A 72,089-nucleotide genomic window follows, 5' to 3' on the forward strand; every position below is an offset into this window, starting at 1 on the left:
AGCGGCGTTTGGTCATATTTTGCACAAACTTCTCTGCAGTTTTCGAAATATCCCAAACATCCCAATATCGAGGCCTGAGCCATATTTTGGAGCCAAATTCTGGCTCCCTGCACGTATTCGCAGATTGATATTACGACTTTTTATACCCAACATATGCAAAGTCCTGAAAGCGGCAGTGAGTCACATTTTGCACAAACTCCCCTGCAGTTTTCGAAATATCCCAATTTCGAGGCCTGAGCCATATTTTGGAGACAAATTCTGGCTCTCTGCATGTATTCGCAGTTTGAAATTGCGACTTTTTTATACCCAACATATGCCAAGTACTGAATGCGGCGTTTGGTCACATTTGCCCCAAACCTCCCTGCAGTTTTCAAAATATTCCAAATATCCCAATTTCGAGGCCTGAGCCATATTTTGGAGTCAAATTCTGGCTCTCTGCACGTATTCGCAGTTTGATATTATGACTTTTTATACCCAACATATGCCAAGTCCTGAAAGCGGCAATGAGAAATATTTTGCACAAACTCCCCTGCAGTTTTCTAAATATCCCAACACCCCAATTTCGAGGCCGGAGCCATATTTTGAAGCTAAATTCAGGCTCTCTGCACGTATTCGCAGTTTGATATTACGACTTTTTATACCTAACATATGCCAAGTACTGAAAGCGGCGATTGGTCACATTTGTCCCAAACCATCCTGCAGTTTTCAAAATATCCCAAACATCCCAATATCGAAGCCTGAGCCATATTTTGGAGCCAAATTCTGGCTCTCTGCACGTATTCGCAGTTTGATATTACGACTTTTGTATACCTAACATATGCCAAGTCCTGAAAGCGGCAATGAGTCACATTTGGCACAAACTCCCCTGCAGTTTTCAAAATATCCCAAACATCCCAATTTCGAGACCTGAGCCATATTTTGGAGCCAAATTCTGGCTCTATGCACGTATTCGCAGTTTGATATTACGACTTTTTATACCCAACATATGCCAAGTCCTGAAAGCGGCAGTGAGTCACATTTTGCACAAACATCCCCTGCAGTTTTCGAAATATCCCAAATATCCCAATTTCGAGGCCTGAGCCATATTTTGGAGCCAAATTCTGGCTCTCTGCACGTATTCGCAGTTTGAAATTGCGACTTTTTTATACCCAACATATGCCAAGTACTGAAAGCGGCGTTTGGTCACATTTGCCCCAAACCTCCCTGCAGTTTTCAAAATAACCCAAATATCCCAATTTCTAGGCCTGAGCCATATTTTGGAGCCAAATTCTGGCTCTCTGCACGTATTCGCAGTTCGAAATTACGTTTTTTTATACCCAACAGATGCCAAGTACTGAAACGGCATTTGGTCACATTTGTCCCAAACCTCCCTGCAGTTTTCAAAATATCCCAAATATCCCAATTTCGAGGCCTGAGCCATATTTTGGAGCCAAATTCTCTCTCTCTGCATGTATTCGCAATTTTAAATTACGACTTTTTATACCCAACATATGCTAAGTACTGAAAGCGGCAGAGAGTCACATTTTGCACAAACTCCCCCACAGTTTTCAAAATATCCCAAATATCCCAATTCCGAGGCCTGAGCCATATTTTAGAGACAAATTCTGGCTCTATGCACGTATTCGCAGTTCGAAATTACGTCTTTTTATACCCAACATATGCCAAGTACTGAAAGCGGCGTTTGGTCACATTTGTCCCAAACCTCCCTGCAGTTTTCAAAATATCCCAAATATACCTATTTCGAGGCCTGAGCCATATTTTGGATCCAAATTCTCTCTCTCTCTGCATGTATTCGCAGTTTGATATTACGACTTTTTATTCCCAACATATTCCAAGTCCTGAAAGCGGCAGTGAGTCACATTTTGCACAAACTCCCCTGCAGTTTTCGAAATATCCCAAATATCCCAATTTCGAGGCCTGAGCCATATTTTGGAGCCAAATTCTGGCTCTCTGCACGTATTCGCAGTTTGAAATTGCGACTTATTATACCCAACATATGCCAAGACCTGAAAGCGGCAGTGAGTCAAATTTTGCACAAACTCCCCTGCAGTTTTCAAAATATCCCAAACATCCCAATTTCAAGGCCTGAGCCATATTTTGGAGCCATATTCAGGCTCTCTGCACGTATTCGCAGTTTGAAATTACGACTTTTTATACGCAACATGTGCCAAGTCCTGAAACGGCATTTGGTCACATATGTCCCAAACCTCCCTGCAGTTTTCAAAATATCCCAAATATCCCAATTTCGAGGCCTGAGCCATATTTTGGAGCCAAATTCTCTCTCTCTGCATGTATTCGCAGTTTTAAATTACGACTTTTTATACCCAACATATGCTAAGTACTGAAAGCGGCAGAGAGTCACATTCTGCACAAACTCCCCTACAGTTTTCAAAATATCCCAAATACCCCTATTTCGAGGCCTGAGCCATATTTTGGAGCCAAATTCTGGCTCTCTACACGTATTCGCAGTTTGAAAATACGACTTTTTATACGCAACATGTGCCAAGTCCTGAAAGCGGCAGTGTGTCTCATTTTGCACAAACTTCCCTGCAGTTTTCAAAATATCCCAAATATCCCAATTTCGAGGCCTGAGCCATATTGTGGCGCCAAATTCTGGCTCTCTGCACGTGTTCGCAGTTTGAAATTGCGAATTTTTTATACCAACATATGCATAGTATTGAATGCGGTGTGTGGTCACATTTGTCACAAACCTCCCTGCAGTTTTCAAAATATTCCAAACATCCTAATATCAAGGCCTGAGCCATATTTTGGAGCCAAATTCTGGCTCTCTGCACGTATTCGCAGTTTGAAATTACGACTTTTTTATACCCAACATATGCCAAGTACTGAATGCGGCGTTTGGTCACATTTGTCCCTATCCCCCCTGCAATTTTCAAAATATCCCAAACAAAGCAATTTCTTGGCCTGTGCCAATATTTTGGAGCCAAATTCTGGCTCTCTGCACGTATTCGCAGTTTGAAAATACGACTTTTTATACCCAACATATGCCAAGTACTGGACGCGGCAGTGAGTCACATTTTACACAAACTCCCCTGCAGTTTTCAAAATATCCCAAACATCCCAATTTCGAGGCCTGAGCCATATTTTGGAGCCAAATTCTTGCTCTCTGCACGTATTCGCAGTTTGAAATTTCGCCTTTTTTATACTCAACATAAGCGAAGTACTGAAAGCGGCGTTTGGTCACATTTGTCCCAAACCTTCCTGCAGTTTTCAAAATATCCTAAACATCCCAATATCGAGGCCTGAGCCATATTTTGAAGCAAAATTCTGGCTCTGCACATTTTCGCAGTTTTATATTACGATTTTTTTTACCCAACATATGCCAAGTACTGAAAGCGGCAGTGAGTCACATTTTGCACAAACTCCCCTGCAGTTTTCAAAATATCTCAAATATCCCAATTTCGAGGCCTGAGCCATATTTTGTAGCTAAATTCTTGCTCTCTGCACGTATTCGCAGTTTGAAATTGCGACTTTTTTATACCCAACATATGCCAAGTACTAAAAGCTGCGTTTGGTCACATTTGTCCCAAACCTCCCTGCAGTTTTCAAAATGTCCCAAACATCCCAATATCGAGGCCTTAGCCATAATTTGGAGCCAAAATCTGGCTCTTTGCACGTATTCGCAGTTTGATATTACGACTTTTTATACCCAACAAATTCCAAGTACTGAAAGCGGCAGTGAGTCACATTCTGCACAAACTCCCCAGCAATTTTCAAAATATACTAAACATCCCAATATCGAGGCCTGAGCCATATTTTGGAGCAAAATTTTGGCTCTCTGCACGTTTTCGCAGTTTTATATTACGAATTTTTATACCCAACATATGCCAAGTACTGAAAGCGGCAGTGAGTCACATTTAGCACAAACCCCCAGCAATTTTTTAAAATATTCCAAACTTCTCAATTTCGAGGCCTGAGCCATATTATGGAGCCAAAATCTGGCTCTCTGCACGTATTCGCAGTTTGAAATTACAACTTTTTATACCCAACATATGCAAAGTCCTGAAAGCGGCAATGAGTCACATTTTGCACAAACTCCCCAGCAGTTTTCAAAATATCCTAAACATCCCAATATCGAGGACTGAGCCATATTTTGGAGCCAAATTCTGGTTCTATGCACGTATTCGCATTTTGATATTACGACTTTTTATATCCAACATATGTAAAGTCCTTAGAGCGGAAGTGAGTCACATTTTGCACAAACTCCCCTGCTGTTTTCGAAATATCCCAAATATCCCAATTTTGAGGCCTTAGCCATATTTTGGAGCCAAATTCTGGCTCTCTGCACGTATTCGCAGTTTGATATTACGACTTTTTATACCAAACATATGCAAAGTACTGAAAGCGGCATTTGGTCACATTTGTCCCAAACCTCCCTGCAGGTATTCGCAGTTTGATATTACGACTTTTTATACCAAACATATGCAAAGTACTGAAAGCGGCATTTGGTCACATTTGTCCCAAACCTCCCTGCAGTTTTCAAAATAACCCAAACATCCCAATATCGAGGCCTGAACCATATTTTGGAGCCAAATTCTGGCTCTCTGCACGTATTCGTAGTTAGAAATTACAACTTATTATACCTAACATATGCCAAGTACTGAAACCGGCAATGAGTCACATTCTGCACAAACTCGCCTGCAGTTTTCAAATTATCCCAAACATCCCTATTTCGAGTCCTGAGCCATCTTTTGGAGCCAAATTCAGGCTCTCTGCACGTATTCGCAGTTTGAAATTGCGACTTTTTTATACCCAACATAAGCCAAGTACTGAAAGCGGCGTTTGATCACATTTGTCCCAAACCTCACTGCAGTTTTCAAAATATCACAAATATCCCAATTTCGAGGCCTGAGCCATATTTTGGAGCCAAATTCTGGCTCTCTGCACGTATTCGCAGTTTGAAATTACTACTTTTTATACCGAACATATGCCAATTCCTGAAACCGGCAATGAGTCACATTCTGCACAAACTCCTCTGCAGTTTTCAAAATATCCCAAACATCCCAATTTCGAGGCCTGAGCCTTATTTTGGAGCCAAATTCTGGCTCTCTGCACGTATTCGCTGTTTGAAATTACGACTTTTTTATACCCAACATATGCCAAGTACTGAAAGCGGCGTTTGGTCATATTTGTCCCAAACTCCCCTGCAGTTTTCAAAATATCCCAATTTCGAGGCCTGAGCCATATTTTGGAGCCAAATTCAGGCTCTCTGCACGTATTCGCAGTTTGAAATTACAACTTTTCATATCCAACATATGCCAAGTACTGAATGCGTCGTTTCGTCACATTTGTCCCAAACCCCCCTGCAGTTTTAAAAATATCCCAAACATCCCAATTTCGAGGCCTGAGCCATATTTTGGAGCGAAATTCTGGCTCTATGCACGTATTCGCAGTTTGAAATTACGACTTTTTATTCCCAACATATGCCATGTCCTGAAAGCAGCAGTGAGTGATATTTTGCACAAACTCCCCTGCAGCTTTCGAAATATCCCAAATATCCCAATTTCGAGGCCTGAGCCATATTTTCGAGCCAAATTCAGGCTCTCTGCACGTATTCGTTGTTTGAAATTACGACATTTTTATACCCAACATATGCCAAGTACTGAAAGCGGCGTTTGGTCACATTTGTCCCAATCCCCCCAGCAATTTTCAAAATATCCCAAACATCCCAATTTTGAAGACTGAGCCATATTTTAGAGCCAAATTCTGCCTCTCTGCACGTATTTTTAGTTTGAAATTACGACTTTTTATACCCAACATATGCGTTGTACTGAAAGCGGCGTTTGGTCATATTTGTCCCAAACTCCCCTGCAGTTTTCAAAATATCCCAAACATCCCAATTTCGAGGCCTGAGCCATATTTTGGAGCCAAATTCTGGCTCTCTGCACGTATTCGCAGTTTGAAATTGCGACCTATTATACCCAACATATGCCAAGTACTGAAAGCGGCAATGAGTCACATTTTGCACAAACTCACCTGCAGTTTTCAAAATATCACTAAAATCCCAATTTCAAGGCCTGAGCCATATTTTGGAGCCAAATTCAGGCTCTCTGCACGTATTCGCAGTTTGAAATTACGACTTTTTATACCCAACATATGGCAAGTACTGAAAGCGGCGTTTGGTCACATTTGTCCCAAACCTCCCTGCAGTTTTCAAAATATCTCAAACATCGCAATTTCGAGGACTGAGCCATATTTTGGAGCCAAATTCTGGCTCTCTGCACGTTATCGCAGTTTGATATTACGACTTTTTATACCCAACATATGCCAAGTACTGGACGCGGAAGTGAGTCACATTTTGCACAAACTCCCCTGCAGTTTTCAAAATATCCCAAACATCCCAATTTCGAGGCCTGAGCCATATTTTGGAGCCAAATTCTGGCTCTCTGCACGTATTCGCCGTTTGATATTACGACATTTTATACCCAACATATGCCAAGAACTGAAAGTGGCAGTGAGTCACATTTTGCACAAACTCCCCTACAGTTTTCAAAATATCCCAAACTTCCCAATTTCGAGGCCTAAGCCATATTTTGGAGCCAAATTTAGGCTCTCTGCACGTATTCGCAGTTTGAAATTCCGACTTTTTATTCCCAACATATGTCAAGTCCTGAAAGCGGCAGTGAGTCACATTTTGCACAAACTTCCCTGTAGTTTTCGAAATATCCCAATTTCCCGGCCTGAGCCATATTTTGGTGCCAAATTCTGGCTCTCTGTATGTATTCTCAGTTTGAAATTGCGACTTTTTTATACCCAACATATTCCTAGTACTGAAAGCGGCGTTTGGTCACATTTGTCCCAAACCTCCCTGCAGTTTTCAAATATCTCAAACATCCCAATTTCAAGGACTGAGCCATATTTTGGAGCCAAATTCTGGCTCTCTGCACTTTATCGCAGTTTGATATTATGACTTTTTATACCCAACATAGGCCAAGTACTGGACGCGGAAGTGAGTCACATTTTGCACAAACTCCCCTGCAGTTTTCAAAATATCCCAAACATCCCAATATCGAGGCCTGAGCCATATTTTGGAGCCAAATTCTGGGTCTCTGCACGTATTCGCAGTTTGAAATTGCGACTTTTTTATACCCACCCCCTCCCCATCCGGCCCGTTGGCGTCGTGAGGGGGCTTGGTGGACGGCTGCCGGAGTGTGATGCTCCGTAGGGCAGTCCTCTGTCCTTTTCTTGCCTTGCACTCCTGCTGCTGTCTTCTCTAATTGTGCCGGATCACTTTTCTTTTTCCTTATGTTTCGTTTTTCTCCCCCCTCTTCTCCTATCTTCTTGTCGTTTCCTGCCGACCTTTTGCTTGTTTTGGATTATTTCTTTGGACATCTTCTATTTTGACGCCCGGGTGCTTGGGGAGGCATACTCTTGCACCCGTAGAACTGTTGTACCCGACGTCTCGAGCGAGGGGAACCTTTTATTGTCAATCCCCCTTTCGTCGCTGAACCCGATCTCGACGGACTGACGGTTCTTAAGGTGGCGTTTGTGGGGCGTATACTCACGACGCACCCCTAGGGGGCCCCGGCATGATCGGCGATAGGTTCCTGTTGGGTGTCCTGCCTCTAATTGTGGCTCCATGGTGGGTATGGGGGCACATTGGTGGATGAATTTTTCTCTTCGTTTCTATGTCGTTGAATGTTTCCGTTGTACCTTCTCAGGCTCGTGGGGTGGGCGACCAAGCCCCCGAGTCGGCCTGTATTAGAAGACCAGGCTCTGTAGCTCCTGCTGCGTTGGGCCCCGACCTTGCTTCTCCTTTGACCGTCCTGACTTCTTCCCCCAGCTCCCCTCCCTCCTCTGTGGTTGGGTCGAGCCTCCAGCCCCCGGTGGTGACCACTTCGTCCCCTGGTGTGGCTAAGTCTTTCGTTGTGACTACTGCGCCTTTTGACCCCTCTCTCTCTAGGGGTTCTCAATGCCGTTCGCGCCTCAGCCGCACTCGCTCGATTCCTTCCCGTGCTGATGCGTATCAGGCCTTGTTTGGTCCTGCTTCATGGGCCAAATACTTTGATCTCCTCCCTCTTGATTCTGCGCCTCCTGACGATTTCTCCCTCCATCGGCATCTTTTTGATTCCGTGGATGCGTCTGTTACTTTCAACCCGACTCGTCTCGGTACACGTGTCGTTGCTGCTCCTTCTTAGGATGCTGCTTCCCGCTTGGCTGCCTTATCTTGCCTTGGCGAGACCCCTGTTCGGGTCTCTAAGAATGTTCAGATGAATGCCAGTGTTGGCACTATTCTCCTCCCACCCCATGTTGCAACCGGTGTTCAGAATGTGCAGGATTGCCACGATGATATTCGGCATATCCTTGATGCCCGGGGTTATTCTGTCCTCCAGGTTGACTCGTTTACTCGTCCCCCTCGTGGTCGTCGCCGTCAACCCCTTCGTGTTGTGAAGATCACCTTTGATGGTAGGACCCTTCCATCCTCTGTCATTCTTGCTGGTGCCAGGTGCTCTGTCCAGGAGTATATTCCTTCTCCTCGACTTTGTAACAAGTGCTGGAGGTTTGGGCATGGTGCCCTCCGCTGCTCCGGGACTGTCTCTCTCTGTCCTTTGTGTGGTGGCGAAGGTCACTCTAAGTCGGAGTGCACTTCTCCCCAAGCTCGCTGCCTCAACTGTGGTGAGGCCCATACTACCTTCTCCCGTGCCTGTATCCATTACAAGCTTGAGGCAGCCATCCTCAACTTGAAGCACCGGGAGCGTTTATCTTTTCCAGAGGCGAGGCGCCAGGTTCGCCGGCTCCCGCCTTATGCTAACGACTGTTATGCTCGCGTGTTGCGCTCTTCCTCTCCTCGTCCTTCCCTCCTTCCTCAGACTCACAACCGTTTCCGGGCCTTGGACCCTGATACGCCCACTGCCCCCTCCTCTGTTCCTTTGTGTTCTGTCCCGAAGGGTCCCCCTCCTGGTCCTCTGGCTGGGGTTCCCCTTCTTTCTACCCGGTCTGTCATGTCTCCTGTGTCTTCTTCCTCGTCTCCCTCCGATCCTCCTTCCCATCCTCTTCCTCCATCTTTTGGCTCTCCCCGCCGCCTGTCGGTGCAGGCGGATGTCCATCGCTCTCCTAACGGCCGTCATGTGTGCTCTCGTTCAGGTTCTCCTGTTGAGACACTGGAATCCGTTGCCCGGTACGTAGTTGCTGGGACACCGGTCTCTTTAAGTCAGAAGAGTAAGCCTGGCTCCTCTCCTTCCTCCTCTCCGGCGGGTAAGAAGGCTTCACTTTCTTCCTTGGCCCCTACTTCTGGCTCTGTTGCTCCTTCCCCTCCTGTTTCGGTGGTTGCGCCCCCTGTTCCTGCTATGGAGGTTTCTTTGGCCCCTGCTTCCCTTTCAGTTGCTGCTCTTGCTGAGGTGCGCTCCTCTCTTTCTACCCCTCCTCTTCCTGCTGCTGTCCTTGACTGCTCCTCTCCGTTGTTTCTTCCTCCTCCTCCGGACCCCGCCCGCCCACCTCTGATCTGTTCTCCCGTTTCCTTCCCTCCATCTTTGCTCAGTTTACCCATGCCCCCTAACCCTGACTTTGCTGACCTTGATCCCGACCCTGATATTCTTTAACGTGCTCTGTTGCTCTTTCGCCTTTGTTTCTTCCTGGTTCTCTGTTGGTAGTCCTTTCTCTTCTCGTTGATGTCTATTCTTCAATGGAACGTTCGAGGTTATTACGCCTATTTCCTCGAACTCCAACTTCTGATTTCGCGTTTTTCGCCCCTTTGTGTCTGTCTCCAGGAGCCGATGCTTGGTGCTCATCCTGGTCGTTTTCGTGGCTATTCCTTCCCCCCCCCCCCCAGCCGTTGCTGGGGCTTCTAATTCTTCTGCTCTCTTGATTCGTGCTGATGTTCCCGTTGTTCCTTTTTCCTTTGCCTCTCCATTGTTCTGATGCTCGTATCTTTGTGGGGAAATAGTACACAGTTTGTTCCATTTATCTCCCCCCGAGTGTCCTGCTTTCTCTTCTTGATTTGAAACACCTCCTAGACTCCTTACTGGAGCCTGTGCTCCTGCTGGGTGACTTCAATTTTCGCCATTCTCTTTGGGGTGACGTTCTGACGAATACCCGGGGTCGCCTTCTTGAGCCGTTTCTCCTCTCTTCTTCCCTGTCTCTTCTGAATTCTGGTGAGCCCACTCATTTGGACTCTCGGACTCGCACCCTTTCTTGTCTTGATCTTTCTCTCTGCTCTTCTTCTCTTTACTTAGATTTCACGTGGCAGGTTCTTGATGACCTCCATGGAAGTGATCATTTCCCCATCCTTGTTTCCTTTTTCTCTCTTCGCCCTTCCCTCTCTTTCCCTAGGTGGCAGTTTGCTAAGGCGGACTGGACCCTATTTACCCTCAGTGCTGCTCTCTCTGACCTCTCCCTTCTGCCTCTCTCTCGCGCTCTCCTCCTTTTTCATGACACTGTCTTCAACGCTGCCCTCCGCTCTATCCCTCGCTCTTCCTCTCGGGGTCCACGGAAGTGCGTTCCCTGGTGGAATGCGGACTGTGCTAGGGCTGTCCGCTGTAAGCGGTGCCTGGAAGAGGCACCGCCGTAGGCAGATGACCGATTCTTTTCTTTTCTTTCGGAAAGCGAGTGCGGTGGCCCATAGGGCCATCCGTACGGCTAAACGTGAATGTTGGGCATCTTATGTCTCGACAATTACGTCCGAAACTCCTCTGGCCCAGATCTATAGCGTATCCGCAAGATAGCGGGTAAGTTCGTTCCCGATGTTTCACCGGTCCTTCACCTCCATGATACTCTTGTGGCGGACCCGTTGCAGGTCACTTCCGTACTGGGTTCCCACTTTTCTTCTGTTAGCTCTGGTCTTCATCTTCCCCAATCTTTCCTTCTTCGTAAACCTGTCCTGAGTCTCGTCGTTTAGATTTCTGCACTCGTCTTCAGCTTCCCTATAATGATCCCTTCTCTCTCTCTGAACTTCGTTCTGCCCTGGCCCTCTGCGGTTCTACGGCGGCGGGCTCCGATGGTATTCATTATGAGATGCTTCGCTATCTCCCTCCGTGCACGTCTCAGTATTTACTGAGTCTGTATAATCGGATCTGGGAGTCGTCGTCAGTCCCTGAGGACTGGCTCGATGCCGTTGTCCTCCCTGTTCGCAAACCGGGGTCTCTGGGTACTTCCCCTAAGGACTTTCGCCCTATTGCTCTCACAAGTTGTGTCTGCAAACTCTTTGAACGTATGGTTAACGTTCGTCTGATGTGGTTCCTGGAACACCATCACCTCCTCTCCCGTTCTCAATTTGGTTTCCGCAAGTGCCGCAGCACGACAGATGTCCTGGTGAACTTGGAGGTCTATATTCGCACTGCTTTTGCTGCGAAGACCTCCGTTGTTGCCGTCCTTTTTGACCTGGAGAAGGCTTACGACACCACTTGGCGTTATCATATTCTATCTCAACTTCATTCTTTTGGACTTCGTGGTCGTCTCTCTCTCTTTCTCCGCGGCTTCCTCTCTCGTCGTTCCTTTCGGGTGCGCCTTGGTACCGCTCTCTCTGCCTATTTTCAGCAATACGAAGGTGTGCCCTAGGGTAGTGTGTCTCACCGCTCTCTATGTCGATGATCTTACCCTTTGCTGTCATGGTGATGATTCGCCTCTCCTTCAGCGCCGGCTTCAACTTGCAATTGATGCCGTGTCGTTTTGGGCCACCGATCATGGCTTCAAGTTCTCTACTTCTAAGACTTGTGCCATGACTTTTACGCGGAAACGGGTCGTTCTTCGTTCCTCTTTGTCACTTTATGGTCGTCCCCTTGAGTACAAAGATTCCGCGAAGCTTTTGGGGTTATTCCTTGACACTCGCTTGTCTTGGTCTCCCCATATCTCTTACCTCCGTGTTGAGTGCTCTAAGGCCCTTACCCTCCTTCGGGTTTTGTCCCATACTTCTTGGGGGGCAGATAGGCGCACTCTCCTTGCTTTACATTCCTCTCTCGTCCTGTCTAAGCTCGATTATGGTTGCCCTGCTTACTCGTCTGCTTCTCCTTCTACTCTTCGCTGTCTTGATGCTTTGCACCATACTGGGTTGCGCCCAGTTCTGGTGCCTTTCGTTCGACTCCCGTCCTTAGCTTGTACGTTGACACTGCCTTCCTGTCTCTCCAAGACCGCCGTGATCGCTACTGTCTTCGCTATCTTGCGCGGTCCTTATAACATCCTTCCTCTCGCCTCTGTCGTGCATTAACTTTTACCCCTCCTGCGGTTCCTGTTCCTCTTCACCACCTCCCTCTTTCTGTCCAGGTATCTCGCCTACAGGACTCTCTTTCCGTTCGTATTTCTAATGTTTCTCCTCGTATTGTTCCTTCTTTGCCCCCATGGAGAGTCCCTCTTACGCGGTTTTGTACATCCTTGACCCGTATCACTAAAGCTTTTACCCCCTCCTACGGTTCTAAAACGCCTTTTCCTTGAGCACTTTTCTTCCCACTCCCGCTCCGTTTCTGTCTTCACTGATGGGTCTAAGTCTGCGGATGGTGTTGGCTACTCTGTTGTTTTTCCTGATCGCACTGATATGTGTCGCTTACCTCCGGAGAACTCACTGCCAAACAGGTAAGTGGGAGGGATGAGGTTTGATGCAAATGACAGATAAGGACACACTTTAACACTTTGGCGTACCCTGCGTGCCACCCCTCAACTGTGCGATTTGGGTCCCGGGGTGTCACGGGAGCGCGCCTAAATTCTGAAAAGTGTATACTCTCTTCAACTTTGTCACCTTAATTCTCGTCCTACGAGATTAAATTAGGTATCATTGTGTTCGCAATAGAATTCCCTACTGCACTAAATGCATATAAACTCCAAAAGCCCGGCTAATTACCCGCAGCAGAGAAAGTGCGAACGAGTTATCCAGGAGCACGCAAATGAGATAAAATGTTTTCACTATTTTCACTCTGGTCACCTCAATTTTCGTCCTAGGTCTTTCATTTTGGTCTCAATGGGTTCGCAATAGAATTCTCTAGAGGAACATTAGCATATAAAATAAAAAAACTAGTCACGCCCCAACCGCCGACGAGTTGAAGACGGGCCAAGCGTTAGCCGCCAGTGAGCGCTCAGACGCCTTCCAGCTACACTCCCAATTCCCGCCTTTTTCAAGCCATTCTTTCACAATTTTCTTCCTGGAAGGGCCTTGTTCATGATCACTATCTATCGTGGAGTAAGCGTAGATAGTTTCTAAAGCCGCAGTAAGAAATATAGCCACGGAAAATAGCCGAAATGTTCACACGTTTGAGATGCGAGGGGAGGCGACATTGGTCACAACAGTGGAGCGAAAACAATGGGCCCACGGCGTCTGTCAAGCCGCATGAGAGCCACAAGGCTCAAAAAAGAAAATGGGAAGACATCGGCGCACATTTTAAAACCAGTCCCCCAAAAATCGGATAAAAACCTGATTTTTGGCGATTATTTAAAGTGGATGGCGCTATGCTGCGTCATCCCCGGCATTACCGACAGTAAACGGATGACGCAATGCTGCGTAATGTCCGGGCGAAAGTGTTAAAAGGATTCAGTATAAGTAGACAAATAAACACACAATTTAACAGGAGCATCTCTAAGCAGTAGCATATATACTAAGCCTACAAACATACGATTATGCCTAAACAGTAGGAGTGAGTGCTCCCAAAGACACAAAGCCAGTGTTCTAAACACTTATATTCGTCGAGCCCTTACCCACTGCTCAGAATGGAGCAACGTGAGTAGGGAGTTTGAAAGTTAACTGAAGTGTTGGTGAACAGTGGATATAGCAACAAAGAAATAAACACAACATAAGATGACACCTGGACCAGGTACAATCCTGAACCTAGAACAGAAACCACAACACCTCCAATAATATTATATTACAAATCGGATTTGGAAGGAAGGATTGGGCTACAGGAAGGATTGGGCTACAGGAAGGATTGGTCTACAGGAAGGATTGGGCTACAGGAAGGATTGGGCTACAGGAAAGATTGGGTTACAGGAAGGATTGAGCTACATCTCCAAATGTATATTTGCCAGATAATTTGGCACTAAAAACAAAACGCATATATTATTGTTTAGACTAAATCCGCTACTCATTACTTTCCTGAAGTTGTCGTATATACACTACAAAATCTGCGTGTAAATCACGACAATTAACACGTGATGAAAGTATGACAGTGTCAGACCACGAAGGAAGAATTGAAACAGGAATTTCCTTAAGTATTTTCGTATTTAATAATACATCTTCAGAAGGGTGTTTCAATTCTTCCTTCGAGGTCTGACACTGTCACTACAGAACATGAATGTATTTCACGTTGCAACAATGAATAATGAGAACAATCATTATATGGATGGCGTAATAATAGGGGAACATTAGCGCCTCTGGTGGTCAGATGCTTAACTGTATTAGAGGTTGACACTTTAGATATTATAGTGAAGTAAGGGTGAGTGGCGCATCTGGGAGTCCCACTTCTTAACGTGTGGCTCATTTGTCGACCAGCCGCCGCCTGGCAAGGGTCACGTTGATTACCAGTGAGCAAAAAATAAATGTGTTACAGATATCATTAATCAATCATAATATAGAAAGGATTGTTCGGGGTGTGTACTTCATGTTGTTATTCGTTATTATTTTGTATATTATATGTATTTAGACAAAATATAGAGGTGACTGTCAGGTGGCAGCCATAGGTGTACCCGCTAGTTGTCATTAGGGCGCTTGTGGTGGTGGCCTTAATAGCCATGCCAGTAGTTAGCCAGCAATCTTAAGGTTATCTTGAGATGATTTCGGGGCTTAGCGTCCCCCGCGGCCCGGTCCTCGACCAGGCCTTCTTTTTCTTACACATCCCCAGGAAGCAGCCCATAGCAGCTGTCTAACTCCCAGGTACTTATTTACTGATAGGTAAACAGGGTCATCAGGGTGAAAGAAAGTGCCCATTTGTTTCAGCTTCCACCGGGGATCGAACCCGGAACCTCAGGATTACGAATCCGAAGCGCTGTCCACTCGGCTGTCAGGCCCCTTAATTAAAACAACCCAAAGAGAAATATTCGACATATTTTCATGAAAATCTGAATGAAACGAAAAATGTTGGCCACAGATTGTGTGAAGATGGAGGGGGGGGGGGGGGGATTGAGGGGGTGCAGGTTAATATGATGAGCATGATTCAGAATGATGGAAGGAGAAGGGCTCCTATGATGAATTGACCTACGGGCCACCATCTACAGTGGCCTCGACGGGGAAAAGACGGCGGCGTCTTGTCAAAGGTCAGCCTTCCTACTCCCCCCCCCCCTCCCTCTTACTTTATTGAGGATTTGTCTTGTGTATATTGTGAACAAGAGGAATGACTCGGCATTTACGACTTGAGTGGTTAAGCGGGTTCATGGGTTAATAATCCTATGGGGGAAACAACACATCTATTTTCTGTGTTACATTGTGGCTTGTTGAGCTTGAAGCTGTTGTCCAGCCTGTCTGTGTCAAATATGGCATTTTAGAGAAGTGGTCTGTATTAATGACCTCCAACTTGGTCAGTATTACAAAGGCCTCGGCTGTTATTTATTTATTTATATAACTACAAGTTATATTGGGTTTCTGATCAACCCGTCCTCTTAAAACTAACGTCACTTTTGGCTGGTATGCGCGGCGCTATGGCCAAATTTGGACGTAATTTGAAATGAAATCGACTCACAAAAGTGAGGCACTGTTCCGTTTTCAGTTTGAGTCGTCCGGCTTACTCAGCCAGCTTAGAAGAGGATTCTTTCCATTAACATTTTTCATAACGTTTTGAAACTTTATGAGAATTTCCTGCCCACCTAACCTATCAGAGAACCCTTAACTTATCGTTGTTGAAAAAAAAAAAATCCCAAATTTATTTTCATTTTGTTTTCATTTTCAAATTACGTCCATATTCGACCATACGAATAAACGGCCAAAAGCGACGCTATTTTTAAGAGGACAGGTGACAAGGAGTACATAGCACTATGTGTTTACATTCTTGTAAAGCCACTAGTACGCATAGCACTTCGGGAAGGTCCTTAATCTAACAGATAATATTAAGTAGGTAATTTCTAGGAAAATTTATAGGCTAATCTATCAAAATCTATAACAATTTAAACATTTATAGTGTTAGTCCTTCAAAGATTCGAGGTAGTGACAGTTGAACAAGTTCTGGCATGATTGTTGTTGCTGTCTTGAACTTTTTTCCAAAGCGGAAAATCATTGATGTGTTTTTGAAGTGAGGTTTCCATATTAGGACACAGTAGGCCAGATGGGGCCACAAGAGACTCGTACAGTTCAATATTCAATGTTGTTCGTTTAAGTCAATGATTCGTTTAACTATTCTTAAGGATTGTTTTCATATTAACTGTGAGTCCCAGATGTGTAATGGCTGGTACATCATAACTCCTAGGTAATATTGACTTAAATTTACCAGAGGGCCACCATTTCTCCATTGTGCCCTCTACGGCAACAGGAAGCCGGCGGTTTGTCAAAGGTTCCCCTACGGTTCCTGAGGAGTTTGTCAATCTGTATTTTGAGCGCGCAAACTGCTGCATTATGACATTAAAGGTAGTTTCATAATATGTACACGGTGTCTTGTAACTAAGGTAAAGGTGGCATATAATGTTTAGCAACAAGTCGCCCTAGATTGTTTAGTGTTAACGACTAGGGCGATGGAGTGGTCATATCAGGATAGCAATTGTGCAGATAAATGGGGAAGATAATTGCAGACGAGGAGTCACAATAACGGGGGCTGAAATATGTTGACCAAACCACACACTAGAAAGTGAAGGGACGACTAGATAATTGTTTATCTAATAGATGGAAGTTGTTAATTGTTTGCATCTTGTTTACTCTGCGATGTAAAATGAATTCACCTGTAAATGGTCATTTTTGACAATGTAATCACTATGCTTCTAACGTTAGTTTAGTGCTCAGAGACCATATACTGTACTTAAGAGGTTTTAAACATGTTATTTATATAATTTAGGCCAATACACAGCTAAATAAATTAATAATACACAGTACTTTTAAGGGGCTTATCACACTAAATTAAAAGTTGTTCAATTTGCTTATAAATTTTTTTATGAAATGGTTATAGAAAGTGCTGCAACTGGTCCAAATTTCACCATCACACCCTAAACAGAAAAGAAGAAAAAAAATACACAACGTATTATGCAACGAATGTTCAACATTCTCAAATAATCTCAGGAAACACATGTGTCAACAAAAATGTCTACTATGTGCTGTAGAAGCACAAACTCTTGTAATAATTGTAATATGTATGTGCACAATATTTATATGTAATTTTTTTTTTTCTTTTTTTTTGCCATTTTTTTCACGTTTGTTATCAAGGGATTTGCATGAAACTTGCACACCTTGCTCAATTGATGCCTATCTGCAAGGGTGCCAATTATGAACGAAATCTGTCGAAGTCAAGCTCAGCTACAGGTGGCCGAACTTGGATCTTTATTTTACTCTGGAAAGTAATTTACAACTTCAAGGCGTTTCTCAGCTTTTATTTATTAATCAATTTACATGCAAATTACACCATATATGTAGAATTTGTGCTTCAACAAACCTATTAAGACATTTTAGTCCAAATCTATTTGTTGATTTTATAAAAATTTATAAACATCGTATATTGCATATTTTTGGAAGGGTAACTTTGAAAAATTATATTATTGCACTAAACACTTTCTTTGATAAAACTGATCAATACAATCTATTATTATGAGTAAGGTTAATATCTGAGTGTTATAGAAATGATTTTAGTTGACACATGTGTTCCCTGAAATTATTTGAAAATGTTGAAAATTCGTTGCATAATACGTTGTGTATTTTTTTTCTCCTTTTCTGTTTAGGTTGTGATGCTGAAACTTGGACCAGTTGCAGCTCTTTCTATAACCATTTCATAAATAAATTTATAAACAAATTGAACAATTTTTACGAAACCCGTAATATGCCGCCTTAACTAAGGTTAGCTAAAGGTTTGTTTTAGTGAAAAACCCTAATAAGGTAATGTGTTTCTATGTAACTTTAAAAGAACATTGATGCTTAACCATAGCCTCATGAGTCGGAGACAAAAATGTATTCCGTTAGGCTATTGCAGTCTTATCAGTCTTGCCTACTCGCTATTGTTGATACAATCTGTAATTAATCTCCATTGCAATTTCACCTTTTCCAGTGATTGGTTCCAGTGTTCTTGAAATTCATAATTGTATTTTCCTACTCGATTGTAATTGAAATAAACTGTTTATACTTACCCTGGTGCTACATAGTCTAACTGGTTTGGTGCATTCTTTTGATAACTACTTATACTTGCCCTTAATATATGTAAAAAATATTTTTTCAGGAGTGTGGCACGTGTGGACAAGTATTGGATCAGAGGAGTCAAGGTAAAGTTAACAACTAGTTCTGGGGAAGAGCGGGTGGAACTAGATGGACGTAGAAAACTTCACATTCTTGTTACACTAACACTGGTTTGTGCCTCGGAGAGGCTGCAGGATCCAGTAAGTTCAGTAGAACTTCGGTTTCAACTCCTTTTGACCATGTCGTAGCTCAGTCGATTACGGCAGCGTCTGGGATGCTCTCGGATGCAGGTTTGAATCCTCGTCCCGGCCCTTGTGGATTTGTACACTCTTGTTAACAGGCTGAGAGCTTTTCTTTCCCATAGATTTATTTATAGAAGAGTTAGCAATAATTCGGCTGGGTTTATTAACATATTGTTTTTAGGTCCTATTTAGATTATGCCGTTCAGTTTTGATCGCCATGCTAAAGAATGGACATAATTCACTAGAACACGTCAGTTAGGATGACAAAGTTAATCCCGCAAATTAGAAAGCTTCCGTATGAAGAGATGTTGGAAAAACCTTAACGTGACATGATTGAAGTGTACAAGTAGATCAATGGGCATAACAAGGAAGCTATTGATAAGGCTTTAAATGAAGATAAGTAAAGATTTAGGAAATAACTGGGTAAATACTGGTTTGGTAACTGGGTTGTGGATTTGTGGAACAAATTACTGGATCATGTGCAGACGACGAGTCACAATAACGTGGCTGAAGTATGTTGACCAGACCACACACTAGAAGGTGAAGGGACAACGACGTTTCGGTCCGTCCTGGACCATTCTCAAATCGATTGTGGATCATACTACTGGATCACTGGATCCATATTACTGGATCATAATAGGCATAGGAATCTTTGATTGGTTGAAGCTTAGGTTAGACGTATATGAATGAGTGTAGGTGGATATAAATAGGAAGTGCCACGTGCAGGACAATAGGCCATCTGCAGTTTCTTGACTTACGTTCTACTAGTTTACACTCAGAACGCGACTCTCCAATCAGCTTACATCTGTATCCTCAATTGCTGCTAGGTGATCAAGGGCAAACATTTAACCTTGAATGTTTAATACAAACCAAATGATTGGTAGCAAAGATGTATGATAAGGTAAAAGCTGGGTGGCGAGGCAAGTTTTGGGGTAGTGAAGACTTAGAATATTGTTCAATGTGGGTGACAAAGACTTGCTGTGAAGAGTAGGTAAAGAATAAATTGAGAGATAGGAGAATTATCTTAAGATTAGACTTGGACTGGCTGACATATGCATTATATATCATTAATGCATATGCCAGGGGAGGGGGAGATCTCCCCATAGGCATAAACTGCTAGGTCAGGTCATCCACAAACCCATATCCAATGACTCCAAGGTCATGGGAAGCTTGACCTTCCCATGAAGTTGGAGGATTGTTGGTGGGTTTGTGGATTTGGAATGAGGGAAGAGGCGGGCTGAATGAGGCAGTTTATGTCTTGGGAAGTATTTGTAATCATTTTATTTAGAGATGACTGTGAGCAGAAATGACACGCTATAGTAGACATTTATAGTGAAGATGATAATGTATTTTCCAAATGAGAAAAAATTATGTGTGGCGAAAACTAAAGTTGAGATAAAAGTATGTTGTCAACAGCTCTACAATAAAAGATTTCGTTGTGGAAGAGATTCCCGCCCGAAAAGTCGGCCATCTTGGCGCGCAGTTTGAACGCTCCTGGTTGGACTTTTTTTCCACACCTCGCCTGGAGCTCATCTTTGAATTCAGCTGGCTTTTTTGGGCCAGTGTGTGCTCACTGCAGCTATCCAGGGGCTCACAGCATCGGGGGAGGCCGGAGCCTCCCTAATGGACGCCATATTTTGGAGCCAAATTCTGGCTCTATGCACGTATTCGCAGTTTGATATTACGACTTTTTATGCCCAAAATATGCCAAGTACTGAAAGCGGCAATGAGTCACATTTTGCACAAACTCACCTGCAGTTTTAAAAATATCCCAAACATCCCAATATCGAGGCCTGAGCCATATTTTGGAGCCAAATTCTGGCTCTATGCACTTATTCGCAGTTTGATATTATGACTTTTTATACCCAACATATGACAAGTCCTGAAAGCGGCAGTGAGTCACATTTTGCACAAACTCCCCTGCAGTTTTCGAAATATCCCAAATATCCCAATTTCGAGGCCTGAGCCATATTTTGGTGCCAAATTCTGGCTCTCTGTACGTATTCGCAGTTTGAAATTGCGACTTTTTTATACCCAACATATGCCAAGTACTGAAAGCGGCGTTTGGACACATTTGTCCCAATCCCCCCTGCAGTTTTCAGAATATCCCAAATATCCCAATTTCGAGGCCTGAGCCATATTTTGGAGCCAAATTCAGGCTCTCTGCACGTATTCGCAGTTTGAAATTCCGACTTTTTATTCCCAACATATGCCAAGTCCTGAAAGCGGCAGTGAGTCACATTTTGCACAAACTCCCCTGTAGTTTTCGAAATATCCCAAATATCCCAATATCGAGGCCTGAGCCATATTTTGGTGCCAAATTCTGGCTCTCTGTATGTATTCGCAGTTTGAAATTGCGACTTTTTTTATACCCAACATATGCCAAGTACTGAAAGCGGCGTTTGGACACATTTGTGCCAATCCCCCCAGCAGTTTTCAAAATATCCCAAACATCCCAATTTCGTGGCCTGATCCATATTTTGGAGCCAAATTCAGGCTCTCTGCACGTATTCACAGTTTGAAATTCCGACTTTTTATTCCCAGCATATGCCAAGTCCTGAAAGCTGCAGTGAGTCACATTTTGCACAAACTCCCCTGTAGTTTTCGAAATATCCCAAATATCCCAATTTCGCGGCCTGAGCCATATTTTGGTGCCAAATTCTGGCACTCTGTACGTATTTGCAGTTTGAAATTGCGACTTTTTTATACCCAACATATTCCTAGTACTGAAAGCGGCGTTTGGACACATTTGTCCCAATCCCCCCTGCAGTTTTCAAAATATCCCAAACATCCCAATTTCGAGGCCTGAGCCATATTTTGGAGCCAAATTCAGGCTCTCTGCACGTATTCGCAGTTTGAAATTCCGACTTTTTATTCCCAACATATGCCAAGTCCTGAAAGTGGCAGTGAGTCACATTTTGCACAAACTCCCCTGTAGTTTTCGAAATATCCCAAATATCCCAATTTCGAGGCCTGAGCCATATTTTGGTGCCAAATTCTGGCTCTCTGTACGTATTCGCAGTTTGAAATTGCGACTTTTTTATACCCACCCCTCCCCATCCAGCCCGTTGGCGTTTTGAGGGGGCTTGGTGGATGGCTGCCGGAGTGTGATGCTCCGTGGGGGCAGTCCTCTGTCTTTTTCTGGCTTTGCACTCCTGCTGCTGTCTTCTCTAATTGTGCCGGATCACTTTTCCTTTTCCTTATGTTTCGTTTTTCTCCCCCCTCTTCTCCTATCTTCTTGTCGTTTCCTTCCGACCTTTTGCTTGTTTTGGATTATTTCTCTGGACTTCTTTTTGACGCCCGGGTGCTTGGGGAGGCATACTCTTGCACCCGTAGAACTGTAGTACCCAACGTCTCGAGCAAGGGGAACCTTTTACTGTCAATTCCCCTTTCGTCACTGAACCCGATCTCGACGGACTGACGGTTCTTAAGGTGGCGTTTGTGGGGCGTATACTCACGACGCACCACTAGGGGGCCCCGGCATGATCGGCGATAGCTTCCTGTTGGGTGTCCTGCCTCTAATTGTGGCTCCATGGTGGGTATGGGGGCACATTAGTGGATGAATTTTTCTCTTCGTTTCTATGTCGTTGAATGTTTCCGTTGTACCCTCTCGGGCTCGTGGGGTGGGCGACCAAGCCCCCCGAGTCAGTCCGTGTTGGAAGACCAGGCTCTGTAGCTCCCGCTGCGTTGGGCCCCGACCTTGCTCCTCCTTTGACCGTCCTGACTTCTTCCCCCAGCTCCCCTCCCTCCTCTGTGGTTGAGTCGAGCCTCCAGCCCCCAGTGGTGACCACTTCGTCCCCTGGTGTGGCTAAGTCTCTCGTTGTGACTACTGCGCCTTTTGACCCCTCTCTCTCTAGGGGTTCTCAATGCTGTTCGCGCCCCGGCCGCACTCGCTCGATTCCTTCCCGTGCTGATGCGTATGAAGCCTTGTTTGGTCCTGCTTCATGGGCCAAATACTTTGATCTCCCTCTTGATTCTGCGCCTCCTGACGATTTCTCCCTCCATCGGCAACTTGTAGATTCCGTGGATGCGTCTGTTACTTTCAACCCCACTCGTCTCGGTACACGTGTCGTTGCTGCTCCTTCTCAGGATGCTGCTTCCCGCTTGGCTGCCTTATCTTGCCTTGGCGAGACCCCTGTTCGGGTCTCTAAGAATGTTCAGATGAATGCCAGTGTTGGCACTATTCTCCTCCCACCCCATGTTGCAACCGTTGTTTGGAATGTGCAGGATTGCCACGATGATATTCGGCATATCCTTGATGCCCAAGGCCATTCTGTCCTCCAGGTGGACTCGTTTACTCGTCCCCCTCGTGGTCGTCGCCGTCAACCCCTCCGGGTTGTGAAGATCACCTTTGATGGTAGGACCCTTCCATCCTCTGTCATTCTTGCTGGTGCCAGGTGCTCTGTCCAGGAGTATATTCCTTCTCCTCGACTTTGTAACAAGTGCTGGAGGTTTGGGCATGGTGCCCTCCGCTGCTCTGGGATTGTCTCTCTCTGTCCTTTGTGTGGGGGCGCAGGTCACTCTAAGTCGGAGTGCACTTCTCCCCAAGCTCGCTGCCTCAACTGTGGTGAGGCCCATCCTACCTTCTCCCGTGCCTGTATCCATTACAAGCTTGAGGCAACCGTCCTCAACTTGAAGCACCGGGAGCGTTTATCTTTTCCTGAGGCGAGGCGCCAGGTTCGCCGGCTCCCGCCTTATGCTAATATCTCTTATGCTCGCGTGTTGCGCTCTTCCTCTCCTCGTCCTTCCCGCCTTCCTTAGACTCTCAACCGTTTCCGGGCCTTGGACCCTGATACGCCCACTGCCCCCTCCTCTGCTCCTTTGGGTTCTCTCCCGAAGGATCCTCCTCCTGGTCCTCTGTCTGGGGTTCCCCTTCTTTCTACCCGGTCTGTCATGTCTCCTGTGTCTTCTTCCTCGTCCCCCTCCGATCCTCCTTCCCATCCTCTTCCTCCATCTATTGGCTCTCCCCGCCGCCTGTCGGGGCAGGCGGATGTCCATCGCTCTCCTAACGGCCGTCATGTGTGCTCTCGTTCAGCTTCTCCTGTTGAGACACTGGAATCCGTTGCCCGGTACGTAGTTGCTGGGACACCGGTCTCTTTAAGTCAGAAGCGTAAACCTGGCTCCTCTCCTTCCTCCTCCCCGGCAGGTAAGAAGGCTTCACTTTCTTCCTTGGCCCCTACTTCTGGCTCTGTTGCTCCTTCCCCTTCTGTTTCGGTGGTTGCGCCCCCTGTTCCTGCTATGGGGGTTACTTTGGCCCCTGCTTCCCTTTCGGTTGCTGCTCTTGCTGATGTGCGCTCCCCTCTTTCTACTCCCCCTCTTCCTGCTGCTGTCCTTGACTGCTCCTCTCCGTTGTTTCCTCCTCTTCCTCCTCCTCCGGACATCTGATCTGTTCTCCCGTTTCCTTCCCTCCGTCTTTGCTTAGTTTACCCATGCCCCCTAACCCTGACTTTTCTGACCCTGATCCCGACCCTGATATTCTTTAACGTGCTCTGTTGCTCTTTCGCCTTTGTTTCTTTCTTGTTCTCTGTTATTGTCCTTTCTCTTCTCGTTGATGTCTATTCTTCAATGGAACGTTCGAGGTTATTACGCCAATTTCCTCGAACTCCAACTTCTGATTTCGCGGTTTTCGCCCCTTTGTGTCTGCCTCCAGGAGCCGATGCTTGGTGCTCATCCTGGTCGTTTTCGTGGCTATTCCTTCCCCCCCCTTCCCCCAGCCGTTGCTGGGGCTTCTAATTCTTCTGCTCTCTTGATTCGTGCTGATGTTACCGTTGTTCCTTTACTTTTTCCTTTGCCTCTCCATTGTTCTGATGCTCGTATCTTTGTGGGGAAATGGTACACTGTTTGTTCCATTTATCTCCCCCCGAGTGTCCTGCTTTCTCTTCTTGATTTGAAACACCTTCTAGACTCCTTTCCGGAGCCTGTGCTCCTGCTGGGTGACTTCAATTGTCGCCATTCTCTTTGGGGTGACGTTCTGACGAATACCCGGGGTCGCCTTCTTGAGCCGTTTCTCCTCTCTTCTTCCCTGTCTCTTCTGAATTCTGGTGAGCCCACTCATTTGGACTCTCGGACTCGCACCCTTTCTTGTCTTGATCTTTCTCTCTGCTCTTCTTCTCTTTACTTAGATTTCACGTGGCAGGTTCTTGATGACCTCCATGGAAGTGATCATTTCCCCATCCTTGTTTCCTTTTTCTCTTTTCGCCCTTCCCTCTCTTTCCCTAGGTGGCAGTTTGCTAAGGCGGACTGGACCCTATTTACCCTCAGTGCTACTCTCTCTGACCTCTCCCTTCTGCCTCTCTCTCGCGCTCTCCTCCTTTTTCATGACACTGTCTTCAACGCTGCCCTCCGCTCTATTCCTCGCTCTTCCTCCCGGGGTCCACGGAAGTGCGTTCCCCCGTGGAATGCGGACTGTGCTCGGGCTGTCCGCTGTAAGCGTGCAGCCTGGAAGAGGCACCGCCGTAGGCAGACGACCGATTCTTTTCTTTTCTTTCGGAAAGCGAGTGCGGTGGCCCGTAGGGCCATCCGAACGGCTAAACGTGAATGTTGGGCATCTTATGTCTCGACAATTACGTCCGAAACTCCTCTGGCCCAGATCTGGAAGCGTATCCGCAAGATAGCGGGTAAGTTCGTTCCCGATGTTTCACTGGTCCTTCACCTCCATGATACTCTTGTGGCGGACCCGTTGCAGGTCGCTTCCGTACTGGGTTCCCACTTTTCTTCTGTTAGCTCTGGTCTTCATCTTCCCCAATCTTTCCTTCTTCGTAAACCTGTCCTGAGTCTCGTCCTTTAGATTTCTGCACTCGTCTTCAGCTTCCCTATAATGATCCCTTCTCTCTCTCTCTGAACTTCGTTCTGCCCTTGATGCCCTCTGCGTTCTGCCCTTCTGCCCTCTGCGGTTCTACGGCGGCGGGCTCCGATGGTATTCATTATGAGATGCTTCGCCATCTCCCTCCGTGCACGTCTCAGTATTTACTGAGTCTGTATAATCGGATCTGGGAGTCGTCGTCCGTCCCTGAGGACTGGCTCGATGCTGTTGTCTTCCCTGTTCGCAAACCGGGGTCTCTGGGTACTTCCCCTAAGGACTTTCGCCCTATTGCTCTCACAAGTTGTGTCTGCAAACTCTTTGAACGTATGGTTAACGTTCGTCTGATGTGGTTCCTGGAACACCATCACCTCCTCTCCCGTTCTCAATTTGGTTTCCGCAAGTGCCGCAGCACGACAGATGTCCTGGTGAACTTGGAGGTCTATATTCGGACTGCTTTTGCTGCGAAGACCTCCGTTGTTGCCGTCCTTTTTGACCTGGAGAAGGCTTACGACACCACTTGGCGGTATCATATTCTATCTCAACTTCATTCTTTTGGACTTCGTGGTCGTCTCCCTCTCTTTCTCCGCGGCTTCCTCTCTCGTCGTTCCATTCGGGTGCGCCTTGGTACCGCTCTCTCTGCCTCTTTTCAGCAATACGAAGGTGTGCCCCAGGGTAGTGTGTCTCACCACTCTCTATGTCGATGATCTTACCCTTTGCTGTCAGGGTGATGATTCGCCTCTCCTTCAGCGCCGGCTTCAACCTGCAATTGATGCCGTGTCGTCTTGGGCCACCGATCATGGCTTCAAGTTCTCTACTTCTAAGACTTGTTCCATGACTTTTACGCGGAAACGGATCGTTCTTCGTTCCTCTTTGTCACTTTATGGTCATCCCCTTGAGTACAAAGATTCCGCGAAGCTTTTGGGGTTATTCCTTGACACTCGCTTGTCTTGGTCTCCCCATATCTCTTACCTCCGTGTGGTCATCCCCTTGAGTACAAAGATTCCGCGAAGCTTTTGGGGTTATTCCTTGACACTCGCTTGTCTTGGTCTCCCCATATCTCTTACCTCCGTGTTGAGTGCTCTAAGGCCCTTACCGTCCTTCGGGTCTTGTCCCATACTTCTTGGGGGGCAGATAGGCGCACTCTCCTTGCTTTACATTCCTCTCTCGTCCTGTCTAAGCTCGATTATGGTTGCCCTGCTTACTCGTTTGCTTCTCCTTCTACTCTTCGCTGTCCTGATGCTTTGCACCATACTGGGTTGCGCCTCAGTTCTGGTGCCTTTCGTTCGACTCCCCTCCTTAGCTTGTACGTTGACACTGGCTTCCTTTCTCTCCAAGACCGCCGTGATCGCTACTGTCTTCGCTATCTTGCGCGGTCCTTATAAAATCCTTCCTCTCGCCTCTGTCGTGCTTTAACTTTTACCCCTCCTGCGGTTCCTGTTCCTCTTCACCACCTCCCTCTTTCTGTCCGGTTATCTCGCCTACAGGACTCTCTTTCCGTTCGTATTTCTAATGTTTCTCCTCGTGTTGTTCCTTCTTTGCCCCCGTGGAGAGTCCCTCTTCCGCGGTTTTGTACATCCTTGACCCGTATCACTAAAGCATTTACCCCTCCTACGGTTCTAAAACGCCTTTTCCTTGAGGACTTTTCTTCTCACTCCCGGTCCGTTTCTGTCTTCACTGATGGGTCTAAGTCTGCGGATGGTGTCGGCTACTCTGTTGTTTTTCCTGATCGCACTTATATGTGTCGCTTACCTCCGGAGAACTCACTGCCAAACAGGTAAGTGGGAGGGATGAGGTTTGATGCAAATGACAGATATGGACACACTTTAAAAGGATTCAGTATAAGTAGACAAATAAACACACAATTTAACAGGAGCATCTCTAAGCAGTCGCATATATACTAAGCCTACAAACATAGGATTATGCCTAAACAGTAGGAGTGAGTGCTCCCAAAGACACAAAGCCAGTGTTCTAAACACTTATATTCGTCGAGCCCTTACCCACTGCTCAGAATGGAGTAACGTGAGTAGGGAGTTTGAAAGTTAACTGAAGTGTTGGTGAACAATGGATATAGCAACAAAGAAATAAACGCGACATAAGATGACACCTGGACCAGGTACAATCCTGAACCTAGAACAGAAACCACTACACCTCCAATAATATTATATTACAAATCGGATTTGGAAGGAAGGATTGGGCTACAGGAAGGATTGGGCTACAGGAGGGATTGGTCTACAGGAAGGATTGGGCTACAGGAAGGATTGGGCTACAGGAAAGATTGGGCTACAGGAAGGATTGAGCTACATCTCCAAATGTATATTTGCCAGATAATTTGGCACTAAAAACAAAACGCATATATTATTGTTTAGACTAAATCCGCTACTCATTACTTTCCTGAAGTTGTCGTATATACACTACAAAATCTGCGTGTAAATCACGACAATTAACACGTGATGAAAATGTGACAGTGTCAGACCACGAAGGAAGAATTGAAACAGGAATTTCCTTAAGTATTTTCGTATTTAATAATACATCTTCAGAAGGGTGTTTCAATTCTTCCTTCGAGGTCTGACACTGTCACTACAGAACATGAATGTATTGACACGTTGCAACAATGAATAATGAGAACAATCATTATATGGATGGCGTAATAATAGGGGAACATTAGCGCCTCTGGTGGTCAGATGCTTAACTGTATTAGAGGTTGACACTTTAAATATTATGGTGAAGGAAGGGTGAGTGGCGCGTCTGGGAGTCCCGCTTCTTAACGTGTGGCTCATTTGTCGACCAGCCGCCTGCCTGCCTGCCTGGCAAGGGTCACGTTGATTACCAGTGAGCAAAAAATAAATGTGTAACAGATATCATTAATCAATCATAATATAGAAAGGATTGTTCGGGGTGTGTACTTCATGTTGTTATTCGTTATTATTTTGTATATTATACGTATTTAGACAAAATATAGAGGTGACTGTCAGGTGGCAGCCATAGGTGTACCCGCTAGTTAAGTCATTAGGGCGCTTGTGGTGGCCTTAATAGCCATGCCAGTAGTTAGCCAGCAATCTAAAGGTTATCTTGAGATGATTTCGGGCTTAGCGTCCCCCGCGGCCCGGTCCTCGACCAGGCCTTCTTTTTCTTACACATCCCCAGGAAGCAGCCCATAACAGCTGTCTAACTCCCAGGTACTTATTTACTGATAGGTAAACAGGGTCATCAGGGTGAAAGAAAGTGCCCATTTGTTTCAGCCTCCACCGGGGATCAAACCCGGAACCTCAGGATTACGAATCCGAAGCGCTGTCCACTTGGCTGTCAGGCCCCTTAATTAAAACAACCCAAAGAGAAATCTTCGACATATTTTGATGAAAATCTGAATGAAACGAAAAATGTTGGCCACAGATTGTGTGAAGATCGTGGGGGGGGGGGGAATGAGGGGGTGCAGGTTAGTATGATGAGCATGATTCAGAATAATGGAAGGAGAAGGGCTCCTATGATGAATTGACCTACGGGCTACCATCTACAGTGGCCTCGACGGGGACAGGACGGCGGCGCCATGTCAAAGGTCAGCCTTCCTACTCCCTCCCTCCTTATTTTATTGAGGATTTGTCTTGTGTATATTGTGAACAAGAGGAATGACTCGGCATTTACGACTTGAGTGGTTAAGCGGGTTCATGGGTTAATAATCCTATGGGGGAAACAACACATCTATTTTCTGTGTTACATTGTGGCTTGTTGAGCTTGAAGCTGTTGTCCAGCCTGTCTGTGTCAAATATGACATTTTAGAGAAGTGGTCTGTATTAATGACCTCCAACTTGGTCAGTATTACAAAGGCCTCGGCTGTTATTTATTCATTTATATAACTACAAGTTATATTGGGTTTCTGATCAACCCGTCCTCTTAAAACTAACGTCACTTTTGGCTGGTATGCGCGGCGCTATCGCCAAATTTGGACGTAATTTGAAATGAAATCGACTCACAAAAGTGACGCACTGTTCCGTTTTCTGTTTGAGTCGTCCGGCTTACTCGGCAAGCTTAGAAGAGGATTCTTTCCATTAACATTTTTCATAACGTTTTGAAACTTTATGAGAATTTCCTGCCCACCTAACCTATCAGAGGCCCCTTAACTTATTGTTGTTGAAAAAAAAATTCCCAAATTTATTTTCATTTTGTTTTAATTTTAAAATTACGTCCATATTCGGCCATACGGGTAAACGGCCAAAAGCGACGCTATTTTTAAGAGGACAGGTGACAAGGAGTACATAGCACTATGTGTTTACATTCCTGTAAAGCCACTAGTACGCATAGCACTTCGGGCAGGTCCTTAATCTAACAGATAATATTAAGTAGGTAATTTCTAGGAAAATTTATAGGCTAATCTATCAAAATCTATAACAATTTAAACATTTATAGTGTTAGTCCTTCAAAGATTCGGGGTAGTGACAGTTGAACAAGTTCTGGTATGATTGTTGTTGCTGTCTTGAACTTTCTCCAAAGCGGAAAATCATTGATGTGTTTTTGAAGTGAGGTTTCCATATTAGGACACAGTAGGCCAGATGGGGCCACAAGAGACTCGTACAGTTCAATATTCAATGTTGTTCGTTTAAGTCAATGATTCGTTTAACTATTCTTAAAGAACAAAGGTAGCTCAGATTGATTGCAATGACAGCTTGAATGGTAGTTTAACAAAAATTAGTAGGCACAATACAGCATATGGTTAGCACATAAAAGAAGACAGCAATGAACACAATGATAAAGTTGTTTGGGTTAAGTACATAAAGATTGGGTGATTGGGTAACATTAGATACAGAGCAAATTTAAAGCTCAGTGTAGGAAACTACGAAGATGAAATTAGGTACTTTTTGGTTTTGTTTTTAAATGAGGCAAAAGTTTGACAGCTTTTCAATTCACTAGGGAGTGAGTTCCATAGTCCCTAAATTTGCATAGTGTTTACACAGATTAAGTTGACCCTGGGGATATCAAAGAAATATTTATTTCTGGTGTGGTGATAATGGGTCCTATTACATCTGTCCAGGGAGAGTTTCAAAGCATGGTTTGCATTTAAGAACAGGGTTTTGTAAATGTAGTTGACACAAGAGAATGTGTGGAGGGAGTTAATATTTAGCAAGTTTAGGGATTTAAACAAGGGAGCTGAGTGTTGTCTGAAAGCAGAGTTTGTTATTGTTCTGATAGCAGATTTTTGCTGTGTGATGATGGGCATAAGGTGGTTTGCAGTGGTAGATCCCCCATGCACAGATACAATAATTAAGATAGGGATAGAATAGTGCATAATATAGTGAGAGGAGAGCAGAGTTAGGAACATAATATCTGATTTTGGAGAGTATACCAACTGTTTTAGAGACTTTCTTAGTTATGTGTTGAATGTGGGTGCTGAAGTTAAGTCTCTTGTCTAGGAATAGGCCAAGAAACTTGCCATCATTTTATTACTGATGTTAATGTTGTCTATCTGTAGCTGAATTGCATTCGATGATTTGCTTCCAAATAAGATGTAGTAGGTCTTTTTTATGTTTAGTGTTAGTTTGTTAGTTGACATCTACAAGTGGACTTTTTTTTAATTCATTATTCACAACATTATTTTGTGTATGTGGGTTGGGGTCTGAATAGATAAGGGAAGTATCATCAGCAAACAATATAGGTTTAAGAATATTAGTAACCTTGGATTGGAAGCCAAACACATAACTAAGAAAGTCTCTAAAACAGTTACCTTACCTTGAGGTTACCTTGAGGTGCTTCCGGGGCTTAGCGTCCCCGCGGCCCGGTCGTCGACCAGGCCTCCTGGTTGCCGGACTGATCAACCAGGCTGTTGGACGCGGCTGCTCGCAGCCTGACGTACGAGTCACAGCCTGGTTGATCAGGTATCCTTTGGAGGTGCTTATCTAGTTCTCTCTTGAACACTGTGAGGGGTCGGCCAGTTATGCCCCTTATGTGTAGTGGAAGCGTGTTGAACAGTCTCGGACCTCTGATGTTGATAGAGTTCTCTCTCAGAGTACCAGTTGCACCTCTGTTTTTCAACGGGGGTATTCTGCACATCCTGCCATGTCTTCTGGTCTCATGTGATGTTATTTCTGTGTGCAGGTTTGGGACCAGCCCCTCTAATATTTTCCACGTGTAAATTATTATGTACCTCTCCCGCCTGCGCTCAAGGGAGTACAGTTTTAGGCTCTTTAGTCGGTCCCAATAGTTTAGATGTTTTACTGAGTGGATTCTAGCAGTAAAGGATCTCTGCACGCTCTCCAGGTCAGTAATTTCTCCAGCTTTGAAAGGTGCTGTCATTGTGCAGCAGTACTCCACTCTAGAGAGCACAAGCGTTTTGAAAAGTATCATCATCGGTATAGCATCTCTAGTGTGAAAAGTTCTTGTTATCCAACCTGTCATTTTTCTTGCAGTTGTGACGGCTACTTTATTGTGTTCTTTAAAGGTAAGGTCTTCCGACATGAGTATACCCAGATCCTTTACATTGCCTTTTCGTTCTATGTTATGATTTGCCTGAGTTTTGTACGTGGTTTCCGTTTTTATATTTTCATTTTTTCCATAGCGCATGAGCTGGAACTTATCTTCGTTAAACACCATATTATTTTCTGAAGCCCATAGAAAGACCTGATCTACATCTGACTGGAGGTTCGCCGTGTCCTCTATGTTGCCTACTCTCATGAAGATCCTAGTGTCATCTGCAAAGGATGATACAGTGCTATAGGTTGTGTTCTTGTCTATGTCCGAAATGAGGATGAGAAAAAGTACTGGAGCAAGCACAGTACCCTGGGGGACTGAGCTCTTCACGGTTGATGGGCTGGATTTTATTTTGTTGACTAATACACATTGGGTTCTGTTGGTCAGGAAATTGTAGATCCATCTGCCTATTTTTCCGGTAATTCCTTTTGAACGCATTTTATGTGCAATAACACCATGGTCACATTTATCAAAAGCTTTTGCGAAATCTGTGTAAATTACATCCGCGTTATGTTTGTCTTCCATAGCATCTAATGCCATATCATAGTGGTCCAGCAACTGCGACAGGCAAGAGCGCCCTGTTCTGAAACCATGTTGTCCGGGGGTTATGGAGTTGCTGTGATTCCATGTATTTTGTGATTTTACTTCTTAGCACTCTCTCAAAAATTTTTATGATGTGCGATGTTAGCGCTATCGGTCTGTAACTTTTTGCCTCTGCCTTATTTCCTCCTTTATGAAGTGGTGCTATCTCTGCTGTTTTTAGTATATCAGGAATAACGCCAGTATCTAGGCTTTGTCTCCACAGAATGTGGAGGGCCTGCGATAGTGGTTTTTTACAGTTCTTTATGAATATGGAGTTCCAAGAATCCGGGCCTGGTGCAGAGTGCATAGGCATACTGTTTATGGCTTCTTCAAAATCCAGTGGGGATAGGGTGACGTCTGATATATGATTTGATGTTGGTATCGTATCCATGAAAAAATCATTTGGGTTATCAATCTTTAGTGTGTTTAATGGCTCGCTGAAAACAGAGTCGTACTGCGTCCTCAGTAGCTCGCTCATTTCTTTGTTGTCATCGGTGAAAGTTCCATCTCCCTTTCGCAGGGGCCCGATACTAGATGTGGTTTTTGATCTTGATTTTGCATAGGAGAAAAAATATTTCGGATTTCTTTCTATTTCACTGATGGCCTTTTGCTCTCTTTGCCTCTCCTGGGTTCTGTATGATTCTTGTAGCTTCCGTTCAATTGTTTCTATTTCTCTACCTAACCTTCTTCGCCGTTCTTGAGATAGGGTGCGACTCTCAAGTTGTTCCGCGATTCGTTTTCTTCGCCTATATAGGGAACGACGTTCCCGTTCCAATCTGCATCTCTTCCTCTTTTTTCTTAGAGGTATGCGGTTTGAACATATTTCTAGTGCTACTGAGCTTATTTTTTCCAGGCACTGGTTAGGTTTGCATTTCCTAGCTGTTCTTCCCAGTTTATTTCTGTGAAGTCCTGGTTTATTCGCTCCCAGTTTATCTGTTTATTATTGAAGTTGAATTTGCTGAAATCTCCTCCACCGGGAATCTGGACTGGTTTTGAAGGTCTACTCCCCATGGTTGTCATAACTTCAATTAAGTTGTGATCTAAGTAACAGGTATTTGTAATCATTATGTACCTGATCAATTCATCATTATTAGTGAAAATGAGGTCCAGCGTGTTCTCCTTCCTAGTTGGTTCTACTATTTTCTGGTTTAAGGCAAACCTGTCGCACATCCGTAGCAGGTCATTTGCATGTGCCTGTTCATTTAGGCTACTTCCTGGTATTCTTTCTGATTGGAATACTCTCCAAAATAAGATATTATGTTTCTAACTCTGCTCTCCTCTCACCGCTTTATTTATTTATTTTTTTTTTATTAGAGACATTAGGCAGATCATTGATATATATAAGAAATAGAAGAGGTCCTAAGATGCCCGAAACGCATTGCGTAATAGTGGCTTTAGGCATTGTATGTACTAGCTATACCTATAAGTTAAACAATCCTTGTAAATATTTATTGTATGTATGTACCTTACCTAAATAAAATTGTATTGTATTGTATGCTGCCCTGTGGCACTCCAACGGTAATTGGTAGAGTGGAAGAAGTTGTGCCATTGATGGTTACACATTGGTGTCTGTCACTAAGATAGGATCGGATGTAGTCGAGGGCAAGGCCTCGGATTCCATAATGCTGGAGGTAGTTGTGATTAACAGTATCAAAGGCTTTTCTTAGGTCAATGAAGAGTCCAATCGGAAACTCATTTTTGTCAAGGGCTGAGTAGATTACGTCAAGGAGACTAATGATTGCATCATTGGTGCTCTTTTGGGACCGGAAGCCAAACTGGCAGGGGCTGAGTATGTCGAATTTTACGAGGTAGGAATAGAGCTGTTTGTAAATAATTTTTTTTCAAATATTTTTGATAGAATGGGTAGATTTGATATTGGTCTATGATTGTTTATGTCCGCCGGATTGCCTCCTTAATGGACTGGCGTTACTCTTGTTTTTTTAAGGATATCAGGGAAGGTGTGACTTTATTGGATGATCCATAGATGTGTCGCTCCTCTTGCATGATAGTATGATGATAGATGGAATTACTGGTGTCGATTTCACTTTGCCTCAGATATACAAGATCTTGTTGAAGTTCTCGGTGTACTGCTGCTCTCAGATTGCTCATTGACAATCCAAGGTTACACTCAACGGCTCCTTTAAAGGCAGATTCTTTGGCTAACTTATCAGCTCTATCATGCATTCGGAGCCCAACATGAGATGGAGACCACATGAAATGGACTCTGTTACCATCCTTAATAATTTTGTTGTATTTGTGTCTAGCTTCGGACACGAGCATGTTACAGTTATGTCTTAAAGAGTTGAGAGCAATTAAGGATGATAAGGAGTCACTGACAATTAATGTATCAAGTTTGGAGACTTGTACACATTTCAGTGCAAGGATCAAGGCAAATAGTTCGGTCTGAAGGGTAGAGGCCCGGTTGTTTATACGGACTCCCCACTCAAAGTACAAGCCATCGCCCATTGTCAGAAAAACTGCACCCGTGGGGCGGTGTAGGGAACCATCAGTGTATATGATTTGAGAGAGAGAATGCTCTGTGGACAGAGCATCAATATGGCTTAAGGCGTTGATCTTTGCCTCAAGACGAAGCTTGGGCTGCCCTCTAATTTGCTTCTTGGGTGGAAAGGGAGGGAATAAAATTGGAAAGGGTTAATCTCCCACGGTGCAGGAAAGTGTCGATGTTGTTTCTCAAATCAAATGTTTATTTAGGTAAGGTACATACATACAAGAGATTTTACAAAGAGTGATGAATTTATAGATAGGGCTAGTACATACAATGCCTAAAGCCACTATTACGCAAAGCGTTTCGGGCATTAAAAACTTAAATGACTAAAGCTTAATACTAATTGAGCATAAAGAATAAAATGAGTTGAGAACAAATAAAAAAAAAGAGATAAAAAGAGGAGAACATGGCTGAAAAAGCAGCACAAATACAATTCAGTCGACAAACAGCGTCATTTAAAAAAAAAAAACATTGGTTGACAATAGAGGGGTAAGGTAGGTTACAGGGAATTTATTAGGTATAGCTTCGTTTTTATCTTAAACTGGTTGAGAGAGATACAGTCTTTAACATGGTTGGGAAGGTCATTCCGCATTCTGGTTTCTCTTGGTACAAATTATAAAGCTGATACATTTTGAGTTCAGTTCCAGTTTTAGTAATCCATTTGAAACAATGCTGACCTTCAATAAAGAAATTCTGGAGGGCTTCTGTGCAAGGGTTAGGATGAGTTAGCCTAAGCATTTTTATACCAATTTGACAGTTAATTTCAGTAACACGATCAACAAGAGCGTATTTATTAAGATATTAAATAAGGTAGGACAGAGGACATCTCCCTGCGGGGTGCCTAGTTATCCATTGATGGATAACTTAGGCACCCTGTTATAAATAATGTGTGTGTGGTGGGCTTGCTATGGGGCACTGGTATTATTAAGGGGTAAGGGTAGTTAGAAGACAGAGTATCAAATATGGGAGAGCTAAAAGGCCCGGCCCCCAAAATAAATTATCCACAGTAATAATACCTTGCTACTAGACCATATATGTCAGTCTAAGGGTTGATCAATGCACTCCCACACAGGAAGAAGGGATACTCCTATAATTCATGTACTTATTTATTTACCCCTTAACAACCCCCCATATACACTCACACCAATAACAATAATAATAATAACTTTACCACACTACCTTACGTTAAAAAGCCTTGGTCCACTTAGGCAGGATACAAGGTTTACACTAAGAACAAGCTAGGGTAAAGTACTACTGGATAAGCACTGAAGCTGGATGCAGCTTAGGGTAGAGACACCACGTGGTACCCTAATACAAAACACAACACTTAGGGGTACCCAAACACTGGCAAATACTACCCCCAGGTCTCACCAATCGTTACTACCAGAGTAGGCACACTTAAACACCATACAGTACTTAACTTAATGGTACAGGAACTTAAGGTAAGGGAAATAAGTAAGAGGAGAAGGGAGGAGAGTAGGGGTGCAGCCACAGAGTAGGTCTCGTCCCCACGAATGCCAGCCAGAGAAGAATGCTCCTAGCGACCAGCTAGGCCTCCCGCATGTCGTGGTGCCGGAAGGAGCCTAATTGATCGTGCAGCTAAGCACATTAAAAGGTCTTCCCCTATGCAACGTATTGTTACTTTACAAATGATTAGAAAGTATTAGTAAGCAAAGTTGGTGCCTATGTTATTATTTAATAATCATCCCCCCAGCTCAGTCTTTAAATGCTCTTTGAGAAACTAGAATAGTCTTAAGTCTGGCAGGGAAGATACAAACAATTGCCGCTCGTGATGCACTCAACTGTACTACCAGAAAGTTTAATAGCTCAATTTTGACCTCTGGTTTCCACTGGAGAACCCAGGGTCGTAACACTAGGGTTGGTTAAGTTCGGTCATATATCTACATTAATTTTAACTCCAATTAAAAAAAATTGACCTCATACATAATGAAATGGGTAGCTTTATTATTTCATAAGAAAAAAATTAGAGAAAATATATTAATTCAGGTAAACTTGGCTTATTAGGCAAATCGGGCCTTGCATAGTTGGCCGAGTATGTACTAGCTCTACCTATAAGTCAAACAATCCTTGTAAATATTTATTGTATGTATGTACCTTACCTAAATAAAATTGTATTGTATTGTATTGTATTGTATTACGACGTTCTGGCTACTAGGTACAACATATATATATATATATATATATATATATATATATATATATATATATATATATATATATATATATATATATATATATATACACATATATATATATATATACACATATATATATATATATATATATATATATATATATATATATATATATATATATAAAATAAATAAATAAAAGTGAATATGAAACTCCTGTTGGTCAATCTGCGCATGTAGTGCATCCAGTATGGGAAAGCTATTTCCTTCAAAAAGTATAATCGTGTGGCTTTATGTTTAAAGAAACCATTTCAAGTACATTCTTTGATTGAAAAACATGAATATAAATACAAGTGTTAATTGTAAATGACCAGTTATAAACAAAAATAAGTAGGAAAAATGATATGTGGAACCAGACAAAAACATTGGAACGCTCAGGTGATGAGAGGGTAAACAACCGCCGCCATCTTAGCAGCGCGCCAGCCGGTGATGTCCAGCACGAGCATTAAGGGAAAACCTTGACACAAACTGTACCTATCATAAAGAAGAAGCACCACCATTGACCGCCAAGTGCTCACATCAAGTCGAACTCTAAGAAACAACACTCAAGCCTTGACGCTTCTCCCAACATCCGGGGGAGAAAACCTTCACACAAACTGCACCTGTCATAAAGAAGATGAAGACTCACCAGTGTCCACAGTGTCCGAAGGTATTCACCCGTCCTTTACATGTGAAGACTCACATGTTAGTGCATTCAGGTGATAAACCTCATTTGTGTCCACAGTGTCCGAAGGTATTCACCCGTCCTTCACATGTGGAGCGTCACATGTTAGTGCATTCAGGTGACAAACCTCACGAGTGTCCAGAGTGTGGGAAGAGATTCAGTGAGCGTGGAAATATGAAGCGTCACATGATGGTGCATGTAGATGAGAGACCTTTTCAATGTGCCGAGTGTGGCAAAAAATTTAGAGTACGTGGAAGTATAATAAGCCACTTGTTAGTGCATTCAGGTGACAAACCTCATGAATGTCCAGAGTGTGGGAAGAGATTCAGTCAACTTGGAAGTATGAAGAGGCACATGATGGTGCATGCGGATGAGAGACCTTTTCAATGTGCCGAGTGTGGCAAAAAATTTAGAGAACGTAGAACTATAATACAGCACATGGTAGTGCATTCAGGTGACAAACCTCATGAATGTCCAGAGTGTGGGAAGAGATTCAGTCAAGGTGGAAGTATGAAGACTCACATGTTAGTACATTCAGGTGTCAAACCTCATAAGTGTCCAGGGTGTGGGAAGAGATTCAGTGAGCGTGGAAATATGAAGACTCACAGGATGGTGCATTCGGATGAGAGACCTTTTCAATGTGCCGAGTGTGGCAAAAAATTTAGATTACGTGGAAATATAATAAGGCACATGTTAGTGCATTCAGGTGACAAACCTCATGAATGTCCAGAGTGTGGGAAGAGATTCAGTCAACTTGGAAGTATGAAGAGGCACATGATGGTGCATGCGGATGAGAGACCTTTTCAATGTGCCGAGTGTGGCAAAAAATTTAGAGAACGTAGAACTATAATACAGCACATGGTAGTGCATTCAGGTGACAAACCTCATGAATGTCCAGAGTGTGGGAAGAGATTCAGTCAAGGTGGAAGTATGAAGACTCACATGTTAGTACATTCAGGTGTCAATCCTCATGAGTGTCCAGAGTGTGGGAAGAGATTCAGTGAGCGTGGACATATGAAGACTCACAGGATGGTGCATTCGGATGAGAGACCTTTTCAATGTGCCGAGTGTGGCAAAAAATTTAGATTACGTGGAAATATAATAAGGCACATGTTAGTGCATTCAGGTGACAAACCTCATGAATGTCCAGAGTGTGGGAAGAGATTCAGTCAAGGTGGAAGTATGAAGACTCACATGTTAGTACATTCAGGTGTCAAACCTCATGAGTGTCCAGAGTGTGGGAAGAGATTCCCACACTCCCACCATATGAAGACTCACATGTTAGTGCATTCAGGTGACAAACCACACGAGTGTCCAGAGTGTGGGAAGAGATTCAGTCGTCTTGGTAATATGAAGAGGCACAAAATGATACATGCAGATAATAGGCCAAACACTTAGAGTGTGGAAGGTAATTAAGAGAATGTTGAAGGATAATGAGGCACATACAGGTATAGTAACTTAACTTTAATCTGACAGTTTGCTATCACAATGTCAGTTGGATGTTCTTCAAAGGTAATTCTATTTTGTTTGAGAAATACACTTCACCATGAAAGGTAAAGATCAAGATATTTTATTATATTGTTCTTTTATGAAAGTTAGATGACCAAGCAAGAACTAGAGAAGCTGTCATTATAGGAAAATTCAAAATTGCTTATAAGTATAGAAATAGCTCTTTAGTTTAGCAAAGATAAATCAAAGCTTTAAATGTTTTTCTTCATATTTATGTAAATAATAATGTGCTTTCTGTTTTTGTTCTCTGTAAAAATTTATTTAAAATGTAATATACTCTGTAGCTAAGTTATGGACATTATTGTTGTAATATTATTTAGCATTGGTGCTGGTGAAGAAGACAGTCTGAGACGTACTTAAGATGAGACCATTTGATTGATAGGGAAATGTAGGTTAATCAAGGAATTTTCTCATCAGATTCATATGCAAACTGATGTCTATTTTATATTTTTTGTTTAGGCATATTTATGAATAATACTCTTGATTATAAATATTTCACCTAAGAGTTTATTGAAGGCAGATTGGCATTTATAATTGTCAGTCAAGTTAATATCAAATTTAAATTTATATTACTCTAGAAATTTACATCACTCTAAATTTACCGGAAATTTATATTACTCTAGCCTAACTTTATCAGTTATGCTGTAATTGTCTTGGAATATTATTTTACCCGATTTACCTTAGGGCCACTAACCCTAGTGGCCTCGATAAAATCGAGAAGCTGGCAGCTTCCTCCCAGGGGATGAAAGGAAAAATACTTGATCAAGGAACTTAGCTGGTCGGCGAATTGTACGCCCTGCTCGCGTTACATAACCATCAAAGTTAACTTCCTCCTCTTCGCTGATGTCATCTAACTGGGGTCGTAGGGTGGGAGGTCGCACAGGATCGTCCGTCGTCGCAGGATCAGGTTGTGGTGCGGCTGGTAACTGGGGTTGTAGGGTGAGAGGTCGTACAGGATCGTCCGTTGTCGTAGGTGGCGGTGCTGCTGGTAACTGTGGTCGAAAAGTGAACTGCGTAGTCGGCGGATGTGTCTCTGGATTTAGCAGTGTCGCAAACGTTGAGACGAAGCCTGGAGCAGAGCAGAGAGCTGAGTGAGGCCAGAGTCGTGGAGCTCTATGTGGGAGAGCGTGGCGGCTCGATTGAGATTTGTGAGTGTCTAAACTCGGGGAGCGAAAGCGTGGCGGCTCGATGCGGTCGTAGTCCGCTGTCTGCTCTGTGTCGAAGCTGTAGCGTCTTGGGTTGATTAGGACTGTACACGCCGAGTACTACATTGTTGACTGTGGAAATTGTAGTCTGGTACCAAAAGATGTAGGCAGTGTGTGGACAAGCTCGGTGTAGCAGGAGAGAAGAATGTGCATAATTGTTGCGTCTTTAGGTCGCTGGTGGAGCATTTAGATCCGGGGCGGATGGGCTCGGGCACCAGGACATTAGGAGGTAATGTAAGCACGTAGTTAGGACAACGAGGTAATCACATCTAGAGCTGAATTGTCCTGAAGGCGACGAAGTGTCGGAAACGCAAGCTGTAAGTCCTGTACTGCGCAAAGGGCTTGAGTCGGCCGAGTACATGTATCAAAATGCAGTGAACGTGTAGACGAATCTGATGTCAGAGCAGCTGTCGTGGGCGTAGGACGAGCAGTGCCCTGGCAGCGACGGAGAGTCGGCAGGACAAGCTGTAGATCCAACATGATGTAATCATTGATGAGGCTGTCAGATAAGTGAGTAACGATCGTGGAGCAGCAAGCCGTAGTAGATGAAAATGCAGAGATGGACACGATGAAAATCATAGCTGTGGCGAGGGTAATGGCAGTATTCCATCACAGCAAACAGTAGCACTAGAGGTCCAATGAGAGTCCATGTTGTAGTCCATCGTGGCTGGGTATCGTCGAAACTTCGTGAAGGTCGAAAATAGCCTCCATCTGCATGAACCAAAATTCTGGCTCATCTGCGTTGTATGCTGGAAACCTGGTAGATAAATCCATGACGAAGATCTAGTTTGTGACTAGGTGTTCTTTTCACTCACTGGGTCACCAATGTAACGGTTCTATTGTTACGTAAAGTTTGGTGACAAATAAACACAGACACTAAGATACTATATATATATTTGGTCGAATATACAGAAGTACACAGGTGATACGTTGGTGTGAGTTGAGCGCACTGAGCGTTGGTACAGTATCTCGCAAGTGTCTGCTCTAGACCACACTTGAAAGTAGACTAGTTAATGTTCGCTACACCGCTGCTTATATTGCTCGGGCATCTCACCGTGTTGCCCGGGCAACGCCTCACCTCATTCATCTCCAAAGGTTGACAGGAACATTAACACTATATTTGGAGCGAGTATATTATTGGGATAATCTACTCGCTACACCTCTATAAAAACGGGAAGCTGGCAGCTTGTTGAAGGTTCTCCTATCCCCCCCTCCCATTTTGCTTGATTTTTTTCCAGGTATATTTTGAAATTCAGCACATCTTGGCAGTTATGGCGTTGGCGGGTAGTCAGTTCCATCGATCAATAACCCTGTGGGTGAAAAAGCCTGATTCAAAGTTATATTAGCTTGATTAGCAATAATATTATTCTGATTCGTATAATCCTCTGTCAATTAAATTAGAATTATTAATCTTACATTTTTGGTCATATTTAATAATATATGTCTACAGGAAAGACTGCTACCAAAATATACTAATATATATATATATATATATATATATATATATATATATATATATTATTAAATATGACTATATTTATAATAATATAATAATATATATATAATAATAAATAATATAATAATAAATATAATAATAATGACTATATTTAAATATAAATATAAATATCAATTCTCCAAAATGAATTTTGGAGAATTGATTTTTGAATTACCACTAACAGTGAAAAGAAATGTACGAAAGATTGAGAAAATTCGTGTTAGAATTATTAATCTTACTTTTTCGGTCATATTTAATAATATATGTCTACAGGAAAGACTGCTACCAATATATATATATATATATATATATATATATATATATATATATATATATATATATATATATATATATATATATATATATATATATATATGTCGTACCTAGTAGCCAGAACGCACTTGTCAGCCTACTATGCAAGGCCAAATTTGCCTAATAAGCCAAGTTTTCCTGAATTAATATATTTTCTCTAATTGTTTTCTTATGAAAAGATAAAGCTACCCATTTCATTATGTATGAGGTCAATTATTTTTTATTGTAGTTAAAATTAACGTAGATATATGACCGAACCTAACCAACCCTACCTAACCTAACCTAACCTATCTTTATAGGTTAGGTTAGGTTAGGTAGCCGAAAAGGTTAGGTTAGGTTAGGTTAGGTAGGTTAGGTCGTCGAAAAACAATTAATTCATGAAAACTTGGCTTATTGGGCAAATCGAGCCTTGCATAGTAGGCTGACAAGTGCATTCTGGCTACTAGGTACGACATATATATATATATATATATATATACAGTGCTTCCTCAGACTAACGAACCCCGCTCTATCGAATTCCCGGAAGAGCCGAACAAATTGAATTCGGTACCAAATGTTCAGTGGAACATACAAATGTTCGATTAAGTGAGGAATGTTCGTCCAAGCGGTCACCGAGGCCGAGCGTCAGAGCTGGCTGTCATCAACTATGATTCGCCAGAGTGTAAACAGTTATGTTGTGTTTTATTATCCCTACCCATTGTTTCTAGGGAGAAATGGTGATAAAAATGGTGATAAAATGGTGTCAGGGGGGCATTGGTGAGAGAGTTGTTGTCAGGAGGCAACACGTGCTCCCCCGCCCCCACCCTCCTTCCTCCACCTGACCACAGAGACCACTCACTCTCCTCTCGTCGTCAGATGCCAAGAGTCAATTTAATGATAATTATCGCATTATCTACACTGAAAATAGCCTTTTTATTAGAAAAATGTCATATTGGAGCAATAATAATGGTGAAAATTGTAATATATACAGTACATATTTTAAACAGTTTGAACACATTTCCTTTTCACAGAATTTTTAATACAATTGGGGTGTAGATAACAGCTGGCATTGTGTGGCCGGCCGGTCGCTCCCTGAGCCATTGGGGGGGGGGTGGGGTGGGTGGGTGGGGGGGGGGGGTTGTTTCCTGGATCCCTCCCTCCCTCCAACAGCCTGCGTACTGTACTAATACCTATTTAGAATAAATTTTGAGGAGGCCAATAAAACAAGCACAGGTCGTGTGAACGTTAAGCCTTGGTGAGGTGGCTGGCATCATTTGTGGTGGTGTCAGGGGAGGCAGGCGGTGTCAGGGGAGGCAGGCGGTGTCAGGGGAGGCAGGCGTGTCAGGGGAGGCAGGTGGTGTCAGGGGAGGCAGGTGGTGTCAGGGGAGGCAGGTGGTGTCAGGGGAGGCAGGTGGGGTCAAGGGAGGCAGGTGGGGTCAGGGGAGGCAGGCGGTGTCAGGGGAGGCAGGTGGTGGAAAGAGGCAGGCGGTGTCAGGGGAGGCAGGTGGTGGAAAGAGGCAGGTGGTGTCAGGGGAGGCAGGTGGGGTCAGGGGAGGCAGGCGGTGTCAGGGGAGGCAGGCGGTGTCAGGGGAGGCAGGCGGGGTCAGGGGAGGCAGGCGGGGTCAGGGGAGGCAGGTGGGGTCAGGGGAGGCAGGTTGGTCAGGGGAGGCAGGTGGGGTCAAGGGAGGCAGGTGGGGTCAGGGGAGGCAGGTGGGGTCAGGGGAGGCAGGTGGGGTCAGGGGAGGCAGGTGGGGTCAGGGTAGGCAGGTGGGGTCAGGGTAGGCAGGTGGGGTCAGGGTAGGCAGGTGGGGTCAGGGGAGGCAGGTGGGGTCAGGGGAGGCAGGTGGTGTCAGGGGAGGCACATGGGGTCAGGGGAGGCAGGTGGGGTCAGGGGAGGCAGGCGGTGTCAGGGGAGGCAGGTGGTGGAAAGAGGCAGGTGGGGTCAGGGGAGGCACATGGGGTCAGGGGAGGCAGGCGGTGTCAGGGGAGGCAGGCGGTGTCAGGGGAGGCAGGCGGTGTCAGGGGAGGCAGGTGGTGGAAAGAGGCAGGTGGGGTCAGTGGTGGAAGGTGTTGTCAGGGGAGGTGGAAGTGGAGAGAGAAGGGTGGTGACCACGCATGGCTGCCAAACCTCTCATTCATACTCTATTATAAATCTCAATCTTAGCTGTAAAATATTTATGCCAAAATATGTTAATTTTCGTGTATTAATATACATTATTAATCATTAACACGTTTTATTGTTTCCTGAAGAAAACAATAGCTGACTTGGCATTGTGGTGTGTATGGCCGGGTACCTGGGGGGTGGGGGTGGGGGGGGTCCTGGAGGTGTGAGAGGAGACCTGTCAACCCATCATTTTTTTTTGTCGGGCGAGTTGAGACGCTTCCAAGCCTGCTGCTTCAATACACGGTGTGGGTGGTGTGGTATGGTTTGGGTGGTGTGGTTTGGGTGTGGGTGGGTTGGTGTGGGTGGTGTGGTTGGGTGTGGGGGGATGATGTGGGTGGTGTGGGGTGTGTGGGGGATGATGTGGGTGATGGTGTGGGGTGTGTGGGTGGTGGTGTGGGGAGTGTGGGTGGTGGGGGCGAATGGTGTTAGTGGTGTTGGGGAGGGTGTGGGGTGTGGGGGATGGTGTGGGTGGTGTGGGGGATGGTGTGGGTGGTGTGGGGGATGGTGTGGATGATGTGGGTGGTGTGGGTGGTGGTGTGGGGATGGTGTGGATGGTGTGGGGGATGATGTGGGTGGTGTGGGGTGTGTGGGGGATGGTGTGGGGTGTGTGGGTGGTGGTGTGGGGAGTGTGGGTGGTGGGGGCGAATGGTGTTAGTGGTGTGGGGGATGGTGTGGGTGGTGTGGGGGAGGATGGTGTGGGTGGTGTGGGGGATGGTGTGGGTGGTGTGGAGGGTGGTGTGGGGGATGGTGTGGGTGGTGTGGGGGATGGTGTGGGTGGTGTGGGGGATGGTGTGGGTGGTGTGGGGGATGGTGTGGGTGGTGTGGGGGATGGTGTGGGTGGTGTGGAGGATGGTGTGGGTGGTGTGGGGGAGGATGGTGTGGGTGGTGTGGGGGATGGTGTGGGTGGTGTGGAGGGTGGTGTGGGGGATGGTGTGGGTGGTGTGGGGGATGGTGTGGGTGGTGTGGAGGGTGGTGTGGGGGATGGTGTGGGTGGTGTGGGTGGTGTGGGGGATGGTGTGGGTGGTGTGGAGGATGGTGTGGGTGGTGTGGAGGATGGTGTGGGTGGTGTGGAGGATGGTGTGGGTGGTGTGGGGGATGGTGTGGGGGATGGTGTGGGTGGTGTGGGGGATGGTGTGGGTGGTGTGGGGGATGGTGTGGGTGGTGTGGGGGATGGTGTGGGTGGTGTGGGGGATGGTATGGGTGGTGTGGGGGATGGTGTGGGTGGTGTGGGGGATGGTGTGGGTGGTGTGGGGGATGGTGTGGGTGGTGTGGAGGATGGTGTGGGGATGGTGTGGGTGGTGTGGGGGATGGTATGGGTGGTGTGGGTGGTGTGGAGGATGGTGTGGAGGATGGTGTGGGTGGTGTGGAGGATGGTGTGGGTGGTGTGGAGGATGGTGAGGGTGGTGGGGAGGATGGTGTGGGTGGTGTGGAGGATGGTGTGGGTGGTGTGGAGGATGGTGTGAGTGGGGTGGGGGATGGTGATTCTCGCATCTCAGATTATTATTGACACCAAAAGAGCATGAAAGATATTATAATGAAGCACCACACAACAAAGAAACAAACTAATGTGTCCTGGCATATGTTTAATAAAAAAAAAAATAAGAAGGTTGTTGGGGCCGGACGGATGGAACGAATTCCGCACTGGAACGAATCGGCTTCGCCCCATATAGTTCGTTCAAGTGAGGACACACTGTATATATATATATATATTTATATATATATTGGTGTATACTGGCAGCAGGTTTTCTTTCAAACATGTTTCATTGAATATGACCGTATATTCTGTATTTATTATTTTCTGGTTTAGGGCTTCTATCCCTCTAACTATTTTCTTAGCATCAGGGCTTAATTGAAATAGGACTTCTCCAAAACTCATTTTCGTACTTTTAAGGTGAAGAAAAGAAGTGATTTACTATAGAGTGTATTACACTTATTTGTATAATTTGCACGACGTTTCGAACCTCCATGGTTCATTCTCAAGTGAACAGATCTTTCAATACTAGTTGATTTTATACCCGCGTTAGGTCAGGTGATAATACAATGAAGGTGAAAACATGGGGGGATACATAAGGGATAAACATAGGGGCTGCAGAAGGCTTATTGGCCCATACGAGGCATCTCCTATCTAAACACAAAGATTAATCCAGTGTAATTGGCCTGTTATGTTGGACATTGTCTTCTGTGTTGGCATCGATATGTTCTTGTCTTGTCCTTACTCTCATGGTGGGTAGAGTAAATAGTTCCGTGATTTGGGTGTTCATGGTAGGTCGCTCTATTCTTATGTGAATTGCCTCAAGAATTTGTAATCTTCTTGAATCTTGGGTTTTGTCTATTATGCAAGTATTCTTGTTCAACATTTCTCTTGTTAGAGTAATGTCATGGGCTTGTCTCATGTGATTCCTAGGGGCACCAGATTGAAGATGGCATGTCAAACGCCTCGTCAGCTTGGTCGACGTCATACCTATGTGCTTACATTGAAGGTTACATCCTTCGTGGGGGCAAGTGTACATGTATACAACGCTTGACTGCTGTAGAGGGTTCTCCGTCGGCTTCGGGTTGTTTTTGATAAGGAGTTCGGAAGTCTTCTTGGTTTTGTAGAATATTATCAGGTTTATGTTTTGGTTAGGAGTAGTGCTTTTTACTCCTTTACGGATTATTTCTTTCATTATTCTTTCCTCTTTTATATGTTCACTGTGCATGGTTGATTTGTAATATAATTTTATTGGGGGTGTTGTGGTTTCTGTTCTAGGTTCTGAATTATACCAACGGTCCAAGTGTCTTCTTATAGCAGCGTTTATTTCCGCGTTGCTATATCCGTTGTTCACCAATACCTGAGTTACTCTTTCAAACTCTCTACTCACGTTGCTCCATTCAGAGCAGTGGGTAAGCGCTCGACGAATATAAGCATTGAGAACACTGGCTTTGTATCTTTGGGGGCACTCACTTCTACCGTTCAGGCATAATCCTATGTTGGTGGGCTTGGTATATACGTTGGTGCTTAAAGAGGTTCCTGTTTTTGTTATTAGTACATCCAAGAATGGCAGACTGTTATTTTCACTATTTTCATGTGTAAATCGGAGTACTGACTCTCTAGGTGTCTTTTTAGGTCAATTAGTTCATCTGAGTCTTTTACTATTACGAATATGTCATCTACATAACGGCAGTATACAGTTGGTTTTTGTCTGCTACTGAAGACCCTATCTTCGATGGTTCCCATATAAAAATTAGCAAATAAAACTCCTAAGGGGGAGCCCATTGCTACTCCGTCTATTTGTAAATACATGTCTCCTTGTGGACTGATGAAAGGGGCTTCCTTTGTACATGCTTCGAGAAGACTTTTCAAGTGTGGCTCAGGTATGTCTAATTTGGGGGTGCAGAAGCCTTCCAGCAACTGGCATAACAGGTACGCCTTAACCCGCTCTAGTATATATATACTAGAGCCCACCCGCACAATACTTAACCCGCTCTAATATATAAATATCAGGTATTTAAATACTCCGAAATTACCATCTCTTTTAAGGGTCTGAGCGGTGGTGGAGCGGGTTAAGGCGTACCTGTTATGCCAGTTGCTGGAAGGCTTCTGTGCTGGCTAGGGTTCGAGTCTCCTGGTGGGAAAGTGTTCTAAAGTTGTATACTTAACTCTCGTGTTTAGGAGAGTTGTGCCTTAAGCAGAGACACTGTGTCTTCCCATATTAACAGGGACTTGATGAAATTAACGTATAAATGACCCCTCACTTGCTCTGGTGCTCTTGGGAGGTGTTGATCTTTGGGGTATTTAAATACTCCGAAATTACCATCTCTTTTAAGGGTCTGAGCGGTGGTGGAGCGGGTTAAGGCGTACCTGTTATGCCAGTTGCTGGAAGGCTTCTGTGATGGCTAGGGTTCGAGTCTCCTGGTGGGAAAGTGTTCTAAAGTTGTATACTTAACTCTCGTGTTTAGGAGAGTTGTGCCATGTATATATATATATTTATGTATGTATGTTGTACCTAGTAGCCAGAACGCACTTCTCAGCCTACTATGCATGGCCTGATTTGCCTAATAGGCCAAGTTTTCATGAATTGTTTTTCGACTACCTAACCTAACTTTTTTGGCTACCTAACCTAACCTATAAAGATAGGTTAGGCTAGGTTAGGTAGGGTTGGTTAGGTTCGGTCATATATTTATGTTAATTTTAACTCTAATAAAAAAAATTGACCTCATAATGAAATGGGTAGCTTTATCATTTCATAAGAAAAAAATTAGAGAAAATATATTAATTCGGGAAACCTGGCTTATTAGGCAAATCGGGCCTTGCATAGCAGTCCGAGTACGTCGTTCTGGCTACTAGGTACAATATATATATATATATATATATATATATATATATATATATATATATATATATATATATCTTATATATATATATATATATATATATATATATATATATATATATATATATATAAATGTCGTACCTAGTAGCCAGAACGCACTTCTCAGCCTACTATGCAAGGCCCAATTTGCCTAATAAGCCAAGTTTTCATGAATTAATATATTTTCTCTAATTTTTTTCTTATGAAATAATAAAGCTACCCATTTCATTATGTATGAGGTCAATCTTTTTTTATTGGAGTTAAAACTAACGTAGATATATGACCTAACCTATCTTTATAGGTTAGGTTCAGTTAGGTAGCCGAAAAAGTTAGGTTAGGTTAGGTAGGTTAGGTAGTCGAAGAAACATTAATTCATGAAAACTTGGCTTATTAGGCAAATCGGGCCTTGTATAGTAGGCTGAGAAGTGCGTTCTGGCTACTAGGTACGACATTATATATATATATATATATATATATATATATATATATATATATATATAATATATATATATATATATATATATATATATATTATATATATATAAATAAAGTTTGTGTGTGTGTAATTTATATAAACAAATAAATAAATAATTATTAATTTTGTTAATATCTTTTCAGGGAAAACTTGCGTTGCAACCCGTTCTCGCAAATTTAATAAGTCAATATTGACTTATTAAATATGTGCATAGGTGACATACTTAACATAATAGATACCCTTAAAAAGATTCATAGAAAACACCGACCTTACCTAACCTACTTAGTATGTTAAGATAAGCATCTTATTGCTTCGTAATTACAATTATTACCTAACCTATAATAGGTACAGGTTAAGTAATAATTGTAATTACGAAGCAATAAGATGCTTATCTTAAGATACTAACAAGGTTAGGTAAGGTCAGTGTTTTCTATGAATCTTTTTAAGGGTATCTATTATGTTTAGTATATCACCTATGCACGTAGTTAATAAGTCTATATTGACTTTACGAATTTGCGAGAACGGGTTGCAACAGTACGATTCGTATACAAGAGGGGCAACAAGAGGCAGAGGATGTCTACTAAGAAAATTCACAATTAATTGTTTATCCTCACACTCTTGATATATGGTCTTCTCTGGTCTCTTTATTTTCTCTCCTAACAAATGTCCCTTTTTTTTTTTAATTTCTTTTACGTTTCTCTCCTGTTTTTCTTGTCTTTTTATCTCTCCTTTCCTCCTCTCTTCGAACACCTCTCGTTTTCTGTCTCTTCTAGCTTCTCTCTTCCTTTACTTTTTACATTTGTGGAATTCATTTGCGTCATTTTTATCTTGTATCTTTTTCTTATCTTGTCTTTATCTTATCTTGTCTTTCTCTTCCCACTTCTCTTCAATGTTCTCTCATTTCTCTCTCCTTTCTCTGTTGTTTCTATTCTGTCTTCTCTCCCCTTGCCTTAATTTTGTTCTGTCTCCTCTCTTCTTGCATGGTGCTAACATTTGAATAAATGATTTATAATTTGTATTTTTAGTCATAGAAAAACTATAGTGTTATGTTATATAGTATATAGTGTATACTCAGGAAATTTTACTTGTTTTAGTTTTAAGTAACAATAACTGCTTGTGACATCAGACTGACCTCAGCATGACATGAATCACAGCCTGCTTGATCATGAATTGTTTGAAGGTGCTTAATTGTCAAGTTCTCTTGAATAATATATATTTTGTCTCTTTTTTCTTTCTATCTTTCTTTTTCTTTCTCTCTTTCTCTTTTTCTTTTTCTTTCTCTTTTTCTTTCTTTCTCTTTCTTTTTCTCTTTCTTTCTCTGAAAGAAAGAAATCTTTTCTTTCTCTTTCTACATGAATATTATACTTGACTGTGTTTACATTCACTTGTAGATTTTTATTTTTAGTTAATTAGTCCTAAACTTTTGATTTATAGATTTTTATTTTTAGTCATAGAAAAACTATAATGTTATATGTATACTCGGGAAATTTTACTTGTTTTAGTTTTAAGTAACAATAACTGCTTGTGACATCAGACTGACCTCAGCATGACATGAATCACAGGCTGCTTGATCACGAAATCTATTGTGTTCACATATTGCATACATTATATAGATTTTTATAGATTTTTACGTTTATATTTTGTTATAGATATAGTCTATATATTTCGAGCTATTACATATAATTTGTTGTATTACTCAATCTTAAATAAATATAATATTTTAATTCTCTTTTTGTACCCTATTTATTTGTAATTTACACGTACATATATAGGATGTCCATTTCTTTCTCAGATATGTCTTCTTTCTTTCTCTCCCTTTCTATTTCAGATTTAATTTAAAAAATTATTATACCCTGATTTACCCTAAACGTTTTAATGTAGGTAATTAAAAGATTATAAGAAGGTTTTTTAAATGTTATTTATTTACGTTCTAAGGTCGTATATAAAAATTCTCAAAAAACATTTTTAAAACGTAATTATAAAACAATGCTGAAAACAATGAAATGTCGTTTTTAGAACGTTTTAAAAACGTGAAAATGCTGGGATCTTACTCCGTAATGTTGTAATTTAAGAAAGTTAATGAGTTAACAGTGTAAAAAAGTCTTAATGTAGGTCAACAAATAAATGAACACGGGTACTCATTTCTTAAAAGAGCTGCATATATAAAGTTAATCATACTAATTGGTGCATGATTGGTTCTTTTTTGGGCCTGAAACCATTATGGCAAAAACTAAGTAAATTTTGTTTGCTAAATAGAATTAAGGCTGCTTGTAGATTAACTCTTTAAAATACTTTACACAAAATCTGCAGAGTTGATATTGGTCTATAATTGTTGACTTCAGTGAGACTGACACTTTAATGGACTAAGGTTACTCCTGCTTTTTTTCCCCTTAGAATATCAGGAAAGGTTTGGAGTTCAAATGATTTGTTATAGAGCAATGAAATGGCTGGAGCTAAAAATCTAGAGGTTTCTTTGAAAATTAGGGTTGGTATGTGAAGATATGGTATCTGTGCATGGGGTTCATTCATCCACTGCAAATTACCTGATGCTCATCACCACCCAATAAAAATCTGTTATCAGAACAATAAAACTGTCTTCAAACAACACACAGCCTCTCTGTTTAAATCCCTGAACATGCTAAATATACACTCGCTCTATACATTCTCTTGTGCTATTTACATGTACAAAACCTTGTTCCTAAATGCTACTCCTGATCTGAAACTCTCCATTAATAGATGTAATAGAACCCATGAGCACCATAACATACATAAATATCTCTGATATAAATTGACAGTCATGCTAATATAATTGCCAGTAAGGTTTATGTAATTCACAATCATCTTAATATAATTGCCAGTTTGGATAATATAATTGACAGAGGATTATACGAATCAGGATAATATTATTGCTAATTAAGCTAATATAACTTTGAATCAGGCTTTTTCACCCACAGGGTTATTGACCGATGGAACTGACTACCCGCCAACGCCATAACTGCCAAAATGTGCTGAATTTCAAAATATACATGGAAAAAATCAAGGAAAATTGGGGAGGGGGTACGGAACCTTCAACAAGCTGCCAGCTTCCCGTTTTTATCGAGGCAACTAGGGTTAGTGGCCCTCAGGTAAATCAGGTAAAATATTATTCCAAGACAATTACAGCATAACTGATAAAGTTAGGCTAGAGTAATATAAATTTCTGGTAAATTTAAAGTGATGTAAATTTCTAGAGTAATATAAATTTTAATTTCATATTAACTTGATTGACAGTTATAAATGCCAATCTGCCTTCAATAAACTCTTCAGTGAAATATTTTTATAATCAAGAGTATTATTCATAAATATGCCTAAACAAAAAATATAAAATAGACATCAGTTTGCATATGAATCTGATGAGAAAATTTCCTGATTAACCTACATTTCCCTATCAGTCAAATGGTCTCATCTTAAGTACGTCTCAGACTGTCTTCTTCACCAGCACCAATGCTAAATAATATTATAACAATAATGTCCATAACTTAGCTACAGAGTATATTACATTTTAAATAAATTTTCACAGAGAACAAAAACAGAAAGCACATTATTATTTACATAAATATGAAGAAAAACATTTAAAGCTTTGATTTATCTTTGCTAAACTAAAGAGATATTTCTATACTTATAAGCAATTTTGAATTTTCCTATAATGACAGCTTCTCTAGTTCTTGCTTGGTCATCTAACTTTCATAAAAGAACATTATAATAAAATATCTTGATCTTTACCTTTCATGGTGAAGTGTATTTCTTAAAAAAAATAGAATTACCTTTGAAGAACATCCAACTGACATTGTGATAGCACACTGTTAGATTAAAGTTAATATACCTGTATGTGTCTCATTATCCTTCAACATTCTCTTAATTACCTTCCACACTCGAAGTGTTTAGCCTATTACCTGCATGTATCATTTTGTGCCTCTTCATATCACTAAGACGACTGAATCTCTTCCCACACTCTGGACACTCGTGACGCTTGTCACCTGAATGCACTAACATGCGAGTCTTCATATTTCCACGCTCACTGAATCTCTTCCCACACTCTGGACATTCATGAGGTTTGTCACCTGAATGCACTAACATGTGCCTTATTATAGTTCCACGTTCTCTAAATTTTTTGCCACACTCGGCACATTGAAAAGGTCTCTCATCCGCATGCACCATCCTGTGAGTCTTCATACTTCCACGATGACTGAATTTCTTCCCACACTCTGGACATTCATGAGGTTTGTCACCTGAATGGACTAACATGTGAGTCTTCAGATGTGAAGGACGGGTGAATACCTTTGGACACTGTGGATACAAATGAGGTTTATCACCTGAATGCACTAACATGTGAGTCTTCACATGTAAAGGACGGGTGAATACCTTCGGACACTGTGGACACTGGTGAGTCTTCATCTTCTTTATGACAGGTGCAGTTTGTGTGAAGGTTTTCTCCCCCGGATGTTGGGAGAAGCGTCAAGGCTTGAGTGTTGTTTCTTAGAGTTAGACTTGATGTGAGCACTTGGCGGTCAATGGTGGTGCTTCTTCTTTATGATAGGTACAGTTTGTGTCAAGGTTTTCCCTTAATGCTCGTGCTGGACATCACCGGCTGGCGCGCTGCTAAGATGGCGGCGGTTGTTTACCCTCTCATCACCTGAGCGTTCCAATGTTTTTGTCTGGTTCCACATATCATTTTTCCTTCTTCTTATTGTTCTTTATAAGTGATCATTTACAATTAACACTTGTATTTATATTCAAGTTTTTCAATCAAAGAATGTACTTGAAATTATTTTTTTAAACAAAGCCACACGATTATACTTTTTGAAGGAAATAGCTCTTCCATAGTGGATGCACTACATGCGCAGAGTTGTCCAACAAGTTTTTCATATTCACTTTTATTTATTTATATATTTATTATTTATTTATTTATTTATTTATTTATTTATTTACATATATACAAGAAGGTACATTGGGTTTGTGAGAATACATTGGATAGTACAGTATTTACATTCTTGTAAAGCCACTAGTACGCGCAGCGTTTCGGGCAGGTCCTTAATCTAGCAGATAATTTTAAGTAGGTAATTTCTATCAGAATTGATAAATGATAAAGATACATTGCAAGAGAAAAATGAGATGAGAGAGCTTAGTAAGTATATTAAAGCACATTGTTATATTAAAGCTCTGATTGATTACATTGACAGCTTGATTAGTAATTTAAACAAGATTAATAGACACCATACAGCAGATTGACAGCACATATAAGACAGCAATGATCACAATAGTAAAGATGTTCAGATTGGATACATAAAGATTGGGAGACTGGGTAGCAAAAGATACAGATAAACAGAGATTTATAAACACCATACAGCAGATTGGCAGCACATATAAGAAGACAGCAATGATTACAATGGTAAAGATGTTCAGATTGGGAACAAAAAGGTTGGGAGATTGGGTAGCAATAGATACAGTGCAATTTTAAGGCAAAAAGTGAAAAACTATGAGGATGAAATTAGGTACTTTTTAGTATTGATTTTGAATTATGTAAAAGTTGGACAGCTTTTCAATTCAGTAGGGAGTGAGTTCCATAAACTGGGTCCCTTTATTTACATAGAGTGTTTACACAGATTAAGTTTAACTCTGGGGATATCAAAGAGATATTTATTTCTGGTGTGGTGATAATGGGTCCTATTACATCTGTCCAGGAAGAGTTTCAGACAAGGATTTGCATTTAAGAACAGGGTTTTGTAAATGTAGTTGACACAAGAGAATTTATGGAGTGAGATTATGTTTAGCATGTTTAGGGAGTTAAACGAGGGGGCTGTGTGTTGTCTGAAAGCAGAATTTGATATTATTCTGATAGCAGATTTTTGCTGGGTGATGATGGACTTGAGGTGGTTTGCAGTGGTTGAACCCCATGCACAGATAATATAGTTGAGATAGGGATAGATTAGTGCATAATATAGAGATGAGAGCAGAGTTAGGTACATGATATCTGATTTTGGAGAGTATACCAACTGTTTTAGAGACTTTCTTAGTTATGTGTTGTATGTGGGTACTGAAGTTGAGTCTTTTGTCTAGAAATAGGCCAAGAAACTTTCCATCATTTTTATTGCTAATGTTTACATTATGTATCTGAAGCTGAATTGCATTTGTAGATTTGCTTCCAAATAAGATGTAAAGTAGGTCTTTTCTATGTTAAGCGTTAGTTTGTTGGTTGACATCCATAAGTGGACTTTTTTTAGTTCATTATTAACAACATCATTTAGTGTATGTGGGTTGGGGTTAGAGTAGATGAGGGTAGTATCATCAGCAAACAAAATAGGTTTCAGAATGTTAGAGACATTAGGCAGATCATTGATGTATATAAGAAATAGGAGAGGTCCCAAGATGCTGCCCTGTGGCACTCCAACGGTTATTGATAGAGTGGGAGAGGATATATATTATTGATGGTTACACATTGGTGTCTATCACTATGATAGGATTAATGGATATAGTCCAGTATGGATATAGTTTTTTCAAATATTTTTGATAGTATGGGTAGGTTTGATATTGGTCTATAATTGTTTATGTCTGCCGGATTACCTCCTTTATGAACTGGTGTTACTCTTGTTTTTTTTAAGGATATCAGGGAAGGTGTGACACTCAAGGGATTTGTTGAACAGCAGAGCTATAGGTGGCGCAAGGGCATGAAAGGCGCTCTTGTATACAATGGATGGTATTTCACTGATGTTCCCAGCTTTGGTTTTTAGTGAGTGTATGATGGACACAACATCAACATAGCAGTCTCCGTGGTGTAGTGGTAAGACATTCGCCTGGCGTTCAGCGAGCGCTATGTCATGGGTTCGTATCCTGGCCGGGGAGGATTTACTGGGCGCAATTCCTTAACTGTAGCTGGTTTAACGCAACTGTAAAATGTGTACTTTGATGAAAAAACGATTCTTCGCGGCGGGGATCGTATTCCAGGGACCTGCCCGAAACGCTACGCGTACTAGTGGCTGTACAAGAATGTAACAACTCTTGTATATATCTAAAAAAAAAAAACATCTGTCGGGCTGACTGGTGAAAGGAGAAGAGAGTTTGGATAGCTGCCTGAGAGATATGTGTTGATATGTGTCTGTGGGATTTTACTGGCAAGGTTAGCACCAACCGATGACAAGAAGCTATTAAATTCATTTGCCAATTCTATGTCAGTTGACGGTGTAAAGCCAACCTTAGAGAGTGGTATCTGGTTGTAGGAGTGTTGTTTAGTTCCTAGGATAATAGATATGTCATGGTATTCCATTTGCTTTTCATGTTGCCTTTTGCTTCTAACTATTGTCATTACCTATCCTCTAAACCTTACATTTGTCAGAATTAAACGGCCTACGCCAATCTTTTGACCATATTTTAGTACCCAATTTAGATCGTTCGATAGATCAATTTAGACCCCCTTGTATCATGAATCATCATACATGATGATATAATGATACACACTACTGGGTATATGCTGATGATATAATGATACACACTACTTGTTATGCTAACATGCAGACCACTCTTAACTCTGTATTAGTCTTATGTCAGGACTTAGGTTTAGTCATATCTCAGCAGAGGAAACATAGATACTAAACGGGTGTCCACCCAGGCAGGGAGGAGCTGTTCGCAAGATGCAACTGTATGATGGCTCCCAGCTTGACTATGTTAACAGATTCAAATACCTTGGCCTTGTATTGTCCTGTTGTATTCAAACTCTGTCGTCAGTATAAAGAGAGGCGCTCCATAAGCCCTCTTGGAGATGTTGCAGGTTATCACTCAGGCTATGGTGCCAATGTCACAATTGTCAAAATGATGTACCTTGCATACATCAGATCTTTAGTGGATTATGCTGCATCTACATGTACTACATACTACATGTCTCTGTACCTAAAGCCTATTAATTCCACTGACGTAAATGAGATAATCCTTTCCCTTAAAACCAAGTCTGGTGCCCTTGAGGATATACCAACTTTAATTTACAAAAAAGCCTCCAGATCTTTAGCCCCTGCTATTGCTTTGCTCTTCAACAAGTCACTTGAACTCCAAACCTTCCCAGATATTCTAAAAAAGCGAGAGTAACGCCTGTCCACAAATGTGGTAATCTCACAGATGTTAACAACTACAGACCTATATCTATCCTGCCAAACTTGTCAAAAAATTTTGAAAAACTAATCTATAAGCAGCTTTACTCATATCTAGCCAAACTCAATATACTTAGCCCTTGCCAATATGGCTTCAGACCCAAAAAAAGCACTAACGATGCACTTATTAGTATGCTTAACTCGATTCATACAGCTCTTGATAAAAATGAGTTCCCTGTTGGGTTATTTGTGGACCTGCGTAAAGCTTTTGACACTGTCAACCACCAAAACCTTCTTCTTAAATTACATCATTATGGAGTCAGAGGACACTCCCTACAATACCTCAAATCCTACCTTACTGACAGGCTCCAATATGTTTCTGTGAATAATACAATTTCTCCCACCCTACCCATCAACATTGGTGTTCCCCAGGGCAGCATACTTGGCTCTCTCCTCTTTCTCATCTACATTAATGACCTTCCAAATGCCTCCCAACACCTCAAACCAATTCTATTTGCTGACGACACAACCTTCATTTACTCCAGTCCTGACCCTCTTGCTCTAAATGCCACAGTAAATACTTAGCTAAATAAAGTCCATCTTTGGCTAACTGCCAACAAACTCACCCTTAACATTGACAAAACTTTCTATATTCTGTTTGGCAATAAATCCTCTAATCAAATAAATCTCAAAATAAACAATACCCAAATTTGTAACAAATTAGATGGCAAATTCCTTGGCATTCTCATTGACCACAAGCTTAATTTCCAGGGACACATTCTAAACATATCAAAAAAAGTTTCAAAAACTGTGGGCATTCTTTCTAAGATCAGATATTATGTACCACGCCCTGCCCTGGTGACTCTCTATTACTCCCTTATCTATCCATATCTCAACTATGGTATTTGTGCTTGGGGCTCTACTACCCAAAATCACTTACGTCCTCTAATTACTCAACACAAAGCTGCTATTAGGACAATATCCAATTCTGGCCCCAGACATCACTCGGTACCCCTACTCAAATCTCTGAATATGTTAGACATTAAGTCACTGCACATTCTCTCATGTGTATTATACATATATAAAACGCTAAACTATAATGCCAATCCTGATCTCAAAAGCTTCATAGAAGGTTGTATCAGAACCCATGAGCATCACACCAAAAATAAATACAGTTTTGATATTCCTAGAGTACGACTTAATCAAACTAGAAATGCTCTACAAATCAAGGGGCCCAGAATGTGGAATAACCTTCCCAACCATGTTAAAGACTGTACCTCTCTCAACCAGTTTAAGTTAAAAGCGAAGCTATACCTAATAAATTCCCTGTAACCTACCTTACCCTTCTATTGTCAACCAATGTCTGTTTTTTTCTTTAAAGAGCGCTGTTTGTCGACATAATTGTATTTGTGCTGCTTTTTCATCTATGTTTTCATTTCTTGTTTTCATTCTACTCATTATGCTCAATTAGTATTAAGCTTGTCATTTAAGTTTATCATGCCCGAAACGCTTTGCGTAATAGTGGCTTTAGGCATTGTATGTACTAGCTCTACCTATAAGTCAAACAATCCTTGTAAATATTTATTGTATGTATGTACCTTACCTAAATAAAATTGTATTGTATTGTATTGTATTGTATGTGAGTCAAAACACCCATTTCACTTATGGTAAAAGGAGAAATGCTTGGAGTGACTCTGTGTACATGCGGCTCAGGCTTGGGTACAAATATTACTGGGAATATGGGATAGATGTTCATGATAATGACACTAAGTGTAAACTAAGTGGTATGTTAAGGTCTCACAGCCTGGCCCATTATGTTCTTGATTGTCCGTTGATTAATGTATATAGAAACACTGAGATAAGGACTGTTCCTGAACAAATAGCCTGGATGTGTCACAACGGAAAGGTTGATGATATTCTTGAGAGATATAAGAATTTTGCACCAAGACTGTAATATTTTGTTGAATTATCTGCATGTCTCTTGCAAATTGTCTATACAGTATAACTAGATCATAAATGTATTTGTGTGTACGTCTGATACCATACTACTTGTGAAGGAGGAAATGTATATGTTTACCTCTCAGAATGTTTGGTAATATGTTTATTTGTGATGTGTGTCTATGTATATATTAACACGTTGTACTGGATGGGGTGAGAATAGCTTGAGCTACCTCATCCCTTTGTGTGTATTTTACCTCAATAAACTTATTTCAATTTCAATTTCAATGCTGCATCTCTGCTTGCCTTGATGACTGAAAGAAAGCTTAAAGGGCTTGAAAACTTGCAGAACGAAGCCTTGAAGATAATCCTTGGATGTCCCTAGTACCACAAAGATACTTAACATGAGGAAGGAACTTAATATTAACTTAATAATAGAATATGAGTGCATATTCTACTGCATTACTCATTGTAATGATCCTCATATTGTGCTTCAGTAATCCAATGTATAACCCTGAGATGTTTTCCTAATTGTACTTAGGATTCCTTGTTCATTATTGTGTATTGTTATTATTGTGTATTATTCTGATCTGCTTTTGTGTCGAAAATTCTTGCATCGTACCTGTAAACAATTTTTTGACAATTTTACTGTAATTATCCTACTTAAAATCATCTGTACTTGTAAAGTAAAGCTGTAATGTACCTGTTAAACACTTTTTATCAATTTTACACCTAATTATTTCTCTAAAACTTTGTGTCTGAAACTTGGTTATCACCTGCACTGGTGAATTACAAGTTTCATTTGTAGCTGTGTTGCTGACGAGCGAGGGGAAGGTTGTTGATCAGGCCTCAGGCGTCCCCTCCTCACTCGCCTGTTGGGCCTAAACCACACGTGTATCAGGTACACGACAATAGCTCTTGCGTCATACTACCGCTGAGTCGTGTTTGCCTTGTTCTTCGATCGAAGACGTTAGTGACCACGAAACAATGCAGCCTCAGTTCAGTGGAGATACTTTGAGTCATGCCTTAACTCTCCCACTTCTACATTAGTTGATGTGAAATAGTGCTGTGACGATTGAGTGTGGTTAGAAACTTTAATTACCAAACTGTGTGAATATACAAAGTGTAAGGGCACTGGTGTGGCACGCTCTGTTAGGCCTAGCACCTCGCCCGGCCAGGGAATGAGGATATTATGCCAGGAACACCTTCACGATCAACATGCTTCTTGCACATCTCTCCGCCAGCTCTCAAGTACTACGGTTTGTTGCCTGTTGTCATGTTCACAGAAAATGGTACCATCCGTTTTCTATGTGCGGCGGCTGAGACGAGAGAGAGAGAGTGGAGGTAAACAAGAGAGCGTACAGGACGCCAGCCAAGCTTGGTAGCTACTAGCCATGTAATCATATTAAGTATTAAAGTCAGTAACCAAGTCATGACTTTACATCAACCCTACAACCAAGACTTCCTCAGTAACACACAAACACCACATTGGCGACGAGGATGAACTGTGAACGCAGGTATTTGTTCAGTTTCAAACACAAGGGAGAAGCATGCTGCCTGGAGGAGGAAGAGAAGCTGTGAGCGCCATACCCGATGCTGTATGCTAACCGATGCTGTGTGCTAACCAATGCTGTGTGCTAAACGATGCTGTGTGCTAACCAATGCTGTGTGCTACCCAAGCTGTGTGCTACCCAAGCTGTGCTGAAGAAACTGTGTACTGAGGAATCTGCCGACGTTGTGTACGAAACGACGCTTTGATGTGTACAAAACCTGATGTTTTGGTTACGAAACGACGCTTCGTGCTACAAAATTCATCACACTGAACTGACTGCTGTACCAACTGCTGTACCAACTGCTGCACCAACTGCTGTACCAACTTTTGCTGTACCAACTGCTGTGCTGCTGCTGTGAGTAGGAACAACACATGTTCACAAGGGCTAGGTAAGAAGTCAGTTGCTGCTATATTGTGCACTGTTGTGAACTTTTGCATTAAAATGCTTGTGTGCTTTGCAAAATTAAAGTAATTACAGTGAATTCTTGACTAACATATACAGTGCAGTAAGTGTTTAATATTCTGAGGAACATTTAAGTGATAAGTTACATTTATTCAGTAAAAATGGCAAATATACCTCAGTTTCCTGCATTTGATCCTGACTGTGACCAGACAAACCTGTCACAGAGGTGGGTCAAATGGCTTAAAAGGTTTGAAAATTTGTTGATAGTTTCTGACATCAAAAGTGCTGAAAGAAAGCGTGCCTTTCTACTTCATTATGCAGGTGATAGAGTTTGTGACATCTTTGAAACACTGAAAGACACTGGTGGTGCCAAAGATTATGACACTGCCAAAGCCAAACTAACAGAGCATTTCAAACCAAGGCAAAATACTGCCATGGAAATTATGCATTTCAGGAGAGCAAAACAACTCTCTAATGAAACTGTGGATCAATACCACACACGTCTGCAGGGTTTAGCAGCCCATTGTGAGTTTGCTGATGTTGACAAAGAAATCAAACAGCAAATAATTGAAACATGCACATCTACACGTCTCCGTCGAAGAGCTCTAGAACTTGTTGATGATGAAAGTTCTCTTACCAAGATACTGGATATTGCTCGTCGAATGGAAGATGCTGCACGTGATGCTCGTGTCATGGAGTGCAGTGCCAACAACAGTTCTGCCACTGTTACTAACAGTGATGAGGTACGTAAGGTTCAGGGAGGACACCGTGATCAAAGAAGATATCATGGCAAACCTAACAGTAAATTTAGCCGAGAACCACGTCACAACTGGGGTCAAGGAACAAGGCTCAAGCAGTCACAACGACCCACATCAGAGGGTGTCAACAATAAATGTTACAATTGTGGAGGAGACTACCCACACCAAGATAATGTTTGTCCTGCTCAAGGTAAGAAGTGCTATGAGTGTGGAAAACTAGGTCATTTTGGTGCTATGTGTCGTTCCGCACTAAAGAAACCACAGTCAATGAATAAAAGCACTGTACGAGGATCAGGTCATAGGGGTCGAGGTGGTAAACACAATATTGCACCTCATATCCAGAATGTTAATAATATACAAGACAACATTTCATTACAACCAGTCTCAGATGACAGTGAATGTGATTATACTTATGGAGTACAAGCAATCACAGAATGGAATGATCTTCCAAACAACCCAGAGACATGTGTATACATTGCTGGTATTTGTCTCAAAGTTCTCATTGACACTGGATCAAACATTGACACCATTGCTGAGTGCCACTATGAAAAATTTAAAAAACAGTTCCCAAAGCTTGAGAACTATAATGGCAAAGCCACTGCCTATGCTTCAAAGGTAGCCTTGCCAGTGATTGGAACTTTAACTGCAGAGATTAAGTCAAAGAATGCAATGCTCATTACTACATTCCATGTTGTTAGGAATGCAAAGGAGTCTTTACTCAGTTACAAGACTTCAACCAAATTGGGGCTACTTCAGCTTTCTAATGCTGTAGCAGTGGAATCTGCAAACAATGTTGATGCTATTGTTGCTGAATTCTCTGATCGATTTAAATCCATAGGTTGTTATACTGATAGCAAAGTACATCTGCATATCAACCCAGATGTAATTCCAGTTGCCCAACCACATCGCCGACAACCATTCCATACTCGCAAGAAAGTCGATGCCGAACTGGATAGGCTGATAGAACTAGATATCATTGAACCAGTAACAGGCCCAACACCATGGGTAAGCCCAATTGTCACTCCACCAAAGCCGAAGAATCCAGATGAGATACGCATTTGTGTGGACATGCGTGTTCCCAACAAGGCAATAATGCGTGAACGCCATCTTACACCGACTGTAGATGATATGATCTACCGCTTGAATGGTGCAACTATATTCAGCAAGTTAGATTTAAACAAGGGCTATCATCAGCTTGAACTTGATGATGAGAGTCGCTTCATCACAACGTTTACGACACATCGAGGTCTGTATAGGTACAAGCGCCTGAGTTTTGGTATTAACAGTGCTGCCGAGGTATTCCAGCACATCATCAGCCAGGTATTGCAAGACATACCTAATGCTGACAACATGTCTGATGACATCATTGTTTATGGCCGTACCCAAGCTGAACACGACAAAGCTCTTCGTGCAACATTGCAACGCTTACGAGAAAAGAATTTGACGCTAAGCCGAGCAAAGTGTGAGTTCAATCAACATAAAATTGAATTCTTTGGACATGTACTTAGTGACAAAGGTCTGTCTCCAGATCCTAAGAAAGTTGCAGATATCAAGAATGCTGCACCTCCTTCAACGTCCACTGAAGTACATAGTTTTCTGGGAATGGCAAACTACTGTTCTCGCTTCATTCCAGATTTTGCTACCATTACGAAGCCTCTACGTGAGCTCCTGAAGAAAAACGCATCATGGTACTGGAGCGATATCGAGCAAAATGCATTTGATGCTGTGAAAGATGCACTAGTAGAGAATGCGACTGCTGCATACTTTGATCCATCAATGGACACTGAGTTAACAGTGGATGCTAGTCCTGTTGGTTTAGGTGCTGTTTTAGCCCAACACAAACCTGGTCAACCAGATTCCAGAGTAGTAATTGCCTACGCCAGCCGTTCTCTCACAGATGTTGAGCAACGATACAGTCAGACAGAGAAGGAAGCTCTTGCTCTTGTATGGGGCTGTGAACACTTCAATGTGTATCTGCTTGGTGCACCCTTCACCACGATAGTCACTGACCACAAACCGTTGGAGACCATCTTCAATAATCCAAAGTCCAAACCACCAGCTCGCATTGAGAGATGGGCTCTTCGTCTGCAACCATACAACTTTACGGTGAAATACAAGCCGGGTGCAGGCAATCCCGCTGATTACATCAGTCGACATCCTGCCAACAGTTTCACCATCACCAAGCATCAGCAAGTTGCCGAGGAATATGTACACTCTGTAACCTGTGATGCAGTCCCTAAGGCTCTTACTCTTGATGAAATCCGTACTGCAACTCTAGAGGACCCAACTCTGCAAGCAACAGTGGATGCATTGACTAAGAAAAAGTTTCCACGCATCCCACCCTCAGGAGTTGACCAAGATGCATTCAAAGCACTTGAACGCATCCAGACAGAATTAAGTGTTACGCAACAACGCGACACTGTGCTGCGAGGTACTCGTATCGTGATTCCAGCTGTTCTCCAGCAACGTGCTCTGAAGCTTGCACATCAAGGACACCAAGGTCTTGTTAGGACGAAACAGCTGCTACGAGAAAAGGTGTGGTTTCCTGGCATTGATCGTCAAGCAAAGGATATGCATGATGCCTGTGTCCCTTGCCAAGCTGCAGTGGATACTTCAAGACCAACACCTCTACAACCTTCACCACTACCTGCTGCACCATGGACGGAAGTATCAATGGACTTCTGCGGACCACTACCAACTGGAGAGTACTTGATGGTAGTCATTGATGATCACTCACGTTATCCAGAAGTAGAAATCATCAATTCCCCATCTGCAAAGGCCGTCATCCCGAAACTTGACAAGATCTTTTCAAACTTTGGCATTCCTGAAGTTGTCAAGACAGACAATGGACCGCCATTCAATGGACAAGACTTCGTCAACTTTGCTGAGCATATTGGATTCAAACACCGCCGTGTGATGCCACTACATCCTCAAGCAAATGGAGAAGTTGAGAGATTCATGCAACCTCTCATGAAAGCGGTATGCTGTGCTCATGCCGAAGGACGATCCTGGAAACAAGCTATGTATGCTTTTCTCAGGAACTACCGTGCAACACCACATGGAACACTGGGCAAGTCGCCTGGCGAACTTTTATTTGGACGTCCTATGAGAATCGCACTACCCGTCATGCCAGCCGAGGTAACGGATAAACGTCTCGCTCAGAAGGATGCACTAGCCAAGGGCAAAATGAAAATTGCTCATGATCAACGTGCAAAGGAACAGTTCATAAAGGTTGGTGACACTGTTCTCGTTAAAAAGAAAAAAGAGGGAAAGTTAGATATGCCGTATGATACAAAACCATATAAAGTGATTAGTGTAAAAGGAACTATGGTAACAGCTAGTAATAGAGATCATAGTATAACACGTAATATGGCTTATTTCAAAGTGATTCCAACTAGTGTAGAAAATGATGAAGTGCAAAGTCGTGCAAAAGAAAAAGAAAAAAATAGTTATAACCCGACAAACAATTCATCAAGGGATGTTATTGCATTTAAGGACTCTCGTCCTAAACGTCATGTTAAACGCCCTACACGATTTGATGATTAATTGTGTTCCTATGTAATGAAAAGTATTTACTTATTATGCTAAACTAAATTTAATATTGTTTGAATAATGCAGATATCTCATTCAATATTTTGTAACTTTGTATTAAAGTTTCTTTCATGTTTGTTTAACATTGCATATGTATTTTTAACATTGAAATCCTTTGTGGAAAAGATTAAGTTGTTTAAATTCTTTGTGTGCTTAATTAATGTTAAATGTATGCAGTATCTCTTGATATGGTAATAACTTACTTTGTGTCAATAACTTTGCTTTGTGCTACAAGCATGGTAGACATCCTGTATTCATTCTTTTTAAAGAAAAGGAGGGATGTCATGTTCACAGAAAATGGTACCATCCGTTTTCTATGTGCGGCGGCTGAGACGAGAGAGAGAGAGTGGAGGTAAACAAGAGAGCGTACAGGACGCCCGCCAAGCTTGGTAGCTACTAGTCATGTAATCATATTAAGTATTAAAGTCAGTAACCAAGTCATGACTTTACATCAACCCTACAGCCAAGACTTCCTCAGTAACACACAAACACCACACCTGTGTATGTCAAGTTTTTGTCGAGTGTTAAGTATCTGTTAAGCAGATACTTATGCATGTGCCACCAACTTCAAATTTTTCTGCGCCAACCTGCAAGGTGCGCTGTGACCTTGAAAATAGTGGAGCCTCATATATGTAGGCTGGCCGATTTATTTCTGCTGATGTTGTTTGATGGTTGGCGGCCCCTTCCACCCTGTGAATAGGCCATTTGCTGATGTGCTGCTTTGTGGTTCACTGTGGAGCGAGTGTACCGTATTACTCTGCATATAGGTGATGTGTCTTTAACGCCATGGCAACTGTCCTGGATAAGGTGCCGGGCAGCACATCGCCGTTGCCAGATAGTGACTTTGTGCACCCATCGCACGCTCGTCAATTGTTTTCTAATGATGGTGCCACCTCCTCAGTGGTCCCCCACGACACATCAGAAGGCGGTGCAGATGATGAGGGATTCACGGTGCAAATGAGTAAAGTCAGCGCCGTAAGCAGTTGAGAAGGGCACGATCAAACCCACCAAATTCGGCTGCTGCCAGACATGTACGGCTAGATTTTCCTCTGGGAACCACAGTAGAGAGAAAAGTGAAGTGTTAACCAGACCACACACTAGAAGTTGAAGGGACGACGACGTTTCGACTTGAGAATGGTCCAGGACGGGTCGAAACGTCGTCGTCCCTTCAACTTCTAGTGTGTGGTCTGGTCAACATACTTCAGCCACGTTATTGTGACTCATCGCCTGCAAAAGTGCAGTGGTTTTGTGAAGCTTCTGGTGCACATTATGATAAGGTCATTAAGTTACCTAGAGATGAAAGTGACTATGTCTTCGTTACAAACGACAGTGCTTTTGTAAATGTGTTGCTAAACACAGAGTATGCAGGCATTAAGATGAAAAATGCAGCACCTAGGCGTCCAAAAGTAAGCATTGTCATATTCAATGTTAATAAACTCATTAAGCCTGAATATCTTTGTGATGAAAATATTGTAAACTCTAAACGTCTGAGAAATGGACTCATAGCTGCCACATGGAAAGGTGCCACGCCTATACCGGACAGAATTTACTCTAGAGCAGCTTTAGGTCGGCACTATAACATTGCCCTCTACAACCCTCCCCCTCGTAGCTGTTATAAGTGTCAACGTCACGTAGCCAGGTACTGCAAGTCCAGCCAGGAGCGTTCAAACTGCGCGCCAAGATGGCCGACGTTTCGGGCGGGAATCTCTTCCACAACGAAATCTTTTATTGTAGAGCTGTTGACAACATACTTTTATCTCAACTTAAGTTTTCGCCACGCATAATTTTTTCTCATTTGGAAAATACATTATCATCTTCAGTATAAATGACTACTATAGCGTGTCATTTCTGCTCACACTCATCTCTAAATTAAATGATTACAAATATTTGCCAAGACATAAACTGCCTCATCCAGCCCGCCTCTTCCCTCATTCCAAATCCACAAACCCACCAACAATCCTCCAACTTCATGGGAAGGTCAAGCTTCCCATGACCTTGGAGTCATTGGATATGGGTTTGTGGATGACCTGACCTAGCAGTTTATGCCTTTGGGGAGATCTTCCCCCCCTCCTGGCATATGCATTAATGATATATAATGTATATGCCAGCCAGTGCAAGTCTAATCTTAAGATAATTCTCCTATCTCTCAAATTATTCTTTACCTACTCTTCACAGCAAGTCTTTGTCACCCACATTGAACAATATTCTAAGTCTTCACCACCCCAAAACTGGCCTCGCCACCCAGCTTTTACCTTACCATACATCTTTGCTACCCATCATTTGGTTTGTATTAAACATTCAAGGTTAAATGTTTGCCCTTGATCACCTAGCAGCAATTGAGGATACAGATGTAAGCTGATTGGAGAGTCGCGTTCTGAGTGTAAACTAGTAGAACGTAAGTCAAGAAACTGCAGATGGCCTATTGTCCTGCACGTGGCACTTCCTATTTATATCCACCTACACTCATTCATATACGTCTAACCTAAGCTTCAACCAATCAAAGATTCCTATGCCTATTATGATCCAGTAATATGGATCCAGTGATCCAGTAGTATGATCCACAATCGATTTGAGAATGGTCCAGGACGGACCGAAACGTCGTTGTCCCTTCACCTTCTAGTGTGTGGTCTGGTCAACATACTTCAGCCACGTTATTGTGACTCGTCGTCTGCACATGATCCAGTAATTTGTTCCACAAATCCACAACCCAGTTACCAAACCAGTATTTACCCAGGTATTTCCTAAATCTGAACTTATCTTCATTTAAAGCTTTATCAATAACTTCCTTGTTATGCCCATTCATCTACTTGTACACTTCAATCATGTCACGTTAAGGTTTTTCCAACATCTCTTCATACGGAAGCTTTCTAATTTGCGGGATTAACTTTGCTATCCTAACTGACGTGTTCTAGTGAATTATGTCCATTCTTTAGCATGGCGATCAAAACTGAATGGCATAATCTAAATGGGACCTAAAAACAATACGTTAATAAACCCAGCCGACTTATTGCTAACTCTTCTATAAATAAATCTATGGGAAAGAAAAGCTCTCAGCCTGTTAACAAGAGTGTACAAATCCACAAGGGCCGGGACGAGGATTCAAACCTGCATCCGAGAGCATCCCAGACGCTGCCGTAATCGACTGAGCTACGACATGGTCAAAAGGAGTTGAAACCGAAGTTCTACTGAACTTACTGGATCCTGCAGCCTCTCCGAGGCACAAACCAGTGTTAGTGTAACAAGAATGCTAAGTTTTCTACGTCCATCTAGTTCCACCCGCTCCTCCCCAGAACTAGTTGTTAAATAAGCACTTTACCTTGACTCCTCTGATCCAATACTTGTCCACACGTGCCACACTCCTGAAAAAATATTTTTTACATATATCAAGGGCAAGTATAAGTAGTTATCAAAAGAATGCACCAAACCAGTTAGACTATGTAGCACCAGGGTAAGTATAAACAGTTTATTTCAAATACAATCGAGTAGGAAAATACAATTATGAATTTCAAGAACACTGGAACCAATCACTGGAAAAGGTGAAATTGCAATGGAGATTAATTACAGATTGTATCAACAATAGCGAGTAGGCAAGACTGATAAGACTGTAATAGCCTAACGGAATACATTTTTGTCTTGGACTCATGAGGCTATGGTTAAGCATCAATGTTCTGTTAAAGTTACATAGAAACACATTATCTTATTAGGGTCTTCCACTAAAAACAAACCTTTAGCTAACCTTAGATAAACGTACTGTGTATTATTAATTTATTTAGCTGTTTATTGGCCTAAATTATATAAATAACATGCTTAAAACCTCCTAAGTACAGTATATGGTCTCTGAGCACCAAACCAACGTTAGAAGCCTAGTGATTACATTGTCAAAAATTACCATTAATAGGTGAAACCATTTCATACCGCAGAGTAAACAAGATGGAAACAATTATCTTCCACATTTATTTGCACAATTGTCATCCTGATATGACCACTCCATCGCCCTAGTCGTTAACACACTAAGTGCAGGCGATGAGTCACAATAACGTGGCTGAAGCAGTTTGACCAGACCACACACTAGCAGGTGAAGGGATGACGACGTTTCGGTCCGTCCTGGACCATTCTCAAGTCGACTTGAGAATGGTCCAGGATCGAAACGTCGTCGTCAACACACTAAACAATCTAGGGTGACTTGTTGCTAAACATTACATGTCACCTTTACCTTAGCTACAAGACACGTTGTGCATATTATCAAACTACCTTTAATGTCATAATGCAGCAGTTTGCGCGCTCAAAATACAGATAGACAAACTTCTCAGGAACCGTAGGGGAACCTTTGACAAACCGCCGGCTTCCTGTTGCCGTAGAGGGCACAATGGAGAAATGGTGGCCCTCTGGTAAATTTAAGTCAATATTACCTAGGAGTTATGATGTACCAGCCATTAAACATCTGGGACTCACAGTTAATATGAAAACAATCCTTAAGAATAGTTAAACGAATCATTGACTTAAACGAACAACATTGAATATTGAACTGTACGAGTCTCTTGTGGCCCCATCTGGCCTACTGTGTCCTAATATGGAAACCTCACTTCAAAAACACATCAATGATTTTCCGCTTTGGAGAAAGTTCAAGACAGCAACAACAATCATGCCAGAACTTGTTCAACTGTCACTACCCCGAATCTTTGAAGGACTAACACTATAAATGTTTAAATTGTTATAGATTTTGATAGATTAGCCTATAAATTTTCCTAGAAATTACCTACTTAATATTATCTGTTAGATTAAGGACCTGCCCGAAGTGCTATGCGTACTAGTGGCTTTACAAGAATGTAAACACATAGTGCTATGTACTCCTTGTCACCTGTCCTCTTAAAAATAGCGTCGCTTTTGGCCGTTTACCCGTATGGCCGAATATGGACGTAATTTTAAAATTAAAACAAAATGAAAATAAATTTGGGAATTTTTTTTTCAACAACAATAAGTTAAGGGGCCTCTGATAGGTTAGGTGGGCAGGAAATTCTCATAAAGTTTCAAAACGTTATGAAAAATGTTAATGGAAAGAATCCTCTTCTAAGCTTGCCGAGTAAGCCGGACGACTCAAACAGAAAACGGAACAGTGCGTCACTTTTGTGAGTCGATTTCATTTCAAATTACGTCCAAATTTGGCGATAGCGCCGCGCATACCAGCCAAAAGTGACGTTAGTTTTAAGAGGACGGGTTGATCAGAAACCCAATATAACTTGTAGTTATATAAATGAATAAATAACAGCCGAGGCCTTTGTAATACTGACCAAGTTGGAGGTCATTAATACAGACCACTTCTCTAAAATGTCATATTTGACACAGACAGGCTGGACAACAGCTTCAAGCTCAACAAGCCACAATGTAACACAGAAAATAGATGTGTTGTTTCCCCCATAGGATTATTAACCCATGAACCCGCTTAACCACTCAAGTCGTAAATGCCGAGTCATTCCTCTTGTTCACAATATACACAAGACAAATCCTCAATAAAATAAGGAGGGAGGGAGTAGGAAGGCTGACCTTTGACATGGCGCCGCCGTCCTGTCCCCGTCGAGGCCACTGTAGATGGTAGCCCTTAGGTCAATTCATCATAGGAGCCCTTCTTCCATCATTCTGAATCATGCTCATCATACTAACCTGCACCCCCTCATTCCCCCCCCCCCCCCTCCACCATCTTCACACAATCTGTGGCCAACATTTTTCGTTTCATTCAGATTTTCATCAAAATATGTCGAAGATTTCTCTTTGGGTTGTTTTAATTAAGGGGCCTGACAGCCAAGTGGACAGCGCTTCGGATTCGTAATCCTGAGGTTCCGGGTTCGATCCCCGGTGGAGGCTGAAACAAATGGGCACTTTCTTTCACCCTGATGACCCTGTTTACCTATCAGTAAATAAGTACCTGGGAGTTAGACAGCTGCTATGGGCTGCTTCCTGGGGATGTGTAAGAAAAAGAAGGCCTGGTCGAGGACCGAGCCGCGGGGGACGCTAAACCCCGAAATCATCTCAAGATAACCTTAAGATTGCTGGCTAACTACTGGCATGGCTATTAAGGCCACCACCACAAGCGCCCTAATGACTTAACTAGCGGGTACACCTATGGCTGCCACCTGACAATCTCCTCTATATTTTGTCTAAATACATATAATATACAAAATAATAACGAATAACAACATGAAGTACACACCCCGAACAATCCTTTCTATATTATGATTGATTAATGATATCTGTAACACATTTATTTTTTGCTCACTGGTAATCAACGTGACCCTTGCCAGGCGGCTGCTGGTCGACAACTGAGCCACATGTTAAGAAGCGGGACTCCCAGACGCGCCACTCACCCTTACTTCACTATAATATCTAAACTGTCAACCTCTAATACAGTTAAGCATCTGACCACCAGAGGCGCTACTGCTCCCCCTGTTATTACGCCATCCATATAATGATTGTTCTCATTATTCATTGTTGCAACGTTTAAATACATTCATGTTCTATAGTGACAGAACATGAATGTATTAGGCTTTGCTCCT

The 72,089-nt window shown here is 42.5% G+C and overlaps 1 protein-coding gene across 1 annotated transcript; it reads left to right on the forward strand.

Annotated features, from left to right (window-relative positions):
* The first annotated feature begins 37,423 nt into the window (after positions 1 to 37,423).
* Positions 37,424 to 49,454, forward strand: LOC138352809 (zinc finger protein 665-like). Its single transcript, XM_069305390.1, has 2 exons — positions 37,424 to 39,102; positions 49,329 to 49,454. The coding sequence occupies exon 1, from the start codon at positions 37,647 to 37,649 to the stop codon at positions 39,090 to 39,092; it is 1,446 nt and encodes a 481-aa protein (XP_069161491.1). The 5' UTR covers positions 37,424 to 37,646; the 3' UTR covers positions 39,093 to 39,102; positions 49,329 to 49,454.
* The last annotated feature ends 22,635 nt before the right edge of the window (positions 49,455 to 72,089 follow it).

This window comes from Procambarus clarkii, chromosome 55 (assembly GCF_040958095.1).
Source record: "Procambarus clarkii isolate CNS0578487 chromosome 55, FALCON_Pclarkii_2.0, whole genome shotgun sequence".
NCBI classification, from domain to species: Eukaryota; Metazoa; Arthropoda; class Malacostraca; order Decapoda; family Cambaridae; genus Procambarus; species Procambarus clarkii.

Excerpts from the sequence above, each read along its gene's own strand:
- LOC138352809 (XM_069305390.1), top strand. The coding sequence starts at position 37,647 with ATGAAGACTCACCAGTGTCCACAGTGTCCGAAGGTATTCACCCGTCCT.